The sequence below is a fragment of the Equus przewalskii genome, chromosome 12 (genome assembly GCF_037783145.1).
Source record: "Equus przewalskii isolate Varuska chromosome 12, EquPr2, whole genome shotgun sequence".
In the NCBI taxonomy this organism is placed as follows: Eukaryota; Metazoa; Chordata; class Mammalia; order Perissodactyla; family Equidae; genus Equus; species Equus przewalskii.
In genome coordinates, this window is record NC_091842.1 from 22,476,330 (window position 1) to 22,547,962 (window position 71,633).

The window sequence follows — 71,633 nt, forward strand, 5'->3', positions numbered from 1 at the left end:
AACTCTGCCTCTGCTGGCCTTTGCGCTTGCTGTTCCCTTTTCTGACTCAACTTTACCCCTTAAAGCTTTAAGCATCACCTCCCCAGAAGGACTTTTCCCCATCACCTTGTGTAAACTTTCCTGGTGGTTGTAACTTGGCATCCTGTTTGTTGCTTTTGTGGTCCTTGCCTGAACTTGTCATCATTTTTATCCATTCCACAAGTATTTTTCAAGCACTGAGAGACAGTGAAGCAAACAAACAAATAAACCAAAATAATTACAGTGCTAATTAAGTGCTCTGATGACTCAAGGTAGTCATAGTGTGGAAGATGGTGTAATCCTACCTGTACCAAGACATTTGATTTATAGCTACTCTAGGAAAACATCCTTGGGATTCGGATGTGGGGGACTCATGCTATCATGACACATGTTGGGCTCTTGCTTAAATTTTGTCAGCTTGAGGATCAGCACGAGAGAGGGAAAAAGATGCCTCCAGTACCAACAACTCTTGAAATAATGCAGGCACTGTTTAAGTGAGGCATCTCTCAAGGCCGGATCACCGATACCTGTTGGACTCCTGGAGGGTAAGACAGATGTCAGGGAATAAGATCCAAGATCTTGCTGAGCTCAGTGCTGGGAAAATCATCTTGCTCTGTCTTGAGAGAGAATTTGCTAAACTCTGTGATTAAGTGAGTAATAAAGAGACCTGGGAGAGTTCTGGGAACTCAGGTAAGGCACATTGTTCTGGTTTTACCCATTGTTCTGGTTGTTTCCAAGTTGTGGATGAGTTTTAGTGCTGGTTGTCTGAAGACTGAGGGGGCATTGTGGCTTCCAGAGGGCAGAGGGGAGAGAATTCAGAGACATAAGGAGACGGGCCCCCTTAAGGAAGAGGTAGGGGTGGGCCTTGAGGAGTAGGAATCAGGGATGGGCCTTAGGAATACCCTGGTGAAATCATGCTAAAAGGAACATTACAGGAAACCATGTATAGGAAAAGGGCAGCTTTCTCCTTGGTGCTGGTGATGAAGTGTGGTAGGTTGCAAAGAATGGCTATGAAGTCTTCTAGAGTCTCTCTCCACTCTTTGAATTGAGAGTGGTCATATGATTTGCTTTGACCAATGGGACAATAAGAAACAAGACCTGAGCAGCAACCTGACAGGTGCTTGTGCCCTGGATTCACCTTCTCCTGCTGCTCTCAGAAACCATGTGGCGACCATGATGTGAGTAAGCCTGGCCTCGTCTGTTGGATGAGAAGACCACGTGGAGCAGAGGTGGGCTGTCCCAGATGAGATGAGGCAAGAGATGAGGCCCTCCCTAGACCCAGACCCCAGCCAACTCAGCAGCTGACCGCAGATGTACAAGTGAGCCCAGATGAGATCAGCCAAGCCAGCCCAGACTAGAAGAACTGCTCAGCCAACTCGCAGAATCATGAGCTCACTGAATGGTTGCTTTAAGCTACTATGTTTGGGGATGGTTTATTACCCCTCTGTAGCTAACCAATACTGTTACCAGCTCTTAGATAAATATCAACCCTGATACTGGTTCCCCTACAGTGAACCCAGCATATATGGGTTAAAACTAAAAGTGCTCATTTCCAGTTCCCTGGTTCTTTAGTTACCCTCATATACTCCTTATACTGCTTAACTCCTTATATTCCTTAAACTCCTCAAACTCTGACTCCCTGAGCTTTACAACCAAATAGAAGTTACAAGTTGTTAAAGTCCAGATGGCTTCATGCTGAGTTCCCACTAAAGTTGTGGCTAATCACAGGACCTTGAAGTTCTTTTACAGAGAAACTAATGTCCAGAGACTATCAAGAGACCAAAGCTTCCCAGACCCAACTCCACGACTTCCTGACGTCAGTCTACCTTCCATCATGGAGACAAACAGCCAAGGACACTTGTCTGAGAAATCCTTTGTCTCCTCCACTATAAGCAGCCGCAAACACAGGCTGATGGGAAAATGCTGACCAAGAAGGCCACAGCCCCCCTCCCCTACCTAAAGCCCCACATAAAAACCTCTACCCATTTCTTAACGGGGAGCTTGCAATTTTTGAGGTACTAGCCCTTGCTTTGCTCCCTCTGCCTGGCAAAGTAAAGCCTTTCCTTTTCCACCCAAGACTCTGTTCTCATTATTTGGATTGGCATTGGGATCAGAGACCAAACTTTGGGTAACAATGCAGGTTCCGGGTGTGGGTTGGGAGGAAGAAGGCAATTATTGGGTGATTGGTTCCTTCATTAATGCTTTGTGCCAAGCTGTGTGCTAGGAATAAAGATTTAACAGTGGACATGGCAGACATGGTCTCTGAGCTCACAGAGCACCATCTAGCAGTGGCCCCAGATAGAGAGCCTGGCTATTTCAGTGTCTTGTGGCAAGTCCAGAAGGGTGCTATAGGAGGTGCTGGGAAAGAGAGAGGTGAGTATGCTGAGACCTGAGGATGTTCCAGGTGAGTGGGACCCGGAGGGGGGGTGGTGAAAGAGGGAAGGAAGTTTCTGACTGTAATACAGTATGGAATGATTGAGAAGCGGAGATGAGTCCCACTTGGCTGGAGCAATGTGCTTCCGAGGGGCACAGATTTCCTCTTGGGAGTCACAAAGTCTTCCCAGGAGTTTTACAAGGATACTTTTTCAATTTTTTTATTGAGGTCTTATTGGTTTATAACGTGTAACTTCAGGTTACATATACATGATATACATTATTCTATATCAGTTTCTGTATAGACTGCATCTTGCTCACACCCAATAGTCTAGTTTTTATCTGTCACCATACACCTGTGCCCCTTTACCCCTTTCACCCTTCCTCCACCCCCTTCCTCCCTGGTAACCACTAATCTGTTCTCCTTATCCACGTCTCACAAGGATGCTTTTAAGGGATTCCTTCCCAGCGGAGGTGGTGTTTCCCCCAAGGGTTCAAAAATTGGGTCTTGGGGGGTGGTTTGTAGCCCTCCAAAGGGCAGCACTACATAAACAGATAGACCATATATCTATGGTATTAAAACTTAATAGAGGGGGTGATTAGGAAGGAAAAAGTCTGAAAGTCTTCATGGTGGGGAGATAATGAAAAAGAAACTGTTTGAAGGGCATCCATTTCCAGATCCTCACCTCGTGTGATCCACTCCCTTTCCCCATTGCCCTTCTCCCACTTCACAGAACATAATTCTCGCTCATCCCAAATCTTCACTGGTGTTTTGCCCTGGGAATTAAAATCTGGGTTGGGATACAATTAGAAATACTGAGGTGGGCATTGAGAAAGTGAATAATAATAATGACCAAGGATCAAATTCTTTTTTAGGTTTGAGAAGAAGTCTTTGCTTTCAACAAAATTGAAGGGGAATATGATAGCGTTGTCAGCTTGATTAAAATTTTTTTAGAAGAATAGACACTATGTTATTTTTGGCATATAACTCTAAAGGTGTTCAAAGAAGTGTGTAGCATTGCTATAGAAAACCGCTTACAATCCTCCTCTATTTATTTTTGTGAAAGGTCTCTCCATGCCTATATCTACAAAAAGGAAAAATGGAAATTGAATTGAGACTGAACACTGTCTCCTAGAAATAAGCTATAGTCATCTTGGGATATATAAAGTCATTGAATAAATAAGTAAAACCTGCTCTACCCATCTCATTAAAAGATACATTTCCAATAAAATTTTCTTTTATGTTTAATAACTATCAACATTTGTAGTATAGTTGGGTTATATTGATCAATTGTCTATTAATAATAATTGTAATGATAATTCAATCCAGAAGGGAATAAAATGAGCATTTAGACCCAACAGTCACATAAAATGTATTAAAGTATTAATTTCTCTCTCTGTATATATACGTATAAAAAATATATATGCTATGTGCTGTGTATAATATAGATATGATTTTGTTTGGGAGGGTATGATAGGGTGATCAATAAAAACCTTTTGAGCTTAAAAAAATCTAGGGTAGGAGGTTAACTAGAATGAAAATACAAGTTCATGGAGTAACAGGAGCCACGTAAAATTTCCAACTTCTGGAGATGAGCTTGTTTGTGTATTTTTAAAACAGATATTGGGTAGATAAAAAAAGTCATGATGGTATTTGCATTCCACTGTATACCTTTAAAAGAATTACATGATGGTTTTAACTTAAAACTACAACATTTATAATATACTGGAAATTACGTTCTTTGCAATTATAACACACACAAGTATATCCTTTAAAAATTTATACAAAAGTGCTCATGCCCTACACACTATACTTTGCCTTGCTTTTTTCACTTAATAAAACACTTATGTTTTCATTTAATAAAAAATTAGTGGTGTTTCCGTATGAGTACGCATGGATCAACCTCATTTTCATCAACTACATAGTATTTCTTGGTTTAGATCTAGTGGAATATATTTAACTGTTCATGGTCATTTTAGTAATTTCTAGTTTTTTGCTTATGTACAATGCTGCAACGGATATCTTTGAACAACTGTTATGGAAAGTTTTTGTGCATTTATTTGAAGGGTGAATTTTTAGCAATGGGATTGCCAGATCAGAGGTAGTGTGCATTTCACATTTTGAAAAATGCTCCCCCAATTTTCTCCCAATAGGCTGTACTTTCCACCAGTGGGATTTGAAAGGATCAGTTTTTCACATCTCTCTCAGCCCAGGAAAAAATATAAGATGCCCAATTGGTAAGAAATAGCTTGTTTTGATTTTCATTCCTGTAACTATGAATAAGGTTAAGCCGTAATGAATGAGATTGAGCAACTTTTCATATGTTCATTAGCCATTCCTTTATCAATGTTCTGCCTGATTAAAAGAAGGAGTTGTCCTTTTCTTATTAATGTATAAGGACCTTGTCAATTAAAAAATTAATTAGCCTATGTCTGTCATACGTGTGGCAAATATTTTCCTAGTTTCTCTGTCTTTAGTCTTTGTGTGTGTGTATTTTGTCTATACATAGATGTTTTGTATTTTTTTAATTAAATTTTAATTACCTTTTTTGAACTGAGCTTTTTATTTTGAGATAATTGTAAATTCACACACAGTTGTGAGAAAAGGTACACAGTGATCCAGTATGTGCTTTACCCAGTTTCCTCCAATGGTAGCATCTCACAAGCTATAGTACAATAGCACAACCAGGATGTTGACATTGATACAGTCAACACACAGAACAGTTGCATCACCATGAAGATCCTTCATGGCGCCCTTTTACAACCACACACATCCCCTTCCCACCCCCACCTCGTCCTCAACTGTGACAACCATTGAATTTTCTCCATTTCTGTAATTTTGCCCTTTCAAGAATGTTTTGTAAATAGAATCATACAATATGTAACCTTTTGGGATTGGCTTTTTCTCATTCAGCAAACTCTCTAGAAATTTATTCATGCTGTTGCATGTATCAATTATTTTCATCATATCATATCGAGGGTACATACTATCAACGTGACATATCGCTGTTGATATTGACCTTAATCACCTGGATTCTCCACTATAAATTATCTTCTTTTATCCCCCTTTCCATACTGTCCTCTTTGGAAGAAAGTCACTACACACAGCCTACACCTAAGGAGAAGATAGTTATTACTCTACCTCCCTGAGGGTAGAATTTCTACAAAAATTACTTGGAATCCTCCTGCATGAGAGATTTGTTTCTTCCTCATTTATTTATTCATTCAGTCATTTATTTATATCAGTATGGATTCATGGATATTTATTTCATACTTTGTCTTATAATCCAATGTTACTTTATTTTGTCATGTAGGTTTTTAAAAAACTGTCAAACTGTTTTCCAGTTTGACAATGTGCTAAACATTCTGATCAGAAATGTATGAGTGATCCAGTTTCTCCACATTCTTGCCAGGATTTGATGTTATCACTTTTTTTCTTAAATCTTAGCCATTCTGATAGGTATGTAGGGATGACTCATCATGGTTTGAATTTGCATTTCCCTAATGCCTAATGATATTCAACATCTTTTCATGGGCTATTTGCTCTCTGTGCATCCTCTTGAGTGAATTGTTGCCTCACATCTCTTGCCCATTTTCTAATTGGTTTGAGTTTTGGTTTTTTTTTACTATTGAGTTTTGAGAGTTTTTTATATAGTTTACCCATGGGTTCTTTCGCAGATTTGCGATCAAAAATATTTTCTCACAGCCTGTAGTTTGTCATTTCACCCTCTTAACAGAGTCTTTTGGAGAGCAAAAGTTTTATTTTGATTAAATTTAACTTATCAATTTTTACTTTTATGAATCATCATGTGTGTCAAATCTAAGAACTCTTTGCTTTGCCTAATGCTAGATCCCGAAGATTTTCTTCTATGTTTTTTTCTACAGTTTTATAGTTTAAGAATTTTCATTTAAGTCTGTCATCCATTTTGAGTTAATTTTGATATCAGATGTAAGACTTAGGTTGAGGTTCTCTTTTTTGTCTGTGGATGCTCAGTTACTTCAACATAATTTGTTGAAAAGGTTCTTTCCTTCACTGCATTGCTTTTGCATCTCTGTCAAAATTGTCTACCTTTTTTGGTATATTCTATGTGTCTTGTGTCCTGTTCAGAAAGGTCTTCCAATTTCAATGGTAAAAATTAATTAATCCACATTTTTATATATTTTTTAGGTCTAAGTTTTTGCTCTGTTGGAAAGTTAATTTCTTGTAAGAAGAGGTAATGATCTAGTTTTCTTTATTTCCCCAAAAGTTAGCCCATTGTCCTACCATCCTGTTACTCCCACCGATTTGAAACTCTACCTCTATCATAAACTAAATCCTTAAAAATATTGGGGGCTATTCCTAGGCCCTTTATTCAGTTTCAGTGACTTGTCTGTTTCTTCTCCAGTTCTAAACTATGTAATCTATTTTAATTATTGTTATTTGGTACCTGGTAGCGCTAGTTCCTTCTAATTCTCTTATTTCTCAGAATGCTCCTGGATATTCTCACGTGTACTGTCCCTTAGGAAGTTCATTGGCAGATTTAGTTACTATCCCCAACAGATTCACTCTCTCCTTCCACAGTGTTGGGGAGGCTGAGGAGGGGAAGCTGCTGCCCAGCCTGAGACGACATTTCCCAGCCCCCCTTGCATCTCAGCTGTGGCCATTTGCCTAGTTCTCACCAACGGAATGTGTGTAAAAGTGATGCAGGTCACATTTGGCGTGATGTGGCTAAGAAGTGGGTCTGTTTCTCCATCTTTTCTGTTTCCTTGTCTGGCAATCTTGGAAGCCAAATGTTAAAAATCATGGGGACACAAGATGGGAGCAGCTCATCCCTGAAACACTGTTTGGACGGCCCCCTGCGGAACGCTCAGGAGTGATAAAAAAATCAACCGGAAAAACAAACCACACATTTAATGCGCTTAGCCACTGAGATGAAGGGTTTATGTGTTACAGCAGCTAGTGTTATTTTAACTAATATATTTAATATCATTTTACCAAGTTCTCCCAAACTCCTGTTGTGTCTTACTTAGGGTGGCATTAAATTTATGACTTAAAGAGAAAACTAACATCATTACAATATTGAACATGATGTCTTTCCATTTAGTTAAGCCTTTTATGGCCAGCAGTAGAATTTAAAATATATATTTTATACCATCCAAAGATAGTGACAGTTAATATATATCTTTCAGATAGCTCTCTGTGCAGTCACATATTACATATGCATTTAATTTTACCTAAATGGAATCATATGATGCATGTTGTTTTATAAACTACCTTTTATACTCTGAAATTTTTACAATATGTAGAAATATCTACCATAGAGATGGGCAATTTTTTTCTTAAAGGGCCAAATTTTAAATATTAACTAATATTTTAGACTTTGTGGGCTAAGAGGATATTATGTAGGTATTTAATAACCATTTAAGAAATGACCTGGGGGCCAGCCCCGTGGCCGAGTGGTTGAGTTTGTGCGCTCCGCTTTGGCTGCTCAGGGTTTCGTCAGTTTGGATCCTGGGCACTGACATGGCACCGCTCATCAGGCCATGCTGAGGTGGCATCCCAGATAGCACAACCAGAGGCACTCACACCTAGAATATACAACTATGTACTGGGGAGATTTGGGGAGAAGAAGAAAAGAAAAAAGATTGGCAACAGATGTTAGCTCAGGTGCCAATCTTTAAAAAAATTAAAAAATAAAGAAACAACCCAAGTGTCTATCAATAGATGAAAGAATAAAGAAAAAAGTAGTGTATATATATATATATATGTTCCGTATAAGTGGAACATATGTATATTCCGTAGACAATGGAATATTATTCAGCCATAAAGAAGAATGAACTCCTGCCATTTGTGACAACATGGATGGACCTTGAGGGAATTATGCTAAGTGAAATAAGTCAGACAGAGAAAGACAAATACCATATGATCTCACTTATATATGGAATCTAAAAAACTCCAAAAGGAAAAAACCAAGCTCATAGATACAGAGAACAGATTGGTGGTTGCCAGAGGTTGGGGGGGCGGCGGGGTGGGAGGGGAAGAGAGAAATAGGTGAAGCAGATCAAAAGATACACACTCCCAGTTATAAAATAAATAAGTCATGGGATTTCATGTGCAGCATGCTGACTATAGTTAATCATACTATATTGCATATTTGAAAGTTGCTGAGAAAGTAGATCTTAAAAATTATCACAAGAAAAAATTTTTTGTCACTATGTATAATGACAGATGTTCACTTCACTGGTGGTGATCATTTTGCAAAATACACAAATATTGCATCATTGTGTTGTATACCTGAAACTAATATAATGTTGTATGTCAATTGTACCTCAATAAAAAAAAGTATGAAAAAGAATTTAAGAAATTAACCAGTTAAAATGTAAATGCCTTCTTAGCTTTTAGTGAATAAAATAACAGGCAACTAGCTAAAGTTGGTCCATACCTCTAATCCACATAGTTCGCCAACCTCTAATCCACATCATCATTTAAATACTACTTACTTAAGTAGTCACCATTAACACACATTTATCTTGCCTCCATATTAATTTGCTATTATAAATAGCATGACAATGGACATCCTTGTCTGTAACTCTTTTCACACTGATCTGTTTACTTCCAAAGGGTAAGTCCCTAGAAATAGAATTGTTGGGCCAGAGCATATGATATTTTACCCTTTGATACATATTGTCAAAATATTCTCATTTACATTTATATTCTCATCAAGTATGTACAAGAGAGCCCACTTCACTATACTCTTGTCAACACTGGATATAATCCATCTGGTATTTGTCAGTCCAATAAGTGAGAAAAAATGATATCTCATTGATATGCTTACACTAATTTCTTTGTTTAGCTACTATGACCGTCTTTTCACCGATTGTTGTGTGTTTATTATTTATGAATTCCCTGAGTGTGTCTTTTGCCCATTTTTCTTTGTGATTTTCTTCACATTGATTTCTAAAAGCTCTTTATGTAGTAGGGATTGCAACACTTTATCATTTGTATGCAATATTTTCCCCAAGTTTTTCATTTCTCTTGTTTCTGGAAATCATTTTTCTTTTCTTGTTTAGAATTTCTATATTTTATCTGGTTCAGGTTGATAGAACTTTTTCCTATGTAATAGATGTCTAGTGTTCTTGTCAAGTCTCTCCCCTTTCCTGATTACAAAAATATTCACCCGTGTTTTATTTTAGTGCTTTTATGGTCTCTCTTTACATTTCAACCTTTAGTTCATTTAGAATTTATTGTGAGGTATAGAATGAGGCAAAGATTCATCTTTCTTTGTTTTTTTAATAAGGCTAGCCAGTTTCCTGAACATATTTAGATATCTTTAACCACTATTTTAAATCCCAATATAAATTTCCATGCATATATTTGGGTATAATAGGACTCATTAAAAAAACCCTACCAGCTGTCAAGGAACTGAGCATTTTGGTTCTAGCAAATTATTCACACTTGCCATTAAATGAAGAATTTCTTGCAAACAAGATATGCCTTGTCTTTAACTGGAAACTTTTTTACCTGATAGCAATTTGTATATCAAAGATAAAATTGTTATTATTCAGGCTGATAGGATTGTTTGTATTTTCCCTGAGCAGAAAGATAAAATTATTTAGAATTGAGAAATATGTATAGTTACGCCAGGGCTGTATCTGTACGCTATCTGTATGCTGTCTGTATATATGTGTAACCATGATTATGAAAATAAAATAGTTTGTAGAGGGAGTTGCCAAACCTGAAGAGTTTAAAAAAAATTGTAAGATGACATTTCACCAAATTTGAAGAATAAAAGAAGTAAGGCACTATCTTTGGAAGCAGTTGGTTGAATTCTAGCTCCACTGTTCACAAGTATGTGGTCCTGGGCACCGCCCTTCTCCTCTCTGGGCCTCAGCTCCCTTGTCTGTAAAATGGGCTAATAATTATGACACTTGCCTCACGCCGTGGTTGTGAGGACTGAATGAAATAAGTGAAGCCAGAATCCACTGTGCCTGGGGTTAGGCACCGGCATCCAGGTGCCCTCTGACCTGTGGTCTTCGTTAAACCCTTTTCTCATCTTACACTGACTCCTCCAACTGGGTTTTACTTCTATTTCTTACTTATGAAGCCAGCCTCTGACTACACAGTACACTTAGCTAAGCCCTTGTCCTTTTGCTTTGTTCCTGTCCACCCCTACTCCATTACTCCTGAGGTCCTGCTCCCATTTATGTCCCTTGACTTCCAGTCTTGCTCCAACCCAGAAAGTCCTGGCCCACCCATGGGTGAAACCTTTTAGTTCCAACCAGAGATCACCATGTCCTTTGAACCCTCGACTTGGGCTGCTGGCTGGGGTCCCACTTGGTCCTGCCACCCTTCCCTACCCTTTAAGGATAACTAGGATACTTAATTCTCACCAAGGCATTTGCATTCCCCAAAAAGGATGATTAGGATTGCTTTCCGAAAACGACAACTGCTCTTACTGTTGGAATTTCTGGCATTGTGACAAAGGGAGCAGAACTGTCTGTTGGCCCAGGGTCAGCTCATCTTGGTGGCAGCCATAAACTCCTGGGCTGTTTATCTGAAGGTGGCTTTTGCCCTCACATTCTGTCTTATGGAACAGTTGTTTATGTGCCTGACACATCGCCCTGATTTCACTCTAAAGTTTATGAGAGATTATCATTTACTCATCTCTATTCTGGATAGACAGGTGTGCCACAGGATGACTCAGGTGTTGCCCTATCCCCCACCCGCAAACAATTGTCTGTGGTCCTGAAATGCAAAGGAAATGTTTGCTTGCTCAGATTTCAGAATTGTAAAACAAATGGCAGCTGTGGAAGAAAAGGGAGTGTATTAAATGTGGTTCTTTTTTTTTTTTTTTTGCAAGGACAGAAACTCAACTCCAACTGGCTTAAGAAAGAAAGAAAAAGATCATCTGGGGGCACAATATAGATATCACCAATCTCGTTCTCCCTCTGGGCTCTATTTTCTTTTGCATGGCTCCATTCTCTTCTGGCTCATCCTTCATGGTGGCAAAGATGGCCGCAGGCAGCTCCACGTCTATAGCCTTCCCCTCAGCAACCCCAGAGAAAGGCCACTTCTCATTCCCTAAAATCTCCAGAGAAATTCCTGGAACTGCATGTTAATGGCCTGACTTGGATCATATGCCCATCGTTGAACAGTCAGGATGGCCTGGGAGATGAAATGTCTGATTGGATGAACCTAGGTCAATGCCAAATCCTTTCAGGGATGAGGACGATAAAGTTAGAGGAGCTGAATGGTGAGCGGAAGTGTGTCAGCCCTACCCAGGTTATGTGAACAGAGAGTGGAAGACCTCTGGTTTCCCCAAGGAAAATCAAGATGCTGTTACGCAAGGAAGGAGGGATCTCAAGCAGACACGAATGCCAAATATCCAATATGGTGACAGAGCAGGAGAGAGGGCAAGTGTGAGAGAAAGATTGTCAGGGAAGCCAACCACCGATGCAGAGGTAAAAGAGATTTTTGTAATTTTAAGAAAAGTGACTTTTTTCAGCAATTGAGAAAGAATTATTACACTAATGTTCATAGCAGCATTATTCACAATAGTCAAAAATGGAAATAACCTAAGTGTCCATCACCAAATGAATGGGTAAATAAAATGTGGGTATGTATATATTTATATAATGGAATATTATTCAGTCTTTAAAAGGAAGGAAATTCTGACACATGCTACAACATAGATGAACCTTGTGGTGATAATGCTAAGTGAAATAAGCCAGACACAAAAGAACAAATATTGTATGATTCCACTTATATGAGGTCCCTGGAGTAGGCAAATTCGTAAAGACAGAAAGTAGAATGGTGGTTGCCAGGCACTGGGAGGAGGGAGGAATGGAGAGTTAGTGTTTAATGGGTGCAGAGTTTCGGTTTGAGAAGATGAAAAAATTCTGGAGGTGAGCAGTAGTGATGGCCGTACAACAATGTGAATGTATTTAATGCCATTTAACTGTACACTTAAAAATGATTAAAATGATAAATTTTGTGTTGTGTATATTTTACCTCACTAAGACATTACATTTAAAAAAAATTATAACTGAATCTGAGAGGAAAGAAACCTTTTGCCCTGTGCCTCCTGACAAGGCACTCATCCTAGACTTTGCCTGGTGCTCTGCAAACAGCAAAGGTCATTACGAATTTACTGGATACATCAATAAAGCAACTTGAGATGTTTTGGTCTCATTGCCAAGCCAGAAATAATTTCTGAGCAAACACTGGACCACCATCCCCAAAATGCCACAGCACACTGCTGAATGTCTGGGTCTGTGCAGGCCCCTCGGCATTGTCTCCCTGGGCTTCATCATCACCTTGTGGGGGTCAGACAGAGGCGCTTCCCCAAATAGCCAAAATCCTCTTTTGTTCTCAACCAATTTTGCCCCCCAAGAGACAGCTGGCAATATCTAGAGACATTTTTGGTTGTCACAACTTGGGGTGGTGGCTGCTGCTGGTGGGTAGAAGCCAGAGATGCCACTGAACGTCCTGCAATGCACAAGACAGCCCCCACAACAAAGAACTACGCAGTCCTAAATGTCAATAGCGCTGAGGGTGAGCCAGCCTGGGAAGTCCTCTTACGTCTCCAAGCGCTTACACATTCTCACACAAGCATGCGCACACGCTAGCACACACGCACCCCCTCACCTATACTCTCCTAGGGACCTTCCTGATCTTTGTTAATTTTCAGTGAATCACAAGAAGTTTATAGCATAAAAATACATTTCTAAAATTAGATTCTTGCTCAGTATCCTTTAAATCAAAGGGCCATGCAGTAAATTTGCCTTGAACTTAATTTTGTGCCTCGGGTTCTGCATAACAGGGCAGAGACGGATAGAGCAAGGAGGAGCAGCATTGGGATGCAGTTGTATCACAAACAAGGACCAGTTTACTCTCCTTCCCTAACGGGCCCCAGTAGGCCATTGGACCACAGACAGATGTAAATCAGTCAGTCAAGCCTGATGTAAAGACAGACTTTCTGGAGGTTGGGGGTGAGGAAGGGAATGTATGTTGTTTGGGAAAATATGTTTAATATAATCATACAGTTTATTTTGAGAAATGACAAATATTGTCTTATGTTTCTAGAAAGATGTTATCACTTAAAGAATGTTGCAGTTTGGCACTTTTATTAGAATCAGAAGTTAAAATTTCCATTTGAAAAAAATTCTCTTTTAAAACAAAGTCAGAGAAACAAAAGCAAAGACGTTTCGTTGCTTTACTTGTCCCACTCTTGCTTTTATTTACTTATTCTTTTTTGTTTCACTTCCTTCATTTTTATTAAGGTATAAATGACAGATAGCATTATATTAGTTTCAGGTGTACAACATAATGATTCAATGTTTGTATACACTGCCAGATGATCACCACAAAAAAAATATAATAAGTCTAGTTACCATCTGTCACCATACAAAGTCACACAATTTTTTTCTTGTGATGAGAACTTTTAAGATTACTCTCTTGGCAACTTTCAAATATGTGCTACAGTATTGTTGACTACAGTCACCGTGTTGTACATTACATCCCCAAGACTTATTTGTTTTGTAACTAGAAAATTGTACCTCTTGACCCCCTTCACCCATTTCGCCCAGCCCCCAACCCCTCTCCCTTCTGCTAACCACCAATCTGTTCTCTTTATCTGTGAGGTTTCTTTTGTTTTGTTTTGTTTTTTAGATTCCACATAAAAGTGGAATCATACAGTATTTGTCTTTCTCTGTCTGATTTATTTCACTTAGCGTAATACCCTCAAGGTCCCCCCGTGTTGTCGCAAAATGGCAAGATTCCGTTCTTTTGTATAGTTCAGTGGTATTCCATTGTATCCATAGACACCACATTTTCTTTATCCATTCATCCGTCAGTGGACACTTAGGTTGTTTTCGTATCCTGTCTATCGTAAATAATGCTGAGATGAACATAGGGATGCATATATCTTTTCAAATTAGTGTTTTCATTTTCTTTGGGTAAATACCCAAAAGTGGAATTGCTGGATCATAAGGTAGTTCTTCTTTTAACTTTTTGAGGAACCTCCATACTGTTTTCCATGGCGGCTTCGAGGATGTGGAGAAAAGGGAACCCTCATGCACTGTTGGTGGGAATGTAAATTGGCGCAGGCACTCCTGTTTTTAAACATTTTACTTCTGTGTGGATGAGTCAGACACAGCCAACTTTTGTTTTTTAGTGTTTTCTTTTTTAACTGAGATTTTTATTTCAATATTTTATTGAGATTTTTAATGCAAATTAAAAGCACAATAGCATACCATTATGCGACTATTAGAATGTCTAAAATCCAAGGGACTGGCCATGCCACTGTTGGTGAGAAGATGGAGAAACTGGAAGTCTCATACACTGCAGGTGGGGATGTACAACCACTCTGGAAAGCAATTTGGCAGTTTCTTGAAGGTCAAATGCACACCTACCTTCCACTCCAGTTGTTTACTCAAGCGAAATGAAAGTATATATCATTACGAAGACTTGGACAAAAATATTCATAGCAGCTTTATTGGTAACATCCCCAAACTGGCAAGATGTCCCTCCGCGGACGAATGGCTAGGCAAGATGTGGTATAATCGTGCAATAGAATACTACACAGTAGCCAGAAGAAACGAACTTCACACAACATGGATCAATCTAAAATAAATATGCAGACTGAAAGAAGCCAGATAAGAAAGAGCACATACTGTGTGATTCCATTTATATAAAATTCTAAAAATTCAAACTAATCTATAGCGGCAGAAAACAGACTAGTGATAGCCTGAGAACAGGAGCAGGGTCACGAGGAAACTTTCGGTGATGATACAGACGTCGCTGTCTGGATTGTGGTGAAGGTTTCGTGAGTGAATACATGTGTCAAAACATCCATTGTTTAATATGTCTTTAAATATGTCTAATTTGTTGTCTGTCAGTTATATCTCTTTAAAGCTGTTTCAGAAATAATAATTTTTAAAAACCCAAATGAATCTGTCCAAAGATATTTCTGGCTTCTGTTTTTAGACAGTTTACCTATTAAGAGCATAGGCCCTGGAGTCAGCAAATCGATTCTGACGCTAGCCACCTATGACCTTTAGTGAGTTGCCAGGTTTTGAGCTTCAGTTTCCTCATCCGCAAGGTGGGAACAACACCTGCCTCACCGGATGGTTGTGAGGAACTGGTGGGGTGACGTTTGTTAAGTGCTCAGCACAATGCCTGGGATAGAGCTTGCTGACTGTTAACCTTTGCTGTTATTGTTAATTTCAATCACTAGAATAATAAAGGGCATAGTAAAGTCTTCTGATTTTTAAAGACATTTTCCAAATGTGCATAATTTTCTATTTTATGGGGATAAAATGTTCCAGCCAACAACACAGAGACTGAATTCAATATTCTCTTCTTAGAGACCATAGCTTCACCTACAGATTTCCTCTTGGTTATGTCCAGAGGGTAACTTTGCTACAAACAGAGTGGTTTTATTTTTAACTTTTTATTGAAGTATAACATACACACAGAAAAGTACACAAATCATAACAGCTTGATGGCTTTTCACAAAGTGAGCTCACCCTGCAGCCACCATGCAGATCATGAGGCAGAAGGAGGCAGTGTCCTGGAAGTCACCCGGTGTTCCACCCCAGGAACCGCCTCCCAGAGCTAGTCACGTGGTCGGCTTTGCTTATTTCTGGATTTTATACTGCACAGTACGTGCCCTTTTGTGTCTGACTTCCTTCGCTTTGTGAGTGTCATCCAATCGCTAACCAGCGCACACGATTTACATTCTCCATGATGCTTTCTCTTTTACTTCCTTTAAAAACATTATCATATCTTTGTTGAGACTTGAAAGATGAGTAAGATTTTCCCAGAATTAGGGAGCATTTTGGGTAAAAGAAATAGACTGTCCAAAGGCTTGGGGGTGAGTAAAACTATGGGATGTTCAGGACAGTGAAAACAGGCATTCCTTCTGGAGTAGTTATTTCCTGCTTAGTTCAACTGTTTTCATAATTATGACCATTCATGTAGTTCCTAGGTTTTTCTACGATAAACAATGATGAAATCAATGTTCCTGGACGTATGTGCTCACCTACAGGAGCTCTTATTTCTATAGGATAAATTTCCAAACATGAGTCTTCCGGGTCTAGGGGTATATGAATGTCAATAAATATTGCAAGATTGTGTCACAAAATAGTGCAGCAATTGACACTTCCACCAGCAATGAATGAGTTTGCCTACTTCCCCCATCTTTGTCAGCATTGGATACTGTCACTTTAAAAAAATTTCTGTTCTGTTGCTTTATTTTGAATTATTTTCTGGCTTTTAGAGATGAATTGTCTTTTCGTGTGTGTTGACCATCTGGATTTCCTCTTCTGTAGGGGTATTTTTTTTTCAATTTTTCTTAATTGCAGTAACATTGGGTTATAACATTATGTAACTTTCAGGTATACATCGTAATATATTTTGAATTCTTTGTAGATTACACCATGTTCACCACCCGAAGACTAATTAAAATCCATCAGCACACCCATGTGCCCACTCGCACCTTTCGCCCTCCTCCCTCCCCACTTCCCCTCTGGTAACCACTAATCCAATCTCTGTTCCTATGTGTTTGTTTGTCGTTTTTATCTTCTACTTATGAGTGAGATCATACAGTACTTAACTTTCTCCCTCTGACTTATTCCACTTAGCATAATACCCTGAGGGTCAATCCGTATTGTCACAAATGGCTGGATGTCATCATTTCTTACGGCTGAGTAGTATTCCATCGTGTATATATACCACATCTTCTTTATCCATTCATCCCTTGATGGGCACCTAGGTTGCTTCCAAGTTTTGGCCATTGTGAATAATGCTGCGATGAATAGGGGTGCATGTGTCTTTATCCACCTGTGTTTTCAAGTTCTTTGGATGAATATCCAGCAGTGGAATAGCTGGATCATACGGTAGATCTCTTCTTAGTTTTCTGAGGATACTCCATACTGCTTTCCATAGTGGCTGCACCAGTCTGCACTCCCACCAGCAGTGTACGAGGGTTCCCTTCTCTCCACATTCTCTCCAACACTTGTTGTTTCCTGTCTTGTTAATTAGAGCCATGCTGACTGGAGTGAGGTGATATCTCATTGTAGTTTTGATTTGCATTTCCCTGATAGTTAATGATGTTGAACATCTGTTCACGTGCCTGTTGGCCATCCATATATCTTCTTTGGAGAAATCTCTGTTCAAATCTTTTGCCCATTTTTTAATTGGGTTATTGGGGTTTTTTTTTTTGTTGAGACGTATGAGTTCTTTGTATATTTTGGATATTAACCCCTTAACTGGTATATGGTTTGCAAATATCTTCTCCCAATTGTTAGGTTGTCTTTTCGTTTTGTTGATGGTTTCCTTTGCTGTGCAGAAGCTTTTTAGTTTGATATAGTCCCATTTGTTTATTTTCTATTGTTTCCTTTGCCTGGTCAGACATGGTATTTGAAAAAATCCTGCTAAGGCCGATGTCAAAGAGCATGCTGCCTATACTATCTTCTAGAAGTTTCATGGTTTCAGGTCTTACATTCAAGTCTTCAATCCATTTTGAGTTGATTTTTGTGTATGGTGTAAGATAATGGTCTACTTTCATTCTTTTGCATGTGGCTGTCCAGTTTTCCCAACGCCATTTACTGAAGAAACTCTCCTTTCTCCATTGTATGTTCTTGGCTCCCTTGTTGAAAATTAGCTGTCCATAGATGTGTGCCCCCACTAAGGTCCCCACTTCTCCAGGAGGACTGCACACCTTAGGGTGGCTCCCTTTGGCCGGCTGTGGAGCTCTGTGGCTCACAAAGCTGGCTTTCTTTTCTCTCCAGAAGGAAGTGCTACCTCTTCGGCCTCAGTCAGGACTGTCCCTTGTTGTGGGGATTCTTTTTATCCAGTCTTCCGTTCTCTTTCTGGGGTAATTTTTCCAAGAATAGTTGTAACCTGGTTGTGTTCGTGGGAGGAGGTGAGTTCAGAGTCTGCCTATGCCACCATATTAACGAGATCTGTAGAGGTATTTAATTTGGTTAGTAGAGAAAAGAGCAAAACCAAAAGAGAAAGAAGAGGTGGGAACATTTTGATTGTTCACACGGAAGAAGCTCATGGTGCCAAGCACCCTGGTAAACGGTAGCCATGCTTACTACAATTTTAGTCGTTGTTCAAAATATGCAGATGATGAGCAGAGGCCCCCTTACTAGTCAGACTTAGTGGACTGTGGCCTCGGTCCAGTGACTTTCTGGCTGTGGAGAGTTCTGAAACAGCGCACACATCTGACGTCTAGTTACCAGGGGCTCAGCAGACATCAGCATTTGACCTTGATGCTGCAGGGAGGAAAGAGGGCGCTGCGGCTTCTGCGAGGAAGGAAAGTGCTCAGGTTAAACGGAACCTACAGTCTGAGCAGACCGAGAGGAGCCGACTAGACTCATTGTCAACAATTCAGTTGCCTGAGCTCCAAGAGATCATACACTGAACACAATAGCAGAGCTGCTGAGATAGACAGAAAGCCAGTTGCAGAAGCATGCGAGGCTCTGCTTTCAGTTTCTACGACTGTCCACAGAGTACACATCTCAGGACGAGCCTGAAGTATCCAGCCTCTGCATCACGAACAGTGGCCCCTTTCAAGAAGAAATTATTAACTAAGTCCCGTATCTCTGGAACATTGGAAGGGAGTGTATCAGCTGGAAATGTTGTCTGCTGCTGGTGACAGAAAACTCAGCTCCCAGACCCTGAAACGGAGGGCATGCATTGTTTGTTTCAGAGGTTCCCAAACTGTCTTGGTTCACGTGTTCCTGGGCCAACAGCAATACCTAATAGTTCTGTTTATTAAGTATTAGGCGCAAAAAACTTAATATTTGTGTCCTAACAACTTAGTAGCCATTTAAAAAAAATACACATGCATTGAAAGGAAAAATATTTTATTTATGTTTTTATTACATTCTGAAATATCTATAATTAACTCAATTTAGTTGAGTTTTTATTTATTTACTTTTTGCTGAGGAAGATTTGCCCTGAGCTAACATCTGTGCCAATCTACCTCTATGTTTTTATATGTGGGACACCTCCACGGCGTGGCTGCTGAGTGGAGTAGGTCCGCACCCGGCATCCAAACCCACAAACTGGGGCTGCTGAAGAGGAGCATGCGGAAATTTAACCACTCGGCCATGGGGCTGGGCACTAGTTGAGTTTTTAAATAACTTTCATTCTTAAATACTACCGTCACGTATCATGGGATGTGTGTACCTTTGGGGCACTGCACAATTCTCAGACCTCGGAATCAAATTGGACATTGCCATCCTCATTTCCTCTTCCTCGTTGATTTTCATGTGGTACTTGCTTTTTATTATAGCAACTCTCATATGACCGGCTTTGCCAAGATACGATGTCATTGAAAGGAATGTAAAGCCCTTTTTTCTTCTTCTTCTTCTCCCCAAAGCCCCCCAGTACATAGCTGTATATTCTAGTTGTGAGTGCCTCTGGTTGTGCAAGGCCTTTTAATATTAAAACTGTGGACTACCTTGAACTAGTAGTTTGCAAGTTGTATGATAGATATTGAACATAACTACATTTCCCCTGAAATTGAAAATATCTTACAGCCCCTCTGTGAGTTCATGGCTCTCTGGTGTGCCCTGGTACAAAATCTGGGTACTTCAGGTTTATTTAACAAGAAGTCTGGAGTAGTTGGTCTTGGAGTTAATCTGGTGGCCTGGTGGTATTATCAATGATCTACCCTTCTGGAAAGTTGTACCTCATGGGCTCAAGATAGCTGCCATGGCACCAGCATCACATTCTTGCATGACAGTGCAGCCATCAATGCAAGAAAGGAGGGAAGGTTGGTGCCGGGATAATGTGACCTGCTTTTATACTCTGTCTGGAGCTGGTGGTGGATGGCAGACAGGTGCCTCCAGATGTGGAGATGTCTTGAACTGCTGCCATCTAAACAGGGATAAAAATTAGAGGCCTTGGTGATGTCAAGCAGATCTGGGGTTGGAAGACTGAAAAGTTTGCCAAACAATTTCTCAGGCAGAAACTATCTCCCTAGTCCATTGTATTCTAGTGGTTTTGGGAGACCAGTACCTCACATATGGAGACATCACGCCATGCAAAAATTCTTGTGTTGTGCAAATACATTGTTTTTTCTGAATGACATTCAGTCTTTCTCTGGAGAACCACTGGTTTTGAAGCTGCTGAGTCCAACCCTGGCTCTGTCGAGGGAGGGGCATGTCTAGAGGACTGATATCTAGTTGGCTCAGGAGGCAGGGAGGATGGATGCCTGATCTGAGATTTGAATGAGGAGAAGTTGGCCAAGAGGGAAAAGAGGACTGCAAACAGAGGGAACAGCATGGGCGGGGAGGGGCGAGGGCACATGGCTCATCTGACAAATTGTTAGGCAGGAGATGAGTCGGGTAGAACCCGCAGCCTAGGCAGCTGGCTCTGGGGGTTTGGTTTTGCCCTGAAAGCCAAAGCAGGCACTGAAGGGTTTTATGTCAGGGAAGTGTGGAGAGATGGATAGGCTGTGGGATAACAACTATATGTAGCAGAAGTTTCTCAGTGCTCACAAAATGGCTTTCTTTTTCTTCCTGGACACACAGCTAGACTATGTTTCCCAGGCCCTTTTGTGGTCGGGTGAAGCCATGTGCCTGAGTTCCAGCCAATCAAATACAGATGAGAGAGACATTTGCCACTTCTAGGCCTAGCTCACAAAAAGCTCCTGCACAACCCTCCATGTTTGCTCTTTCTCCATTTGCTCCCTGGTGGAGAAGATCTGAGGACCTAATGGTAGCGCTCCAGGAGAGAAGTAGCCGGGCTCCCTGACTCCCAATGCGGTGAAGAGCCTGCCATGGACCAGTACGTGAGCAATGAATCAATTTTTATTATGCTCGGACATTGAAATGTTGGGGTTATTTGTTACAGGGGTTGGCCTACTCTGACTAATACAAACCATAAAAGTAGTTACTATTTATTGAGAACATGCTCTGAGTTGGGCACTGTGCTAAGTCCATTGTCTTCTTTAATCCACGCAACAAGCCAGTGGGGATAGGTACCACCATTAGCCCACTTTTTTTTTTGAAGAGGATTTGGACAGGGTGAGAGAAAGTCCACATCCTTGAGCTGGATGAAGATTGGGAGAAACTTTGAATGGGGATGGGAGCGGGGGGAACTAGTCCAGTCTCACTGACTTTTTTCTTTTAGTGAGGAAGATTGGCCGTGAGCTAATGTCTGTTGCTAATCTTCCTCTTTTTTGCTGAGGAAGATAGTCCCTGAGCTAACATCTGTGCCCATTTTTCGCTATTTGGGAGGCTGCCACAGCATGGCTTGATAAGCGGTGTGTAGGTCTGCGCCTGGGATTCGAACCTGTGAACCCTGGGCTGCCGAAGCAGAGAGCGTGAACTTAACCACTATGCCACCAGGCCAGCCCCCATTAGCCCACTTTTATAGAAGAGGAAACTGAGGCAGAGAGAGCAGACAGCAGGTGAGAGCAGAGAAGCCTGATCCTCAAACCCGGACCCAAGTGCCAAACTGTGCCCTGCTGGCTCCCAGTATTAAAGGGATCAGTTACAATTGGGTGAGGCATGGAGACCAGATGGGGAGTTATCATAGTAACATCAGCTAGGAGTCCCTGCCCGTGAAACGGGGAAAATAAAAGATTGCTGGAAATATTAACTAAGACAATACGTGTGAGGTGCTCAGTGTAGGGCCTAGCATCTGGCAGGCGAATAATGAAGGTCTGGTTTTCTTCAAGAGACTAAGCAAGAACTAATCAAGCCCTGGGTGAAAACAGGAGAGAAATATTCTGAAGCAGCACTTGGCAGGACTTGGACAAAGAACGAGGGAGACAGGGATGCTGCGGCTTGGACGACTCTCTCATGTTGCCATTTGCAGGGACACGGGGGAGGGTGTGAGAAACAGCTTGTACACCGTGCTGTGGGTACGGAGGAGGGAGAGAACGGGGCTGAAGGCAACCAGCAAGAGAGCAGACACGAAGCCTTCCGAGACATACGGTCGGTCAACAGAGGCGCTGTGTCCTGGGCCCCCAGCTGAAAAGAGCTATCAGCAAACAGTCAGACTCTAGTTCAGATACACGCACTGCTGTCTTGAAGCAGATTACTTTTTATCTACATGACCTTGGGCCAGTTCTTCAACTTCTTTGTGCCTGTTTTCATCCTCTGATGATGGGGATGAGAAGCAGCAGGACTTATCTCACAGGGTTGCTGTGAACAGATGCAGAGCGCTCAGCACAGCGTGAGATCCACAGTGAGTAGTCCATGAATGGTAGAAGTTATCATTAGAATCCTCTTATCCCTAACATCATTTCTCTGCCTGTCTCTAGCTATACAGACAAACCCTCAGGGAACAGCTATGAGCACAGAGAGGAAGCTTTGCAATGTTTTGTTCACCGCCACGTTTCCAGCCAGCTCTTACGACAGTAACCGGCGGGGGGAGGTATTTAAATATTGGGCGAACGGCTAAGGAAACCTGTCTCTCCTTCCAACCCTCCTCCCTTCCTTCCAGCCTTCTTTCCATCCATCCTAGAAAGGCAGCAGAGTATAGTAGCTTAACCTACACGTTTTCTTTTAATCGTGGTCAAATATACACAACGTAAAATTGATCATTTTCACCACTCTAAGCGTATAGTTCAGTACATGCATATTATGGTGCAACTACCCGTCTCCAGAACTATCTCATCTTCCCAGACTGAAACTCTGTACCCACTACATAACAACCCCCCACTTCCCCCTTCTCCCAGCCCCTGGCCACCACCATTCTCCTTTCTGTCTCTGTGAATTTGACCCTCCAGGGACCGCAGATAGGTGGAATCGTACGGGATTTGTTCTTTTTGTGACGTAACCCACAAGTTTTGCGATCACAAAAACTCTATGATGGAGGAAACTTAACTTTCCTGAATTTACGCTTCCCCATCTGTAAAATGCCTGTAATAGTACCTTCCTCACAGGGTTGTTGTGAGGTTTAAATGAGATAATACATATAAGTTTCTTAGCCCAGCACCTGGCATGTAGAAAGTGCTCAATAAATATTAGTTACACATAAATGTATGTTCTAAATCAGGAGACACTGGCGTTGTGCTGATCATGTGTGTGGTGTTGTTGTAAGCACCTTATTATATAACTCATTTAAACCTCCCAATGGCCTTATGCCATTGGTACTGTTACTGTCAACCACACTTCACAGAGGAGAAAACTCAGGAGCAGATAGGGTGAGCCACACGCTCAAGGTTACACAGCCAGTTCCTGGCAGAGTTGGGCTGGAAGTCCAGGCAGCCTGTTTCCAAAGTCTGTGGGCTTTGCCATGGTGCCACATGGCTTCTGCTGCCTCTGTCAGTGGCCGGTCTTCTGTCTGCACACTCGTGGATCAAGCTAGCAGGAAGAGCAAGTGGAGGTGTCGAGACCTCAGATGGGAGGAGATGTCCGTGGGAATCCATAGAAAAATCATTGAAGATGAGTTTGCTGTTATAGCCCATGTGTAGTCCCAACCTGGTGGGGACCCCTCATATCCTTATACACACAAAAGCCTCTTTTGGACACTCATAGCGACCTTGGGGAGCTGGCGAGCCGGGCCCTCCCTCTGCTGCTGGGAAAGGCCTGGAGCGCTCCCAGGTGACACAGCTAAGTCAATGCCTTTTCACCTTGTTGGCAGAAAGCTCAGCAATCTTGACCACCCCCTGCCCTGCCCATTTGAGATAAAAAAAAATGTTTCCTATTCTGGGCCTCAAGGCCACCTCCCACCCAGGCTTTATTGCTTTCTTGGCATCTCAGGGAGCCTCTGCAGCCCTTTAAAAGGGGCAGAGCCTGTAGCGGGATCAGTGACCCTCGTCCTAGAGACAGGTGTGTTCAGAAGAGCAGGTGTGGGCTTCCCAACAAGCTCAGGAAGCAGCCAGGGTCCCTGCTGTCTCAGGTCTGATGTCTGCAGAGGTGAGTTGGCTGCTGGCCTCTGCCCCTGCAGCCTGGCCGTCCCAGAGGTTGCTGAGAATTAATTCAAGGTTGGAGCACCAGGGGCTTCTTTCTGGGCTCTCCTCCCACCTGTGTCCACTCTCTCTTTTCCTACTGTAGGCAGCCATGTCTATGTGTGACCCTGAATTTGGCAGTGGCAAGGTGAAGGAGCCAAGCATGGGGGGCAGGTCGCGTGTGTCCTGGTACGAGCGGTTCATGCAGCCCTGCCTGGTTGAACTGCTAGGCTCAGCCCTGTTCATCTTCATCGGGTGCCTGTCGGTCATCGAGAATGGGGTGGACACTGGGAGGCTGCAGCCGGCCCTGGCCCATGGGCTGGCCCTGGGCCTCATCATCGCCACGCTGGGGAACATCAGGTGAGACTGGCTCTGGCCATCAGACTGGTGCTAACCTGGGGAGCCAGGGGTGGGGAGCAAAGCTGTCCGCAGGGACCCCTGGGCACATACTCAGCATTCTCAGAGCACTGTGGATGGGGCGCTGGGCTGGGAAGTCAGACTGCCTGCATTCAAATCCCAGCTCTGCAGCGCACGAGCTTTGTGGCTTTGAGCAAGTGACTCTCCAAGCCCAGCTCCCCCACCTCTAAAATGGGAACAATAGAATATTTTCTAAACTATTTCCCGAGCCAACACATATGTAGGGCTAACCATGTGCCACGCGCTTTACAGGTAGTCACTCATTTAATCCTCACAACAACCCCGTGGGGAAGTACTCTTATTGTCCTCCTTTTCCAGCTGTGAAGGAGAACCCCCACGTAACCTGCCCAAGCTTCCATGGCCAGTAAGAGGCAGAGCCGAGAGGCAGGCCCAGCGCCTCATGGGGGAGGCACGAAGTGACATGATGTGAAGAGCTCAGTCCCTATGGAGGTTGCTGTGGTCTTGTTACCTTTAGCATGGGGTTACTCCAGCCTCGGGGAAGGCAGAGACATGAGGAAGAACACACCGAGGGACTCCCCGCTCGGTCCAGACACCCCTGCAGTGTCTCCCTGTCAGACGGTGACCAGAGAGGAGGCAGGGAGGGCAGGGGTTCCATCTGCACAGCCTCGCGCGCAGGCTGGGAGCTCCTCGGCAGGCCAGCCCTCGTGCGGCCGTCTTCAGGGTGGCGCCTGGCAGGTGAGCCAGGACCCAGTCAGTCTATATTTAATCTCACTGAGAAAATAGATCTGAATAAGGAAATTAAAATACAGCTTCCCAGAAAACAGACTAGAAAGAGAACTTTAACATTTCTCTTTAAATGTTCAACCAAGCCTGCAGGTGAGATGAAAAACAGTCTTCTGTTCCGATGGGTCTGGGGTTGAATGCAACCTCTGTCACTTCTTAGCTAGGAGATCAAGGCAAGTAGCTGAGTCTCTGTGTGCAGCAGTATAAATGGAAATAAGAGTAGTAGCTAGTATTTGTTGAGTGCTAACCATATATACAATACTATATATATACACTTATTAATTCATTATATCTTTGCAGCAGCCATATGAAGTAGAGCATCACTGAGGCACAGAAGGTTATGTAACTTGCCCAAGGCCACATAGCTATTCAGTGGCAGAGCTGGGGCTTGAACTCAGGCCAGCTGACTGGAGAGACCCCTTACTCACCGCAGTAGACTATCTGTTGCACCAACCTTTTATTCAATCATTTGCTTTTCAACAAATACTTATCCAGCACCTACTGCGTGCCGGACACCGACTTTGAGGTTGTTAAATAGATCTAGGATAAGGCATATAAAGCACCCCACATGGCACCTGGCACATAGTAGGTGTTCAATAAATATTTGCTGAGCGAACACTGAATGAATAAACTAGAAAGTGTCTTGATTGTTTTATCATCAGTGAGTGTGAAGTTACTCTCGGGAATCTGTGTGATGCTCCACACAGTCAGTCCTCTCCTGGTCGAGCCATGCTCTGAGTAACAGCTTCTCTCCCCATTTGGGCCCAGGAGAGGGTTCTAATCGTACAGTGTCTTGTGGGAGGCTGCCCCACCCCATCTTCATCTCTATGCTTTGACAGAGCCCAGGCCGAGCTTGGTCATGGACCCAAATTTAGGCCAGGTAGGTCTGGCTGTCCCTCTCTCCACCTACTGAGTCTGAGCCTTGGCTGGTGCTTCCAAATCATGCATGAGGCTCCCCTGAGGGCCTGTGTATAGAGCTGGGACAGACAAGCTGGGCAGCTGGTCCTGAGGTGTCAGCGTGTTGGACAAAGTCCTTTTGTCCAGAACCAAGTTTCTCTGTCCAGTCTCAGCTCATTGCTCTGTGTCCATTGGGTGTGGGCAGGCCCACTGGGGGGCTTTTAACACCTGAGGGGGCACTTTGGCTCTTGTGTGACATGGAGGCTCTTGGGGTCACTTTCCCTCTTATGGGGGCATCCATTTCATGACCTAGAGAGATTTAATGGGCCAATCTCTGAGGATATCTCCCCCTTCTGAGTGAGACTGGATGGGATGCTGATGGGGCTAGCAGGATGCTGGGGCCCTCCTGGCTCTGGGACCTGGGCTGGTTGAGCATCTTGGTGAAAAGGAGGGCTCTTTTCCATGAGCAGTGGAGGGGCTGGTCAACTTGCACTGGCTCTTTGACCTCAGGTTTGACTTTGTCTAACCCCCTTCACATCCCAAACTCTAGATACCAATCCCCAACCCACCCCTGAACTTCTGACCTCACTCCCAATTCCCAATGCCATTGCCATAAAGCCCAATATCAATTTTACACTCAATGCTAATCACACTTTCAGACCAAAAATGGAGATTTTATTAGTTTAGCAATTAACTAGTTAATTAGTTTTATTAGTTTAGCATCCAATCAGGAGCTCTTGTTTGGGGCCTGGTTACTTATAAGAGGAGGCCAGGATGCCTCTCTTGGGCTACTAATTTGGAGCCTGGGGTCTCATTCTGACCTACAGCCACGTCTCTGAAGGGCTGAGGGAGCTCTGGGGGAGTCTGGGAAGAGCTCAGGGGTGGTCTCCGACCACGCTCTTCCTCTAGGCCATCCTGGGGTCTGGGTGTAGGGCAGAAACAGGGCTGTTCTCTCCTCCCCGGCTCGCCCCACCTATGCCTCCCTCCACCACCAGGCACCTCAGGGAAAACGGGCAGGATTTGGTTCCTGTTTTATACTTGGGCTGGGTCCTTGACTGACTCTGGCCCTGCAAGGTCAGGCTGGGCGTCTGGTTGGGACACACTCCCTTGGGTGACAGCCTGGGCCTTGGCCTCATGACTTCCTTCTGTTTTTGTGGGTGACAGTGGTGGACACTTCAACCCTGCGGTGTCCCTGGCAGCCACGCTGATTGGAGGTCTCAACCTGACGATGCTCCTTCCTTACTGGATCTCCCAGCTGTGTGGGGGGCTGATTGGGGCTGCCTTGGCCAAGGTGGGTGATCACCCAGGGGTCTGGGCTGCTGGCTTTGGCCCTGATGGGGCTAGTGGAGTAGAGGGTAGGGTGGGAGTATACAGTTCTTTTCTGTTTCCTCCACTGGGATTGGGTGGGCCCTTTCTACTGGGGAGGGGACCCTCAAAGGGCCTTTGTTTCCCTCCAAATCCACCCTGTTCTGTCTGTGTCTGGACACAGCCATTCCCTGGACAGACCAGGAAGCAGAATTCAAGACTTGAGGTTTCTCTTCCTGAGTCTATTTCTGGCTTTGGGTACTTCTAATGTTTTTTCGTCCATCCATCCATCCATTGATTCATTCATTCATTTACATGTTCATTCACTCTAGAAACATCTCACTGAACACCGACCAAGGCTACGGGATGAACCTGGTTATTCTCTTGAGAAACTTCTGAACTAAATTCTCTGAGTGTTCTCCAGCTTGCCTGCCTTTAAACTGAGTTACTCTACCTTTGATGGGAGTTAATATTAAATTTATATCTGGAATCCTTCCACCTCAACAGGAAGACAAGCTCTTCCTCTCAGCCACAGAATTTTTAGAGCTCTACAAGTAACTCCGCAGATGAACTCCCTTCCTCCCTCTTTGCCTGACTTCCTTCCTTCTTTCTTCCCTTCTCTCTCTTTCTCTCTTGCCTGTCTCCCTTAAGTCTTCAAGGGGCCCTTCAAGATGTAGGCCTTGCTTGGCATGGGTGAGGGGTTTGGGGAGGGTGGAGTGTGGGGGTTTGGGGCTGGAGACGGGGGCACCCTGTCAGCCTGGCCGGGTTTTGGACTATGGCTCTTGGTGCTGGCCCATGGCAGACTTCGGTCTCGAATCCCATTTTGCTGTCCTCCCTGCCTTGGTCTCCCCACGCCCCCGCATGAGACCCTGTTCCCCTGTGTAGAATGGGACTGCGACCATCCTGCTCTGATCCTCAGGGGAAAGTGGCGCCCAGACTCTCCCTCAAGCCTGGCTATTTGCAAACTTGTCAAACATGACGGTGAGCAGTGCAGGGCACAGCTGCCGGTGACTAAGGACACCCTCCCTGCACTTTACAATATCTTCTTTCGTTTAATCTCCCAACGACTTCCCCAGAAGCCGCAGACAATCCTTAGAGGACACTCGCTACCTGAGCTATGAGCTGTTACTATCATCCTCACTTTATACGGGGAAATGGAGGCACAGAGAAGTCAGTAATGTGCCTAAGTTCAGATGTGCTGGTGAGCAGCAGAGCCCAGATTTAGGTCCAGCGTCCAGAAGCTTGTCTGCTCCGCCATCCTCCCTCTCCAGGGGCTGCGACAAGCCCTGTGGCCAATTTCCTGTGAAGCTGATGGAACTTAAGCTTCAGAGCTCTCCTTGCAACAGGTCCCTTCAAAGGAGCCTTATCGGGGGCTGGCAAAGGGGTCACCTGGTCATATGTGTTTGCCAAGTTTGTAAAAGTAAGGTATTTTTGTACTGTATTATTTTTCTTAAAGAGGGTTATCTAAGTTATATAAGCTTCAGCCTCACAACACCTGGGGCCACTGCTGGGTTTTCCCCATTTTACACATGAGCAAAATGAGGCTCAGAGTAGTCCCATAGCTCACACAGAGCCACACAGTAAAAACTGGTGGAGCAGAGATGTGGACCCAGATACATCTGGCTGCACATTGGACAGAACCCTTCACGGCTGTAAAGGTTGGGCGCATGCATTTTTAGGACCCCCTCCCCTCCGCTCCCAGCTGTCTCTCTACCCCTGGTGAGGCTGAGCCACTTCTCTCCACAGGCGGTGAGTCCTGAGGAGAGGTTCTGGAATGCATCTGGGGCGGCCTTTGTGACAGTCCAGGAGCCGGGGCAGGTGGCAGGGGCATTGGTGGCAGAGATCGTCTTGACAACACTGCTGACACTGGCCGTATGCATGGGTGCTATCAATGAGAAAACACAGGGCCCTCTGGCTCCATTCTCCATTGGCTTCTCTGTCACCGTGGATATCCTGGCAGGGTGAGTGTCCCTTGGCAGTGGGACTGTGGTGCCCAGTGATGGGTTGAGGCTCAGTTCTGGAGGAGGTTAGTCCTGCAGATTAGGCTCAGTTGCCAACAGAGGCCATGAAGATAATGCAAATGAGGGAAGTGGGCTGGCACTAGGCAGACAAGAGGGAATGGTGGGGACTGTAGCATCTAAGGAGGCCACCACTATGAAAATCTGATAAGCTACTTCTGTGTGGGAATATGGGCTGGGGTGACTGATCTTCTAATTTCACTCCAGGGAAGTCAGAAGACTGGAGTGTTATGTGGAATTTTCCAATTTTCATAGTGTCAATAAAACATTTCTGCAAGCTATGTTTGTCCAGCCAGTGGACAGTCAGGTCCTACAAAGGGCTTCCATACCCACTGTCTCATTTATGTTGAGCCTCTCAGTAGGCTTGGGAAGGGATTAAGGAGACAAGATTGGGTCAGGGATTATTTCTCCCATTTTATATATGAAGAAACTGAGGCTCGGAGAGGACATAAGTGACTTATTTAACGTCATTGGGCAGTGGCAAATTAAGTGACAGATCTGGAACGAGAGCCCAAATCTGCTAAAGGGGATGAGGCAGCCACTGCTTAACGTTTAACTCCTTCCTTTCTCTTGGACACAGAAGCGACTCTTGCCTTCCCGCCTCTGCCCTCAGCTCCGTGCCCTCGTTTGGGAAGCAGAGTCTGGGGAGCTGAGAGCGTGTAAAGCTGTGGCTGGACTTTGCTGCCCTCTAGTGACTCACTTGCAAGCCTACTGACTCCTTTTGGCTTTGCCTACTAGACGCCGGGTTGGGGGAGGGATGAGGTCTTTAGGACCCCAGCTTGAGTGAATGGGGGAAGGATACAGACACCTGGAGAACAGTCCCCTGGAGGAGATCCTGGGCCCCAAGCTTGTGGTGCAACAAGAGTCTCCACCAGGTCAGCCAGATTAGAGTTAACATTGTTCACGAATTATGTGACATGGGCTATACACACACGTTTTCTCATTCACTCCTGACAACAACCTATGAAATAGCTACATTCACCTCAACTGAAACACAGAGAGGTTAAACAGAGGTCACAGCTAGAAATAGCTGGGCTGGGTTTTGAACCTAGGTTGGCCTGACTCCAAAGTTCATGTAGTTGACAATTGCTTGACTTTGCTTTATCAACTTTGGAGAGGACCTGGATCCACCTTCTTTTCCTGCCATCACCCAACAGGCACGCCTTGCTGGCCATTCTTCTAGAAGGGTGTGTAGGGAGTGGCAGACTGTATGCCCAGGGAGGAGTCAAACCTTTCACTTCTGAATGAAAAAGAAGTGATAGCTTCTTTGCCTGTGTCTTCCTTGGAACCCCCCAGAACCCCATGATATAGTAGCTCAGAGAGGGTTTCTGGGTGGTGTGTGACATAGGCCTAGTTGGGGAAATGAACTTGAGGTGAGTGGGGCCTGGCTGGGATCCTGGTGACCTGTGTGGCTGGGTGTTTGCAGGGGTGCTGTGTCAGGAGCCTGCATGAACCCTGCCCGTGCCTTTGGACCTGCTGTGGTGGCCAACTACTGGAACTTCCACTGGATCTACTGGCTGGGCCCACTCCTGGCCAGTCTGCTTGTAGGAGCACTCATCAGGTAGGAGTGTGACCGGGGCCACTGGTCCATTGGAGGGGCACCTGGTGACAGCTCCCAGAGCGTCCAGGGCTGGAGGGCGGGGGTCTCACTCGGGCTGGAGAAGGGAAAGAGGGAGCCTTCTTCAGAGGTGAAGATTATGGCTCTGTGCCACTTGGTTGCAAGTGACAGAAATCCATCTGAACACAGCTTAAACCATAAAGGGGAATTCATTGGCTCGCATAACTGAAAAGTTCAGAGGTAGCACTGGCTTCAGGTAGGTGCTCCAACAATGCCTTCGAACCTGATCTTTCTCACAGGCTCAGCTGTCCTCTGCATAAGCCTCACGCTTGGTTAGGCTCTCCAGTAGTGGCAAAGATGCTTTCTAGGCTTATATCCTAGCAGCCTAACAACTGCAGAGGAACTAGAACAACAACTCTAGCAAAAGTCCTGGGTCTCATGGTCGCTGGTTTGCACCGGCCCAGCTTGGGTCAGGTCTACCTCTGAATCGATCACTGTAGCCATGGGTGGCAGCACTCCTGTGGGCTATGTCTGGAGCATGAGCCTAATCCTGGAGGGGGCGTGAGGGTAACCTTACCCGAACAACCATATGGACTCAGGGTAGGGGAGGAGCAGTTCCCCACAAGGGTGCTGTGCAATTCCGGGGGGCCCTATCCACAAAGAAAACCATGTATCTGGTGCCCCAAGAACATGCACGTCAGGAGATGCCATTCACATAAAATACAATGTGAGCAGTACTCCCTGGAGTCGTGCGATAGATAATAAAGTTGAAGTCATCAGAGGGAGACTATCTGCTTGACTGCTTCTCCTCGGGCTCTCTTCCTGTGAGCCTCAAGGACCTGTAGGGTCCTGTTCTTCCTGCTCCAGGCGGTGCAGGGATTAGGGTCTGCATTTGGTACAAGTTGGGCCTATGTCCCGCTGTCTGGGAGAGGACAGTCACCGGGCTGGGCTGATCTACATCACTGCCCATCGGCAGTCCTGGCTTAGCCCACGGCGCAGTGAAAAGCATCACCAATAATTCTCTGTCTGTTGCTTTCAGAATGGCAGAGATGGGCGCCTTCAGGAAAAGGGCTGGAAACCAAACAGGAAAGAGTTTCTACTGCTCCCCAAGGCGATCTGGCTACTGAGACTGGGAAGGATTAGGAAAGAACTTCCTGTCTGGAGAATTCTGGGCCTGGAGACATTGACGAAGGGCTGCGTCTCTCCTCGAGAGACTCAGAGACCTCACTGGGCCATCTTTTTCTGTAGGTTGCTCATTGGAGATGGGAAAACTCGCCTAATCCTAAAGGGACGGTGAAGCTGAGATGGTGGAATTCCTACCGCTCCAGTTGCCCTCAGTGGACCCATCCTGGACTGCAGACAGGACAGCTTCTCATTTCCTGCTAGGGCAGAGGCCCAGAGGAGCAACTGACCTGGGTCTGGCTTCTTGGATAGACAGACAACTGCTAAGTCCTGGGGATGCTCTAGGTTCTTTGAATTCCTTTGTGCTCATTAGAGCCCTCAGCCTGGGGAACATGTTGCCAGCACTGCCCCGAGGGAGGTAGAAACAGCACAACAGAAGAGTTTTTCTTGACAGGGAAGTTCCAGTAGCAGAACAGTTGGAAGAGAAGGCTGTGTGTGTACATCAGCTCATTCCCCCACCCTTTTCTTTCTCCTTCTCTTGTTCCCTGATTCTATGTATTTCCTTGCTTCCTGAGCTGCCAATCTAGCTTTGCAATAAATAGTCCAGCATTTCCTTCTACATGCTCATTGGCTTGCCTTTCACTTCAGAAATGGGAATTGCTGGGGAAGAAGCAAAAGTCTGGGCCTTGGCCGTCCTGGGTCTAGTTAGCTTGGGTCCAGCTCAGAGTCCAGTGCCAAGGTAGCTGGCCAACCTAGAGCCTGCCCCCCACTCAGCCAGCCCCATCTCGGAGCCCTGTCTGAAGCTCAGAGTCCATTCTACAGTCTAGTTTGGTCTCGAGTCAGTCAATTCCAGATCACAGACCTCAGCGCCCTGCTGAAAACCCCAAAGCGGAGTCCAGGGTCTGGTGTAGTGCCCAGTACTATCCAGGATGTGGATCAGCCCACTCATCACACTCAGCTCGGGAGGAGAGTGGGTGCGGGGGTGGCCCAGAGCTGCAAGGATTTCCCAAGGAAATATACAATGTGCATAATATAGGGCTCGAGAGACAGTGATATTTGGATGGAAGATGTAAATATAATGAATAAGAAAGGATAAAAAGATATTCTGAACTTCCCACTTTACAAGTAGAGTGTGCATCTTCTCTGTAAGAATTTATGGGTCGTTTATGGAAGATGATCATTATAACACCACAAAGAAGTGCTAGGGAAAACCAATCTTCAACATCAAACGAAAACTCACCCACTTCTACAAGATGAACAAAATGCTCACCTGAGTAAAAGTGAAGAAAATGCTCACTAGAGAAATTCACCAAGACAGTCAGAGACTGCCTACTGAGAAAATGGACACGATATCCCCAAATGTCCAAACCATTTTGGGGGAAAAAGAAAATAACAATAATAATAAAACAAAAAACCTAAAGAAAAGAAAAAGGGAGGAAATAATGTGATAAAATCAGAAACAAGAAACTTAGAACACTCACAAGGAGCGAAAAATAATAAAAGTTACTATTTCCTTGGGTGAAATAAATAATGAAATAAACCTTTGGTAAATCTAGTAACAAAATAGTTATATATACATATATACACACATGTTCATATACACAGATATCCACACATGTGCAGCTAGCATTCATTGAGTGTGTACTGTCTGCCCGGTGCTGTGCAAAATGCTTTGCATACATTATCTCATCTACTCCCCACAACAATCCTGTAAGGTAGGTGTAGTGGCTTGAATAGTGTCATCCCAAATTCATGTCCACTTAGAACTTCAGAATGTGACCCTATTTGGAAACAAGGTCTCTGCAGACATAATTAAGGTAAGAATCAAGATGAGGTCATACTGAATTAGGGTGGGCCCTAAATCTGAGAGGATCCTTACACGAGACAGAAAAGGACACATAGAGACACAAAGAAGACCATGTGAGGAGGGAGGCAGAGACTGGAGTTAGGCTGCCACATACCAGTACCAGGAGTCACCAGGAGCTAGAAGAGGCCACGAAGGATTCTCCCCCACAGCCTTGGAGAGACTTTGGTCCTGCCGACACCTGGATTTCAGACTTCTGGCCTCCAGAACTGTGAGAGAATAGATCTCTGTTGTTGTAAGCCAGTGAGTTTGTAGTCATTTGTTATGGCAGTCCCAGGAAACTCACACAGGTAGATAGTCTTATGTTCTCATTTTCCAGAGGAGCACATTGAGGTTCCAAGAGATGACATTACCTATAGTCACATAGTTGGTAGGTAGGTTGTGCAAAATTCAAGATCAGGTATGTTTGACTGCAGGGTTCATGACCTTGGTCATTATACTTCTGAACAAGGGACAGTATGTCTCCTGTGTTGTCTCCTACTTGCCTGTTGGGCCCCCATTAAGAGGGGGGACGGAAAAACGTGTAACTCTTCTCACTCCTGACTTGCATGTCAATCTCTTCATGTCAATTTCTAGACCATAATCTCTCAAGAGGAAGATCAATGCTAGTTCATCTTTGAAACTCCACATTCTTCGGCTTCGTGTTTGCTGTGTAGAAGGGACTAAGTACTCATTGACAGAAAGAATGGCACGGGCTGATCTCAATGACTCCCAAATTCATTCTGATCCTACAGAGTAGAATCCAAAATTGACCCAGATCTCCTAAGTTCACCTCCAACCCACCTCCTGTCTTCTCAAAAGCAAGGGCACAGAATTCTAGGATGTTAGAGGTAGAAACTCTATGATAGTAGTGAAATGTAGCTGCTGCGAGTTTGGATTCTGAGAAAGATCTGAGTTTAAATCTCAGAACATTTACTTCTTTGCTGTATAAGCCTGAAGAAGCTATTTAACTTCTCTCAGTCTCAGTTCTTTATCTGTAAAATGGAAATATTGCCTCAGGATGCTTATAGGAATAACATAAAGTTTGTAAAGCATTAGCACAATACTTAGTACATGATACATGGACAGTGTGTTAGCTTATATTTATTATCATTGAATCAAAGGTTTTGCAACTGGCAGGTGTCAGAACGAAGGCAAGGGGGTGGAGTTCTGGCAAGGAGATTCTAAATGGACTTTGCCCATATGTATTTTCTCAGTCAGCTACCCTCATATAAGGATTGGGGCCTCTTAAGGGGAAAAGGTTGGGAACCCCCATGCTGTCCAACTCCCAAACCAGAAAGGCTAAATAACTTGCCTATAATCACACAGTGATCTAGTGGCAGAGCTCAATCAGAATCCAGGGTTTTGGACACACGGTCTACTGTTCTTTCTATTCCAATAGGCATGTCTTGCTCTAGACCCTTGGAGGACAAGTACTGAGTCACTCCCTTTTGCTAGAAGTGGAGTCCTCACATGCCCTGTTGTTGGGAAGCCTACTGTTACACACTTGCGTCTCTCCCTCACAGGATTGTCCAAGAACTCTGAGAGTTTACGCAATCCAAAAGGGAAGTATGCCAATCCTCTACTCTCATGTCGCAACATTTTACTTGTGATTGCTGCTGCTGCCATTCGCCTCTCTACCACATGGTGCCACTGTTGGGAGTAGTCTCAGAGATGGTGTGTGCCACATAATAGCTAAGTCACACTTGTCCAGGCCAGGGCGTTTCTTGAAAGAGGGACCGTTTATTGACAATTCCACATCTTCATGCCTAGCACACCTGCACGCTCCAGGGGCTCTATGCTCATGTATCCAAGACACCGTTAAGACCAAGGCCTTTCAGGTCTTGCCCCCATCCCCTCTACCTGCACACTTCCATTCTCTTCCAGAGTCTGACCACCTCAGCATGGGTTTAGGCATTCGCCTTTCTTGGAACCCAAAGCCACTGTTTCCCCTCCAAGTCCCTGGACTCGTCATGGAGTTTGGGGGTTGTGACTGACTACGTTCCTTTTAGTGTTCCTTGAAACACAAAGCATTCATTCGCCTCCCTTAAAGTCTAGTTGCCTTAACTAGTTTACAGGAATTGAAAATTTGTGGTCTTTAGAGATTTTTTCCCCTTTAGAGATTTGAAGTTTCTCATCTTATTCCTAGATCTAAGTCAGTTCGCAGACCTAAATCTCGGTAGACATGGAAGTTCAGGTAATCTTGTGGAAGAACTTTGATACAACACTGCACACAAATATCACTGGCCTTTATCTTTGCTTCCTCCAGAAAGGTCGTGTGCATTTATTCAAGGAAAGTATAGAAAACATACAGGGACTCTTAGGTACCCACTCTGAGCAGTTACAATTCTTGAAAATCCTGGGTACTACTGCAGTCGGTTGCCCAGGGTAGAGGCTTATAAAGTCCAGGGGAGAGAGAGACTTTGTCTGGAATCTACCTCATGCTTAGGTGAACTGGCTCCCTACATCCAATCTATGGTTCTTTGTACAGCTCCTGAGAGTGTGGCTGGAAATATATCCTCAGCAAGTGGCAAAATCTCGACTTTGACTCTATGACCCATGGAGTTGGAGTTGTTACAGGAAGAAGTACTAAGTAGAAGCCGCTGCAACCCTTTAAATCAAATAAATCGAAAGCAACACTGTGTCTTTGGGGAAATCGTCGAGACTTGTTTCCCCATAAAGGCTGTGGGTGAGTGCCTTACCCAGAATACATGCAGTATATACAGGCAAGGCTAATTCCACCCTAGAACAGGAGCCAAACATTATCTGGGACAATGGCAGTGCCAATTATCAGAGGCCTGCTGCACAAGAATAGCTGTGCACTCACAGAAGATCCCCGCCAGATGTGGGGGGAGCAGCGAACTGGAATGAGACTGAAATTCAGCTCTTACTAGCTTAGATAAGTTCTTTCTTCCCTTAATAGAAGACACCCTTCAAATTACGGCAAAAACCAGTGGGAGTCATTTATTTTAAACATTTATTTCACAAACAAGTTCTCAAGAAGACATCTAAGTGGACCTTGATACAAAACAATGACTAGACATACAGTTATACTCGGAATGCACTCCAACAGCGGCAAAGGCTCACAGCTACACAAGTCGCTCAGACACTCGCTGCACGGGGGCTTCCCCAGCTCCCTCACAGTTGAGTCTTGTCTGTCACTGGGAACCAGAGCTCACAAGAGAGGCCTTCTTCACTGCAGCTGCCTGCCATTCTACCGCGGTGCCTCAGGGGCTGCCTGCTGTTGAACCTGAGTGGTTTGTACAGCACCCCCTCCTGAAGTACAACACGGGCTCCGTATGGCCTGGGTGCTGCGTGCAGCGATGAGCCAGGCCGGGGCGCCTGGACTTAGAACATCTTCCTCATCTAGACCATGCTCCTCAGCCTCCCAAAACATTAGAGCCGGAGCACTGTTGGCAATCAAGGTCAGCTTCTCTTCAGACGAGGAACTCAGGCCCAGAGAGAGGCGATGATTCGTCAACACTCAGTAAGTGGTATACGACAAGGTGGAAACTTGTCTCTTTTGGCTTCTGGTTTAAAGTTCATTCCACCACGGCAGGCCGCCCTGAGCTGTTCAAGTGTATGTGGGAAATTTTCCTCTTTGAAAAACTAAGGTTTCCTTCCAGATGAATAAATTAGGTTGTACGTGTAACAAAATCACCGGTAAGAACTGGAGGTATTTGTGGGAGTAACAAAGCACGCTTAGGCTGGCTTACAAGCCAGGTTCCAAAATGCCTTGGGTGGGGGATGTCAGATAATAAAATGTCTGCGTCTATACCACTTTTGAAAAATAGGATTTGGGGCAATTTTTAAAGAAATAAGACAGGATTAAATAAACACAGGTTTTAGGTAGTTGGTTTAGCTGAGTTGTAAGTTTTGTTTTTCTAAGTTTTGAGTTTTCCAGCAGCCAGAACAAAGAGAAAAAAGCAGCGTTATAAAAAATCACAGTGTTTATAACTTTCTTTTTGCTTAGGATCAGAGCTTTCCCTGGTACGGAGATAAAGAAAAAACCTTTTCCTGTGGGTCTTCATAAAGGCAATGTTATGTGACATAAGAGACACATTAATCAGAGTGTGGTTATTCATTTTGACTTCCACGTTCCACCTGAAAAAAGAAAAAACACAAGGAGCCTTGGTCTAAGACGGTGGGTAGGACCTTCTATTTCTTCAGAACCAAGTTCATTAAGTCAGTTTACTACTCCTCCAAACAGACCATCTACAATTGGGAATACAGGTGGGGGACGCCAAATTCCATCTCAGCTTGATCCCAGACGTCAGAGACAAAGAGCATCAGTTTGTTCCCCTGGGACAGAATGGGTCTTGATCCTTTCCCGCCACTGGGGAAGTCTGAGAGACAGAGGTACACAATACGACTTCAGGCAATTCAGAAAAACTCTTTTGCAAGTGAAGGTGATTTTCCCGTGATTAAGCTATTGACCTTCTGTAACTGACGTGAATGTAACTGGCATCACCTTTTGCTGCAACACTTTATCACATTGCAAGTTCCTTGAGTACAGACACCAGGCCTTCTTTCATTCTCACATCCCTCACTATGCCTAGAACACAGCTGCACACATACAGTGCTTAATAAATATTTATAAATAAATCACCTACTTTCCTGAATCATGCTTTGATATAATTATCAATCCTGTGTACATATTACTAAGTGGTCGTTTCTATTAATGCGCATCTCCTCTAGAGCTGGAATTCCAGAACATTTACACAATATAAGGACATGTCCACTGGCACCACACACATCTTACTGTGCTAGGCACACTACTAACAAGAAACTCCGCTTACCATTAGAAGACTATAATGCAGACAACACAGAGGAAATCCACCTACTGAGCTGTGAATCATCATAACATGTCTAACAAATGTAAATCAGAAACACATATCGACGTTTACCTGAGTCACCTGCCTTCTAACAGGCCACACCCTATTCACTGGCACCATAAGTTGGATTTCTTTCTCCACTGCCTACTCTCCTTGGTACTTTGTTGAACAAGTTTCAAAAGGTTCAAACATACTCAAAGGAAAAATATTATCTCCAGATGTTTTCAAATAAAAGAGCATCTGACAAAAGAAAGGAGAGGTAACATCAAAATAATCATCTACATACAGTCCTGACTCTGGTTATCTTTCCATTAACCTTACGACTTCTCCCTCCCCAAAGCAAAGCCACCCTAGATACTTATTAAGCATATAAATGCCACCGGCCTCATCCTGAAGCAGTCAGCTTTGGATGACCAAATTCCTGGGTTTCATCTGAAACGTCCATAAATGAAATAACTATCCCTCTATCTGAACTCTTCCTTCAGTACTTATTGAGCTACTGCTACAGGGTTATCAGAGATTTTTCAGACAAAGAGGTACATCAGGAAAACAAAAATGGTGTTCTGGATTCGAAGTTTCCGTAAATATTTCCACTTTCACTCAGTGAGCTGCAGAGTTGTATAAATTACTCAGGGCTCTACAGTGAGGTTTATGATCCTATGAACAGGGACTAGAAGCCTCAGAAAAGGGCCTGGCATAATCAACAAATGGGCCTGAAGGTGTCGGTCTGGACTGAGGTGGCTATCTGATCTAAAGCAGGCCTAAGGAGTCCAACTGGTCTTAGAAACAGTAACTGTTTCAAGTCTCTGCCTCACGTCTTCCCTACCCCCTTAGAGTTTTAGAAAACTATTATCATATAACACTATACTGAAGTGTGGGGTTGAGAGGCATAAAAGATGCCAACATAACAGTCATGTTCTAGATAAGAACAAGCGAAGTTATAGGGTAGAATGAGAATGTGTCTGAACTTCTACTTTAATGAGACACACTGTGTGCATGCATCCTATTCAACGTGAGGAGGGCATGGTCGTTCAGAAGAGTAAGATGAGAGCACCCAGAACAATTAAGAGGTAAGTGCAGGTCTTAATGAGAAATGGCAAAAGGAACCAGATTACTACAGGCTGGAGAGGCAGCAGCTGAGGGGCTTCGGTCTTCAGGGACAGAAAAGAGTAGCATACAAAGGACAACGGGTGATGAGTTGCTTCTCACCCCAATGGAGGGCAGGGCCTTAGTAATGTGACTTCAGTGACAATACAGGGATTCTACCCTAGCTATCTGGATCAACTTCTTGACACAAAAAAGGTGCATTGCAACAGACTTCTGAAGGAAGCTGTAAAATCTTCAATCTCCATCTGTGAATATCTTCCAAACCAAGATGGATTTGATGGGGTTCTGATCAGACTCCTGAAAGTTCTACCCAAACAGGAAACTCTGTGACCAAGTTGCATCCAGGATCTCATGTGGTAGAGAATGAAAAAAGACACTTTCAGCACTTTTTATCTCCTTGAAAACAACTCTCACCTACACTGAAGGATCTTGAAGGCTGCTGGACTTGGCAATCCGCTAGCAGCAGCTCGAGATACTGAAGGGAATTTCACTCTGAACTCAGACACGATATCTTCTCCACTTTATTAAAGGAGAAGTTGGGACACATAGAAGGAGAGGAACAGACTGATCAAGTTAGAGGCAGAGGTGAGAACAGGGTCCAAGTCGTTAGTTTATTATATCCGCAAGTTACCTTGGGAATTACACTTTATAGCTAAGAAAAGATTGCTTCCAAGAGAGAGATGAGAGTAGAATGGCTAAAGGGACATTCAGGAAGAGAAGAGATCAGCATCAAAAATTTTTCCTGAATTCATCAGTCTTCCCCTTACATGGGTGCTCTGGGGAATATATAGATGGAGAGGGTGGCAGGAATTTTTCTCTCATGTGGACTTCCCGATGTTTGGTGAGAACAGAACTCTTACTGAAATGTTTGCCACACTGCACACATCCGTAGGGCTTCTCTCCAGTGTGTATTCTCCGATGTTCTCGAAATCTTGTACAGTTACTGAAACTTTTTTCACAATCTACACATTTGTAGGGATTCTCGCCAGTGTGGACTCTCCGGTGGGCAGTGAAATGAGAACTGTTGGTAAAGGTTTTCCCACACTCCCCACACTGATAGGGCTTCTCTCCAGTGTGGGTTCTCTGGTGTATAATAAGACTTGAGCTCTGACTAAAGCACTTGCCACATTCTCCACATCTGTAGGGCTTCTCCCCTGTGTGGATTCTCTGGTGGGCCCCAAAGTTTGAGGAGTCATTAAAACTTTTCCCACAGTCGAGACATTTAAACGGTTTTTCTCCCGTGTGAATTCTTTGGTGTCTGATTAGGCTCCTGCTTCTACCAAAGCACTTCCCACAGACACCACACTTAGAAGGATTTTCCTTCTGGTGGGGCATCCGGCACATGAGACGAGCACTCCTTCCAAAGCTTTCTCCGTACTTGAGAAGTCTATAGGGTCTCTTCCCCACCAAAGGCCTCTGCTGCACAACAGCTTTCCCTAAATCTCTAGGCTGGGACGCCAGCTTTCCCTGTCTGACGCCTTGAAGGTTTTCCCATTGTCTTCCTGAGATGCATTCCCTTCTGCGATATTTACCTGGATCAGTGTGCTGGGAGACTGCCCTTGCAGACTTTTCTCTCAGTGCCCTATGCTGCTCCATGTCCTTATATGTTACCCGCGTTGCATCCTCCTCAATACTACCTCCAATTTCAAAACCTGAAAAAAAAGACAATAAAAATTTCAGACCAGTCCTGTATTAACATAAACAACATGGCTACAAGGTTTCATATGTTAGGATCCCTGTACACTTCTCTGGCCTCAGGTCCTATTACTCTTTCCTGCCTTGTTTTCATTCAGTTCCATGAACAGCCAATAACAACTAATACAAAGTAGGCCTTCAGAAAAGTTTTCTGAATTGAATTATAATCCAAGCCATTATTGCCCATCCATATCCTGATTAACAGGGGAGCAACTTAGCTTATCCCCCTGAAGTTCCATCCCAATTCATCTTGCTTTCAAATTTCACATCTGTACTAAAATACACTATACTACACTAGTGTTTTGAGTAGATTCTAGTTATCAAGTCCAAATTTCTGAATGGATGTCTAAATTCATCAATATCTAATCATATCCCATCCCAGAGTATTTCTTTCTTCTGCTCAAATGTTCCCGTCACTTTGCTTTTCCAGTTGTCTCACACATAGACCACGCTAATTCAAATCTTAATTCTTCCTGTTCCCCAAACTGGAATTATCTTCTCCTCATTCCTTCATCTACATTCCACGTTCACTACAAGGTACACCTTGGATTGCAGCTTTTCCAAGAAGTTTTCTGGACAGAGAGCATAATGTGGTGAAGAGCGACAAGCTTTAATTCAGACACTTCTGTTCTGATTCCATCCTGGTCACTTATTAACTATGGTTTTGCATTAACTTTTTATTATGGAAAATTCAAACATACAGAAAAGTAGAGAACAGTATGCATAATGAACTTCCAGGAATCACTTACCCAGCTTTAACAATGATCTACTCATGGCCAATCTTGTTTCATCTCCATTCTCATACACTTCCTGCTCCTTCCACCCAGATTATTATGAAGCAAATTCCAGAATCATTTTATTTCACCCATAAATATATCACAAGCTGTGTAACTTAGGCCCCATCCCAGTTTGTTTGATTCTGAAACCCTTGCCTTAAGCATTTTTCTATACAGCCTTGTTTCTACTTGCCAGTTTCAACACTACTTTCCTTCCATATATTCAGTTGGAATTGCTGCTCAGTCCCAAGTAGGGCAGCTGTGGCATGGGTTGGGGAGAAAAGGGCAGCCAACAACCCATTAACCTAAAAGCCCTAATAATGCCATCTTTCACTTAACAGTAGTTGTTCTGAAACGTTCTGATTAGGTCCAACACTATTCTGGGATTTGGAGAAAGTCACAGCTAGTAGTTGGTTCAGATAGAGCCTGATAATTTGATGACAGGTCTGGAACTCACCTTAAAAAACAAGATTCACAACAGATGGTACCAAAGAACTTTCTTTCCTTTGTTTCTGGAGTTATCGAAATCAGGGTTATATAGGACATAACAGTTTCAGCCTTCATACTACAAGTTCCCATATAAATACCACCAGAAAGCCCATGCATGAACATCCTTCTCTAAGGTTTGTTTTGAGTAAGTATACAGTGTTGGAAGGAAAATAATACCAGGTAAGGCTAGAAAGATAACATGAGCTCAGATTAAGGGATAGTTGTGGAATCTTTATACAAGTCTTATGGAGAAAACTGCTTTAGAGACTTTTACAATCATTTAGGCAAAAGACTGAACTAGGGTACTGGCTGTGGTAACTAAAGGTGTCGTCTGCCTGGATGTAAATAATGAGAGAGAAGACATCAAAAATATCTCTAAGGTTTTAAGTGTGGATGACCTGTGGGAGTACACAGGGAAGAGCCCTGATGTGGGAAGGAGGATGGTGATTTTAGTTTTGAAAAATTTTAAGTCTGTGCTGCTGGTGAGATGCCCATGGGAACATCCAGCGGTCAGTGGGAAATACACAGGTGGAGCTCAGAACCAGAATAAAGTCTCTCTCTCATTATGTCTCTATCCTTTTTCTCATGCACATCACACATAACTAAGCTATTTCTATTTTGAGCTTATTGACACACCTCCTTCATCTGAGTTTTTTTCATATTTAATTCCAAATTCTTCTTCCCCCCAGTATTTCCAGGAGATACAAAACAATGTCTGACCCGTACAGACAAAAGCCGAGGCTGAAATCCCAAAGACCAAATCATCCGAATGTAATCTCCTTCCTTGAATAGAAGCTCCATGAGAATAGGGATTTTTTTTAATTCATTGCTATATCCTTTGCTCCTAAAACAGCACAGGACACTCAATTATTTGTTTAATGAATAAATATTCATGAGTGATGTGCCATATCTACTGATTTGTCAGTGAACCGCACTTCTTCCTCTTTTAGTCTACAGCCCCTTCATGATCCTTACCACTTGGGCTTTGCAGTAGACCTGGAGGTCCCTGGAATTCCGGCTCTTGTAAAATTTCCTCCTCACTCATTCTCTCACTGCCAGAGTCTTCCACCATTGCCTCCAGTGAGGTCTCCTCAGGTTCCCAGCCTGTAGATTCCTGGGGTTCAATCTCAATATCCTCTCTTTCTTGCCTTGAGGGTGATGAGACTTCTTCTGGGGCGTTGGTGGAAGGGGCAGATGCTCGAGAGTTAATCAGGGCATCCATCTCCTTGTAGAATGCGCAGGACTCTAGCATGTGACCATTTTTCACTTTACGGTAACTCTTCTGAAGGCTTTTGAACTTGGTCCGGCACTGCTCTGGTGTCCGCAGGAAGCCAAACTCTCGCAGTTGTTCCGCCACAGCCCCATACAACTTACTCTTCCGATGACAGGCTTGAAGCGCTTCATAAAATCGAGTCTCACGGAGGATATCAAGAAAAGTCTTGGTTTCCTCGTAGCCCCAGTGCACTCCTGCCATTCAAGGACAAAGTTCAAAGATATAAGAATATTATATATTTTCTTCTACACAAAATATAAAGGGTAAAAGAAAACAAATCTCCCTCACAGTAGCAACAGGAACTATGGTATGCCTGGGAATAAGCTTTGCAAGAAACAAGGTCTATATAGAAAAATCTCTCATATTTTACTGAAAGACATAAAAGAACTAGAACAAATGGAGAAACACTATGTTTCTGGATAGGAGGACTCAAGTTGTACAGATATCAATTCTTAAATGAATCTATAAAGTCAAAATCCCAATAGGAGTTTTTCATTGAAACTGATAAACTGATCTGAAAGTTTACTTGGCACAGTAAAAATGCAGTCTCTCCAATCTTCCATTGCTATGGTGATTAACTAAGGATTTAGCTGTCTGTCTTCTCAAACGCTAATAACAGACTAGGACACCCAACAGGAACTTCCGCCCAAAAGTTTCTCTCTCTTCTTTGACCAATCTTCTTTGAAGACGAGAACTACGTCCAGAGTAGTGTTTGATGTCACTGAGCCCTCTACTTTGAGAGATGCAATGATCTGCAAGACAAGTGGATGTTCTGCTTTTACAGCAGAATATAGCTTCTGAGGATGTGTCTGAATAGTTTCTTAAACATGATTTTTGTGTGTTTTATAATCTATAGTAGGAAAGACTCATTTCTATCCTCTATCTCACTGGGTGGTCTCTTCCAGTCTTATCACTGGATTTTCATATTTGATATCACCCAAGAGCCCCACCCTCATGCCTATGGATTTCCAGATTCATGAATACCTGAACATGCATAATGCATCTTCCCATGTTTTTCCTGAGGTCTGTTTCTTTTGAATAGGTATAATCACAAGTACACTTCCAGCTCTCCTAGCCTGGTTTATTTTTCCATTCTTTCTAAGAACTTACCACCTTCTTGTAAGGTGAAGTAGAGAAACATTACTAATAACAGTGATACCAGGCAATGTTTTATTGCATTTTAGCATTTGCAGACTGCCTTCATCTTACTGTCCCCTTTAACATTAACACCAATCTTGGCCTTCTTAGTCACATTTTACAGATGAGAAAATTGAAGCTCAAAGTAGTTACACGATGCATCTATTCTCACAAGCCATTACCTGGCAGTTTAGCTCTGCATGTCCCAGTCCTCAAATTTGAATACCAGCTTTCTTGAGCATGGTATCTTTTTCTATCCTTTTAATTTCAATGTCTCTGTGTTCTTATATTTAAGATGTATCTCTTATAAGTAACATATATTTTTTTAAATGTCTGACAGTTTCAGTCTTTTAAGTTTGTAATTAATGACATATTTGGATTTATAACTACTATCTTACTGCTTTTTTCCAATTTGACTCAACTACTTTGCGTTCCTTTTTCTCTCCTTTCTTGTCTTAGAATTTCACTTTTTTCACTCTTTTAACTTTAGTTACACATTCTTTTATTTATTTATTTTTCAATTATTTTATTGAGGTCATAATGGTATATAACATTGTGTAATTTCAGGTGTACATTGTTATTTATTGGTTTCTGTATAGGCTGCTTTGTGCTCAGCACCAATAGTCTAATTTTCATCCATCGCCATACATATGTGCCCCTTTACATCTTTTGCTCTCCCCTCATCCCCTTCCTCTCTGGTAACCACTAATCTGTTCTTTTTATCCATGTGATTGCTCATCTTCCACATATCAGTGAAATCATGTGGTTTGTCTTTCTCTGATTGGTTATTTCGCTTAATTAACATCATACCCTCAAGGTCCAACCATAGTTACACATTCTTTTACTGGTTACCCTAGACAGGATAACAATGTATCCTTGATTTATTGCAATCTAATATAATTGACTGCTTTATACCAATTCTCAGCTAATGTTAGATCCTTAGAACCCTTGACTCCATTTATCTTCCTTCCACACTCCCCAAATACTCAAAATCCATGCTGTTCACTAACTTGAAAAAGGACCTTCCACAGTCACTCATTGCTGGCACTCAGACTGCACTGGGGAGGCAACAAACACCTGAGAGTACGTTCAGTGATCTGGCCAATCAGAGTGATAAGTGGCAAGGCGTGCGTGACAGCACTCCCCAGGTCTGGTCACTTCTGGATTACTCATATTTCCAGAAGACCACTCCACCCATTTTCATACCAGAAGAAAAAGCACAATTCTTACCACTCAGGTTTTGAAACAAGACAGGGGCACCACGAATCTCAGACTTGCGGATAAATTCAATGCCCACTTCATCACCATCAGATTCTTCTGCTGCTTCTTCCTCCTCCACCAAACTGATCTGTTCTTTAGCACTCATCCCAATTCTTTTCAGTCTGGGGAGAGAAATAATGTCCTTTGGCTTATCAGCAGATGAAGCATGGGCTGCAGGGTTCAACAAAGCATCCATGTCCTCAAAGAAGGCACAGGGTTCTAGCACATGGCCATTTCTCACTTTTCGATAGCTCTTCTGGAGACTTTTGAACTTGGTCCGACACTGTTCTGGTGTTCGGAGGAAGCCACATTCTCGTAACCATTCAGCTACAGCACCATACACCTGGCTGTTTCGGGGACAAGCCTGGAGTGTTTCATAAAAGCGAGACTCTTTGAGAATTGCAAGAAAAGTCTTAGTTTCCTCATAGCTCCAATGCACGCCTGCTATTTTTTCATCTTCTAAACCCCACTGTTGCTGCTTTCTCCATGTTTTCCCTGCATTCCTTACAGGGATCTGAATAGCATGAACTGACTTTTCCTTGATGTAGTTGTTTCGCAGAATATTCCTTTTATTAGAGCAATGTAGACTTATGGCCCATGGCTCCTTTCTTTGCTCCAACTGGGATATCTTGTTAGATGTAGATACTGTACCTCCTACAATAAGAAAAACATATTTCATGCTGGACAGAGAGGTCATCACTACATGCCCCAATCTTCTGCTGTAGCGTGCTCTCCTGGACCACTTGTTCACACCTATCCTTTAAAGGTCTTGTCCAATTCACCTCTCTTCTAGAGCCTTCCTCAACCATAACACTGTACACTATAGTTATTCTTACACGAGTTCTTTGGCACAATCATCTACTACCCTTTTACTTCTCATGTATGTATCACTTCTTTCCCCAGCTAGTTCTTAAAGGAAAACCTTTAAGAGTAAGAAACATTTTATTATATTTGATTCCCTCTCAGTATCTAACATTGTGTTAGGTTCGGAGTATACTCCTAACCAGTATCTGTTAGTTACAAAATAAAGTGTGCTTATGTCTGCTCCCCACGTCCCCTCACCCCAACACACACATATATACACCCACTAGGGCTATGAGAGATGAGAAGTCAAAAATTTTTGGATACATCTGGCAAGGTTAATGGGAAAGAGATGTAAGAATAGAGAAGCAAATTGAGAGTTTGTTACCTTTTGATACTGTAGAGATCAAAATGTCTTAAATTTGAATCCTAGTTCCATCACTTATTTTACTTTTTGATGAAGGGATGTTTCTTAATCTCTCTGAGCCTCAGTTTTCTGGGGAATAATATGATCTATTCAAAGAAAAGCTAGGAATATTTAATAAATGATCATCTGTAAAGTGTCTAATGCCCAGTTGGTATGTAATAAAATTTAGTTTTCTTCTCTAGACAACACACACATGCTTCACGGAATTCCAGAGAAGCAGCATCAAATCAAACCATTCCTAAAAGAACTCTGCGGATGGAGATTTGCTTTTTACTTTTACACGACAGAAATAAGTGTAGGGACAATGAAAGCTCAAACGTCTCTAAGAACGAGGTGGGCGATATAAATGAGTGAGGTGGCTGGGGTGAGAACAGCGGCAGTTCAGCATGAGCTCCTTTATTCAGTGCTGGACGACTGGCGCTTATGTGAGAAGATGGGCCCATGGTGCCAGACGTTTGATTTTTCAAGAGATACTGGAAATCCAGATTTATAACTAATTTTAAATCAAAACCCTATGCAAGGAAAAATACATGTGTAGGCTAGATTCAGCTCATGGGCCATTAGTTTACAGTCTATGATGAAAGACTGGGGCAGGCATCTCTGGCCCTAGGTCTTTCCATATGTAATTACATGGGAAGGGGCTGGGCTAAATCTGAATCCTCAAAGTAAAGTCCCTATCTTATTTGTTGCAGATTTTACTAAGGGCTCTAATTCAGCATTTTACTAGGTCTGGATGCTGTGTGATGCAAGGCAATGCTGGGAAACATCTAGTGTGTACAGAACCAGGCAGATGGCTGGGATACCTGCTGTTTTGGGAAGAGTGCTTTGTTACTGGTGTGTCATCAGTGTCATCTTGAGTTGCTCTTTTTTTTCAACTGCTTTAATTGCTTTCTAATTATAAACAATTGCTGGTTTATCTTTATTTGTCTATGTGACATGGCCCATTTTATAATCTCTATACTTTAGTGTCTACACACAGCATTGTCCAACAGAACTTTCTGTGATGATGGAAATGTTCTATAACTGTCCTAACACAGCTACTGAATAGCTTAAACATGGCTACTATCACTGAGGAATTCAATTTTAACTTTAATTACTTTTATAAATTTAAACTTAAATAGCCATGTGTGGTTAGTGACTATCCTATTAGACAGCAAAGGTCTACAATATCTATAGTGTGTATTAGTGCACATTTTAGGCCTATTAATTTTATTCATAAGAAGTCTCTGACTTGTAGTTCATGTATGAATTAATCATACTATCTATACTGCTAAAGCAGATGACATAATTGTCCAAAACTTTGCTGATAAAGTGACACTTCAGTGGTTATGTGTGCCTGTAAATTTATGCTATTTAAATAATTCACAATACACACTATCAAGGTTATTGTATTGAAATTACTTTCTTTTCTTCCATTTATAAGATTTCCATGCATCCAACAAATATTTTGCTGGGTACCCACCATATGTCAGGCTCTGTGTAAAATGTTGGGGTTACTATGGTTAAACAAAAATAATTCCTACAAAGACCTTGTGACTTTACGGAGCTTTTACTCTAGTGGATGTGTGTAAGTTTATATTCAAATAATATAAATATGACAGTCATATACTCTCCAATGTTTTAACCATTAAATTATAAGAATATACACATATATATATTAAACTAGAAGAAAGGAATGAATGAGGTAAGAGACCATGGATAAGTGATGACTAGGTCTGGTATGCTAGACCACAGAAATGATTAGACAACCCACAGAGGTCCATTAAGAGTTAACATTTATAACTATTTTATCATCAGCAGATCAGAAATCCCCAAATCTTTTGTTTGTAAAGGGAAAGAATCCTTACCCAGGGAGACCATGTTCCCAACATTCTCCTTCCTAATATCCCGGTAGAGGTCTCTGTGAGCAGGAATCTGATGCACGCTCTTGTAGGGAAAACCTCTTGCCATGTGGACATCTTTCACCGGTCCCTGTAATAACACTAACAGTAATGACTACCAAGATAACCACCTGGGTCTTCAAAGGATGAACAATCATGGATGATGCATAGACGGCCCTGAAGGAGAATTAAAATCAAGGAACAAAGTGTATGTTATGGGCCATATGAGGCAGAAGATACTATAAAGAATCATAAGAGAGACAATCCAGCAAGGAGTCCCATTACTCAGAAGGCTGGGTCCAGTTTTTTTCTGGAAAAGGAACAAGAGGAAGAAGTCTCATGGAGGGAGTACACAAGTTTGAGGATAGGGAAGATGTAGGAAATCTTCGTGGCTGAATACCCTAGGAAGGAAGGCCAGAGAGAACAATTGCAACTTACCTGGGACCCAACAGGAAGACATGTGGTTGTTACTTCCTGATCTCTGGTATTCCATTCATCAGCAGGGGCAGGAACCCAGGGAGAAGGCCGAGCTATAAGAAGAGAAAGAAACAATGAGTGTTCTGGAAACTGGCCCTTTAGTTCATGCTGCTTCTCCTTTTAAGAAAAGAAGATGTATAACAAAAAACAACAAATATAAATTGATCGTTTTCTCAATGAGTTTAGAACAATGCTCCAAATCACAGTACCCTAAAGCAGGGCTCACAAACACACATGTTTTAGGGAGTAAGCAGGTAAAGCACATCATGAAAGGGGCCAGGTAAGGACTGTGGGGAGGTGGAGAGCACATGTCCCACTGAAAGGGTACAGCCAATGTGCAGCTCCAGCTGACGCTGCATTGTGAGACCGTGCCACTGGTACAGCCAGAGCGTCCAGTTTTTCAAGAGAAGCCAGAAATCTGGTCATTCACATACAATCTCAAAAGATTTTAAACCTTGAGAACTAAAAAAACAACAAATAAAATTCCAAAACCAAAAACTCTTTGTAGACAAAACAAAACAAGTCTAGCTTTCCATGTGAGTTACCAGTTTGTGATCTCTAGTATAAGTTAATATCCTATGAGTGAATATTGTCCTTAAGAAGTTAGCATACATAGACGTGTATGGACATTGCAGGCAAACATATGCCTTGAAAGATGGAAGGAAAATATATAAACTGATATACAGCACAATCTGTGGTCTAACTTCTACTCTAGAACTCACTATCTAGGGAAAACTTCAAGAATAAATATTACTATGACGAAGAACTCAGAAGCTTGCTCCACTACTTTCTACAGAAGCAAATCGAATCACTTCCTTGGAAACATATTATTCCTTGAGGCACATACAGCTCTTCCTTTAGAATGAACTCATCTCTCTGCCATATCGATCCCTCAAATGATCTGTCCTCTACATCCCAGTAAGTACCTCAACAGAACAAACTTTCCACTTTAGGAATTCTTTATCACTCTGGGATGGCAAAACCCAGAAACACCATGCATTTATCGGACTAAGATTATCAGCATCTAATCCATGTGAACGAGGAAACTCTGATGCTAATGAACACATCCTGGATAATTCAGAAACTATTAATATGTGTAATGCATTCTATCATGATATGAATTTGAGGAGGGATCGGGAGGTGGGGTACAGTAGTTGCGAATCTCACCTTCTGGTGAGGGTTGTATAAGTCAGACAGATTTGAAGTTTAAAAATAATTGTGCCATTATGGGAGGAAGGTAACTAACAAGTATTGAGTGCTATAATGCTGCGGCCCTTTTACACTGCCTCATTTAATCTATACTAACCACCGTACTTTCCTTCTACAGATGAGAAAATGGAAAGTTTGAGAAGTTATGTAACCTGACCAAGGCCACACAGGTAAAGAATGACAGAGGTAGGTTGTGAACCCAGGCTATCTGTCTGTAAAGGCTAATCTCTTAACCTCTCTGCATAAATGCTTCTTTTCATATTACTTGACCAAGATCACACAGAGAGAGGGGCAGAGACAGGAAAGAAACTCAAATCTTTTTACTGTGGATTCAAGGATCTGTCTATTCCTCTCTTTAAACCTAAGACCACATTGCAGGGAATGGAGAGATCACAGTGGACTGGGAAGGACAGGAGATTCATTTCCTTTTTTTGACTTGATTCATTAATGCCTAGGGCAGCTGTGAACATCAGTGATCCTTTCTGTATGAAGTCTTATTGTTTATCCCTCTCATATGCGACTTGTGTGATGCCTTACTCGTGAGTCCATTTTTGAAAATAAAAGTCTTATTTCCCTTTCCAAACAGTTTTTCAAGTTGTTTATAGTCAGCCAAGAACATATACACATATACACAAGACAGGACTAAAAAACACAAGCCTACTGTAGAATGGAGATTGTTAAATAACATTGCAAGACCTCGAGGCCAGCCTGGGCAATCTAATTTTTCCCAGATTCCATCTTTTAAGGTCTCTTTTATGTATGTCACACATATTCCCAACTCTTGAAGCTAATGAAGTCTTTCTTCCCAAATATTTAATCTATTTTTAATATGTATGGAGGGGACCCTACTCTGGGCAAATCACAGTGTTAGGGCTGCAAAATAAATCTGCCATGGTCTCTACACTGGGCATGCTCTGAGTTCTTCTCCTTACCATTCTTGGGTAAGGGCCGATGCTCTCTCTTTCGGTTCAGCTGCTCCTGGTGTCCTGAGTGGAGGCTTCCAGCTTCCTCTGGAGACACTACTTTGTGTTGGGTCTCCACCTGCTCTGGCTGAAAGTCTGCCACCTCCCATGTTGCTCTGAGTGGGGGTTGCTTCTCTGAATGCACAGGACTGTTAACCTGGGAAATAAACTCAATGCCATAATGGAAAGAGGGAGGAAAAGAGGGCCAAATCAGGATCAAAGTCCCCCAAGAAGGATAGCAAAGAAGGACAGAAGATGCGAAAAAGAATGAAAATTGCATTCCATTCCCAATGGAGTCTCTGAGGGTGTTGGGTTAACAGTACTGTCCAGAAGTCTGGGCATAAGGCAACAGGAGAGTGCTCTTTATTAATACACCCCGGGTAAGATCTGTCAGGAGTGAAATACAGAATAAACATTACTTGAGTTCTCACGAATATTAGGTTCACGGAGAAGTAAAAGTTATCAGAACACAAATAAATTCACTAGTAAACTGAAAACTTACAAAATTAATCTGCCCATGTAACATCTATCCCCGACCAACACACCAACCTGCTGATAGTCAGATCTTTACACAAATGCATATCCTTTGCAAGGTGAAACGGCAAATGTTGCAGGATTTCATGAGGTTAATGTAAGGGCTGTTGGAAAACAACTAGAAGAGCATGCAAAGCCACTGACAAATGAAGATTAGCAGTTAAACTGGAGAAGAGTGAGAAGGATGATGGATTTGAGGGCACTTCAGAAGACCCAGATTAGAGTATTAAAGGATTAGAGAGGGCCATGGGATAACTGACCAGGTCCTTTCTTTCTTTTATGGAGGGGGGCAGGAGGGGCAAAAATCGCCCTCTTTAGGATCAAGCTGCAAGTCAAAACCTGTGAAGCATACTTATTGTTCTCTCATAATTTTGCAGAGAAACATTATGCCAACGATTTAAAACAAATACTTACGCTCATAGTGTTTAGTTTTGTTCGCAAGATATTTCAACCAAAGCTTTTCTTTTTCTACTTAAATGAACTTCTGATTCTTTAAAAGTCTTTCATTAGTACTATTTATCCTTCCATAACGAACACTTAGGCATCCCTGCCCGTCTGCCTTTCCCACCCGCTTCTTTCTAAATATAAAAATTTGGAAAATCCTGTCTCACCTGTTGTCTTAGTTTTCCAGTCTCTTTCTCCAAATGGATTACCAGGGCCACCGCCTCCTCTCCACTCTCCGGACACTGCTTCTGTGCCCACGCCTGTATCTTCTCGGGTAAAATGGTGAGAAACTGCTCAATCACCAGCAGCTCAAGGATCTGCTCCTTGGAACGCACTTCTGGCTTCAGCCAGCGGCAGCAAAGTTCCCAGAGTTTACTGAAAGCTTCATGGGGTCCGGTCACATCCGCATAACAGAACTGCCGGAAGCATTTGCGAAAGGTCTCAGACTCAGAGCTATCGGATCTTTCCAGAAGGGGCTCCGACGCCCACTCGGGGTCCTTTTCCATCTTCATTATTAGGCATCCCTCAACCTCCAGGGGCGCGTCGATCGGAGAGTCCAGGGATGCAGCCATGCTCCAACCCAGGGCTCAACCTCACGTCTAGCTCAAAGTAGACTCAAATAAACCAAATCTCCGAGGGCCATCTGCTTAATGGTTTTGGAAGTATGGGAAGGTAGACAGGGAAAACGGCAGTGTCAGCAGAAACAGGGTACACCAGGCTGATTAATCAAATCTATCCCAGGCCCTTGAAAAGGTGAGCGTATATCCTGAGGTCCAAACACTCGGCCTCTTCTCCAAACAAGGTGTGTCTCCGCGACGTGGGTTTCCACGGTGCAGCTCTTTTAGTGCAGTGTCGGAACCAGCCAGGGAGAAAAGCCCCAGGACTGAGCGAAAGATGGGCGGGGGCGGACTGGCTGCCGGGAGGGGGTGTGTCACATACCCCGGGGTCGGGCTCCCGGGAGGCGAGGCCCTGAGTGGGTGGGGCCGGAAGTGCAGGCCCCGCCCGGCCCCGGGTTCGAGGCTAGAGGCTCGGCGGCGCGCCCGGGCCCCGGCGGGTGGACGGTGAGGGCTGGCGGTGTCCGGGGCGAGCGCCTGGTTTTCCGGGCCCCAGAAAGGCCGCAAAAAACCTGCGCACGCCGAAGAACGGGCGCGAAGCACTTCCACCCCTAAGGGGAAATAAGCCGCGGGGAGCAAGCAAGGCCTCGCAGGGGGAAGGTGCCGGATCCTCGCGAGCGATGCCTTCCGCTCCGCCCGCCGACTGCGCGGGGGGCGCTGGGAGCCGCGGCCACGCATGCGCCGCCCGCGACCGCGCGCCGCGGCGTCCGGCAGAAGCTTTCTCGCCGGCGAGGGGCTGGGAGGAGGGGGCTGCATCCTCGACTCTCGCGAGAGCGCGCAACGCAGTGACTCGCGGCTGAGGGACTTTAGGAATAAGGAGGGGCGCGGAGGATCTTCCCCTGGCGGAGGGACGTAGGGGGCACCCAAGTAGACATTTTGCGGGAGACGGTGGAACGGAATAAGAAAGGGCAGTAGGAGTCCGCCTCAGCCCGGGGAACCTGGGAGGTGGGGAGACGTCTCTGAGGTGGAGGAGCACTAGTGGGGAGGCGGCGCAGTCCTTTCTGCCGCGGAAGAGGGTGCGGGGAGCGGGGACTCCTTTGCCTGGCGGAGGGACAATGTGGAGGATGTGTTAGTCGCAGAGGGACTCTGTCGCCTGCTGGCGGGTGTTTTGCCGGCGGCGACCCTCGGGGGACCCTCGGCGGGACCCGCTTCTTTTGCGGAGGGACACGGGCGTAGCAGTGATGCATCCCCTGCGGCCGCATCTGTAAATGAGCCCATCCTTTCCCCGAGGGGCGGTGCGAGGGTCGTCTCTTCGCCTTGGGTTGCTTCCTGCCCCGGGCTCTGGCGCAGTCCGTGTGGCTAAGCCTGATCCGAGGGGATCTCTGGGTCAGAGTCCGCCGACTGGGCTCCAGCTTCCTCCCTCCTCGGGTGCCAGGAGGAGCTGTGCTCGTCTCCTAGCTGCTGTGGAACCGCGGAAGTATGCCTGCTCGCCGGCCCATCTATCCATCCGTATATTGATGAGATGCCAGGTAGTGTTTCAGGCACTTGGCATACGTCAGTGGGCAAAACAAAATCCCTGTTCTACCGATAGCCTATTAGAAAACAAAACCTAGTGACTTTCCTTTCTCAGAGAATGTCTTAATTTAAACTTGACGTGCAAATTCTAGCAGCCCAGGGGCTAGGCTATATTTAATGCTTATTTCCGTAGCAGGCACTGTGTGAGGAAGGGTCGGAGAGAATCTACTGGGCATCTGGTATATGCCAGGGGTTGCTTTACACAGCTGCCTTCACATAGCTTTTCCTTCTATCATTTCTTTTTTCTCTTTAATGTTTTTTGATCACCTATGTTCTGCCAGACATGGTGATAGGTTGTGAGCAAAAGCAGGGTCCCTGCTGCTGCTGAGCTTTCAGTCTGGTGGGAGGGGCAGGCGTTAATCAAATAATCCACAAACTAAGGTACAGTTGTGACTGCGGCAGGTACTGCAAGAAGAGGAAGGTGGTGTTGAGAATCGATGTACATTCGAGGGATTTGACCTAGTCAGGAGGTCTGGGAGGTTTCTTTGAAGAAGTAAAGCTAGGGATGAGATCGGAAGGAGGAGTCAGAGCTGATTAGGCAAAGTGTAGTCCACACAGAAACCCCATAAAGCAGATATGAATGCCTCGGCTCTAGAGGACATTGAGATCTCAGCGAGATGATGTAACTACCTAAGGTTACTTCCGATTAAGTGGCAACCCGGGATTCAGATTCAACTAAGAATAGAGTCTTTTATGTGCTCCTTGGGCACTTTGGTGGTTTTAGGAGAGGCAAGCGTCACAGGTAGCTCAGGGACTTTACAGAGCGGGGGTCACCAACTCGAAAGCCTGCAGGGCTGAGGCAGATAACAAAGGAGGGAAGTAGGCAGAGTATAAAGCAATAGGGAATGGTGGGTCCTGCAGGGAAATGGAGGCCACGTTTTTTGTCTAAATGAAACAGCCAGGTAAAATGATCACACTCTTAAGTAACTGGCAAATACATTGATCTGTCTTCTCCATTAGAATGTTAGAATGTTAACTCAATGAAGGAGGACCCTTTTTTTTTTTTTTTTTTTACCATATGTGCCAGGTGCTGACGGTAGTATCTCACGCATAGTAGGTACTCATTCTCATCTGTTGTCTATAGCCTCTGAGCAATTCTTCCCACGTGTGCAAGTTTCACAGATTTTCAAGTACTTTTACATTCATTTTCTTATTTTATCCACTTGTCTCCCTATTGGCTCCTTATTTGCTTCTGACATGGCTGCTGCATGAAAAACCCCTACAAGCCCCTGCCGCCTAGGGAAGTATTTAGGTGTGTCTTCCTTTTGTACCTCTCCACTCTCTTCATATTTTAGCTCATCTCCATACCAATGTACTTGGCATGTCTTGGTTCCCTCTACTTATCTAGTCTGTTTTATATGTAAACAAAGTCTTTTTGTTGTTGTTTTGGTTCTGACCTAGAACTTTAGATATTGACCTTGGGCCCACCATCACGACTGGGCACCCCTTCCCTACACTTAGCCCCAGCCCCTGCAAGTCCAAGCTGCCCCCAGCTGCTGCTTGTCAGGAGAGCTGCATGAAAGGTTTCATTTCTTAGAAACTGCTTTGCTGAGATATCTTGCTCCAGAAGAAGGTGATCATCCCTAGACATCTGAACTTCCTGTTCCATCACATGGACTTGAGCAAGACAGAATCTCAAATCTGCATGGGATAGTTAGAGCCTACTCTCACTAAAGCTCCTCTTGGAGCAGAGGGTACTGGAGCTTGCTCTTCATTATCTCTTAGGTGCAGGATCATAAGATCTTCAGGAATCGTTATTTTTTTGGTGGCTTCTCAGTAGCACACGCACACAAACAACTATATATTTTAATGGAAAAATTTACAACATATAAAAAAGTAGAATTCTCATATTCTCATCTTCCAGCTGTAACAGTTAACAACTCATGTTCAGTCATGTCTTCCCTATACTTTAACCACACCCCTGGTCTTGGATTATTTTGAAGCAAATCCCAGACATTATGTTATTTCATTTGTCACTATCAGAATGTATTACTAAAAGATAGGGACTCCCATTTTAAGCATCACTTCAATATCATCATAAACTCTCCCTAATAGCATCGACAATTCCTTAGTATCATCTCTTTTTAAACAGCTTATTTGTTTGAAAGGTGTTTTGCAAAGGAAGAAAGGGTCATAGATGCCAGACAGGTATAAAAGAACAAATGTGCTCCACATTTTCTAGTTAAGTGTTTACATTTACTTCAGCATGAAAATGTTGGTGCCTTGGGAACAGAAGAGCAGATTGTCAAAAAGGTAGTGAATTAATATAGGTCAATAAATGAAGCAGGTCATGCTATTTGGAGACATCTTGGAGGAGTGATTATTTTCTTAAGATGCTATCCTCTGAGTTGACCCAAACCCAGGGACACTCTCGTCCCATGATCCCAGAGAAACGTTCATACCAGTCTTTCCTTGGTAGTGTATCTGATATCATAGCTGTCATTTTACAAGCAGCCTTAGAGTGACCTTTTGCACAGTATTACTCTGTCCATGGTGCTGATCCACCATTCCTTTGGCCAGCAACCAGAGAAGCTATGACTTGCTTTTGGCCAGTGGGATTTAATGTAGAGTTACTATGAAAGTGGACATTAAAAGGAGTGCTATCTATGCCTATGCTAAGTTAAAAAAAATCTAAGCTGGAGAATTTCCTAGTAATGCCAGTTACTTCTTATTTTATGTCCTGAAAAGCCAGTCCATTTCTTTAAAAATTGGAAGTGAAAAGGTTGGGTATGTGTGTATTGATGTGTCTATTTCAGACATAGTATAAATATTTTCAAGTATTTCTTAACCAAGCTATAGCTAATTGAAGGAAATTTCCGTTTCACAAATTAGAAATTGCCTCTTCCACTGGTTCATTAATGATAGTCAGATAGTTGACAGAATGACAACCATTAAAATGTTCCAGTTTCTTTCACTCCATTGGGAAGTACAATAATGAGAAGTTCTCAGCTATTTCTTTATATACATACATGATAGTCAAAAATTTTTTGCTGCATATCTCTCTGTGAGGCACCATGCTAGACATTAGTGGGATAGCTAGATACATAAAACATAGCACTTTTACTCAAAGTATTAACAGTAAAATGGGTAAAACTAGTCATAGAATTGTCATATATTAGAATAAATGTCATGGTAGAGATATGCATAAAGACCTGTGACAGTACAGAGTAATTGCCCCTCTGGCTACCAGAAAAAGCTTTATAGAGGAAACCTTGAAGGATGTTTAGTAGGAGGGGGAAGAAAGACATTCCAAAGAGAAGTAACATCATGAGCATGAGTGGTATTTTCATGTAATGGTAAGAAGTTGAGTGTGCCATGAACTTAGTATGGGGGAAGGATATGGTGGGAAATGAAGTTGTGTGCACAGGTTGGAGGGAATTTTGGACTTTTTGTGATGAAGACAATGGAAAGTGTACCCATTGCTGTCGGAAAATGGGGGCATCTCTCTGTTTCTGCGAGAAAGAGTTCTCTACCATATAGACCCCTGGGCTATAGTCACTATGGAAATAGTGTGATGATAGAGTACTTTGCATACAGGGATTTGAAGAAGATGATTTCTAGGATCTAGTAATTTTTGTGTGCATCCACTTATCCATTAAATACATATATAGAAGCTAATTATGTTTCAGGTAAAGTATTGAATACTGAAGACAAAGTGATGAAAGACATCCCTGCCCTTAAGGAGCTTATATTCTAGTGGAGATTGGAGAAGGAGACACATAATATACAAGTAAGCATATAAATAAACAGGATAATTGCCATTTGTTGTTGTAAATACCAAGAGGTAAATAAATAGGATGATGGGACAGACAGTAACTGGGCAAGGGTTTCTTTAGAAAGTTTGATCAGGGAAAAGTTTCCCTAAGGTTTGCTGTTTGAGCAGGAGTCTGCAGGATAAGCAGGAACTATGAATGTGCAGAGTGGAAGAGCATTCCTAGAAATAGCAAGTGTATGTCAAGACCTTGAAGTGGGAAATAGTGTGAAGTGTTCTCCAAACTGAAAGGAGACCATTGTGGCTGGGGCATAATGAGCAAGGGGAGGGATGGAACCAGAGTAAATCACAGAGGCAGGCGGGGGCCAGGCCACGTTGAAAGAGCCCTGTGGGCCGTGGTAAGGTGTTGTAATTGATTCTAAAGATTGGCATTTAAGGATTTTAAGCTGTGACATGATCTGATGTATGCTTTAACAAAATCACACTGGATGAGGTTGAAAGTGTATTGGCAAGAGTAGGGGGAAGTAAGAGTAAAGGAAGAGTGACCAGCTCTGGGCCTGTAGATTTAGTTCTAGCAAAAGGTGATGATGGCTTGGACTTGAGTGTGACAATAGAGGTGGAGAGAAATGGATGTGTTCCATATATTTTGAATGCAGAACTGTCAGGACTTGTAATAACTTGGTTTTGGAGCATAAGAAAAAGGGAGGGATTGAAGATGGCTCCTAGGTTTTTAATTTGAGCAACTGGGTTGATGACACTACGGTTTTTGATATGGGGAGAACTGGTAGGGGCCTGTTTGTTGGAGTGAAGTGGTGGTGGGGAAAATCATTAATTCCGTCTTGGACACAATAATTTTGAGGTCTCTTTTAAATATGTAAGTGTCAAGGAGACAGTTGGGTAGACCTCAAGGGAGAGGCCAGGGGTAGAGATATAAATTTGTAGGTCATCAGCATATGTTCAAAGCCATCAGATTTGATGAAAACATATAGGGAAAGAGTATAGATATAGAAGGGGAGAGAAGGTAGGCCTGTGACCTCCAGCACCCCATCATCAAGCAGACAGTAGAGGAGGAGAGTTGTTAGGGGTTAAATTGTGTTCCCTCAAGATGCATATGTTGAAGTCCTAACCCTGGGACCTCAGAATGTGACCTTATTTGGAAATATGATTGTTGCAGATGTAATTAGTCAAATTAAGATGAGGTCATACTGGAGTAGAATCAGCCCCTAATCCAGTGTGACTGGTATCCTTATAAAAAGGGAAAATTTGAAAATAGATACACATGCAGGAAGAACTCCATGTGAAGATTGGAGTTATGCTACCACAAGCCAAAGAACTACCAGAAGCTGGGAGAGAGGCCTGGAACAGAAACTTCCCTGGAGCCTTTAGAGGGAGGATGACCATGCTGACATCTCGATTTTGGACTTCTGGCCTCCAGATCTGTGAAATGATAAATTTCTGTTAAGCCACTCAGTTTGTGGTATTTTGTTATAGCAGTGCTGGCAGACTAATAGAAGAATCTAGTATAGACGGCTAATTAGAGGTCACCAGAGAAGTAAAAGGAAAACCACTAGAGTGTTGTGTCATGGCAGTCAAGGAAAGCAAGTGTTGCAAGAAGGGAGTGGCCATTTTTATTAAAGGCTGTTGAGAGATTAAACGGAGGATAGAGAAAGGACTATTAGATTAGATTTTGCAATGTGTTTGGGGATTCTTGTCCTTCCCACCTCTCATATTTGAAATTGCCATTCAATATTCACCTCTTGATGATGATTTTGATTATATCAGCTTATCTTCAGTTGTTAGAAGAGACTGAGTATGCTGCCAGGTAGCATGAGCTGGTAGCTTTTCTTCTGGTTTGAGTGTTTTCCATATCTCCTGGGAGTCGCAAGATACTTTTGGTATCTGTGTCTTCCTTTGTGTCCATAGTCGCTGCTTTATTCTATAGGAAAAAGTAGTTGCTGCCTACTCTCTAGTGGCATAAGAGTCTCAATAAATGAGTTGACCACCCAATTGCTCTAAACTCAGTTCTGCAATTACTCCGTTCACCATTCACTACCCACTGCTTCCTATTCTGAATTTGGACCACCCCAGAACCACTCGCATCTTCACAAGCAATCCCTTCCTGCATTTATCTTTAGCTCTTTTTCTTCTGTTCAGAATTTATGGCCCATTGCTGCACCTTTTCTTGGTTTTCATCAGTTATGTATTTATTATTTAACAATATCTTTCCTTGGGTCATTTCTAAGAATATGGACTGGAAGCAGAGGGAGGCACATGCATATGTTCTGATGTCATAATTAAATGCTCTGATACATTTTTTGTGGATTGATTTTGATTCCATTATCATGCCATGTTTGTGCTCTAATCAGAATTAACTGGTGAATCTCCTTAGACATTTCTTCTGAGCTATGCTATTTGAATCAACAGCACCAGTGGTAATTCCCAATAAATGTAGCCGTTATTTATTGACTTAACAAATAATTTGTTAATTATTTACTATGTACATATCACAGTGGATATACAGAGAAATATAATATGGGATCTGTATTCTTAATGAATTTATGATCTACTTGGGAGAAAGAGGCATCCACATGAAGGATATTAAATAACAATGCAGGAATTAAGCAACATGAAGTCTTTCTTGACCAGGGCTATTTCAGTTGTGAGTGAAGACCATATTAAGTTAAAAAAAGTGTTATCTGGTGTATTCTAGTGTCTAGAACAGTGCCTGGCACACAGTAGGTTTTAATAAATATTTGTTAAATGAATGAATAAAGGGAATTCATTGTCTCAAATAACTGAAATGTCCAGGGAAAGTGTAGGTTCAGGCATAGCTATATTCAGAGATCCAGATTGTGTCCTTAGGCATTTCTTTCTTTATTTGGCTTTGCTTACTTCTGAACTGGCCTTATTTTCAGGAAGGTTCTGTCTATCTTATGGTGACTGCTGGTCTTTTGAAAGAGAGTACCCCCTTCCCCTTTTTGTCAAAAGTTTCAGCAAAAGTCCTGGGGCTGATGCTCATAGGGTTGACTTGGGTCATGTGGTCAGCCCTGAACCAATCACTGTGACCAGAGGATAGAGTACTTGATCAGTCAGGCCTGAGTCACATGTCCATCCCTGGAGCAGAGCCTTCTGAACCACATGGACCATGAGCTTGGAATGGCTTTTTTGTCTCAAAGAAAAAATTGGGTAAGTGTTACTACCAGAAGAAGGAAAAAAGGTTGCTATACAGTTAAAACCCATGGATGTTCACTCTCCTACTAGGCCCTAGTATAAGAGGTGTCATAAGACAGGACATAATTTCACATGATTGTATCAGGTAATGAGAGCTCAGTTCAAGGGATTTGGAAGTGATCAAAGCAAACTTCATGGAGGAGATTGAAATTTAGTTAAGCTTGAGGAATGAGCAAGAATTGACTTGACAAAGAAAAGGAATTCTAGAGGTGGGTGAGAATAGAGTACATTTAATGGATCAGAGTGACCCGAGCAGATAATTGGTGAAGGAGAGGGAGGTTGGAAATGCCAGAAGGTAAAGAATGTATTGACAAGATACCCTGGGCTGCAGCAGCTGCAAGCATGCCTTTTGGCAAAATTTGCTTGAGCAGCCTGTAGTCTAATATCCACCCCCATCTCTGATGCGTGGATAACCCTCCTGAGTTCTAAGTAGTCTTTGCCTCTGGAGTTCTGGGAATACCTGTTAACTGACCCCAGTGCCTGCTTTGTGACGCTTCTTTCTAGTTATTAGCAAAGAGTGATATCCAGTTATGCCCTTGTGTGACCTACCTAGCTCACCGCCTGTAATTGACTGCATTAAGTCTTTGCAGCCTAGGGCAAGAAATGTATGCTGCAGACCTTTCCTCGTTTTCGGAGTAAACCAATGGGAGAGCTTGCTCCAACACAGCAAAACAAGAAAAATCCCTCCCAATCAGAAAATCAAGTGCAGCAAAAGCAAGTAGCAGTTTGTAAGGATAACAAAATTCCTTGGGTACAAGCCACACCCCTATTGAGTACCCCAACTTAGCCTCTAATTTCATAGAGAGACCCAACACTCGTCATGGGGTACTTACCCAATCAACCATGTACATGAAGACAAGGGAGTTCCCTAAAGGAAGGGATTCCAGGCTGCTGCTTGTATAATAGCTAATATGTATTCAGTGATTATTATGAGCCAGGTTTGGTGTTAATTAGTTAATATATATATATAGACCAGTTTCCTTCTCATGCCGACATTGGGAGACAGATGCAATTATTATCCTCATTTACCAACAAGGAAATGGAGGCACAGAGAAGTAACATGCCCAAGGTGTTCTACCGACAGAGCGGAGGATCCTAGATGCACATCCAGGTGGTCTGAATCCAGAGTCTGTGCTCCTCACCTTCACTTTATGCTGTATCTAACTCTGTTACTTTAACCCACTGACTGGAAACGTGAATAAGCTCAGTTCATTATAGAAAGAACTTCAGTGCTCCTCATAGCTAGTCAGGAATAGATTCTGAGTCCGGCGGCTGCTACCAACATTTCCTTTGTTTTAGTGCATTACCTTTCAGTCAGGCAAAGTTCGCCTTTCATGGAAACCAGGAATTCCCCTTATCTTGATCTTCATCCTTCCATTCTTTTCTAACAAGAACTGTAGCCTTCTCTTGCACCTTGTCTTTATATGTCCTCATAAGACCCATTTTCCCTGAGTGCTCACTTTTTTTTTTTTTTGAGGAAAATTAGCCCTGAGCTAACTGCTGCAAATCCTCCTCTTTTTGCTGAGGATGACTGGCCCTGAGCTAACATCCGTGCCCATCTTCCTCTACTCTATATGTGGGACGCCTACCACAGCATGGCTTGACAAGCAATGCATAGGTCCGCACCTGGGATTCGAACCGGCAAACCCCGGACCACTGAAGCAGAATGTGTGAACTTAACCACTGTGCCACCAGGCGGGACCCCTCACATTTTTCAGAGCAGGATACCTGAAGACCATCAAACGCTTGTGGCTAATATTGATCAATGCTCTTAGGATAGCTTTGATGCATTATCACACTAAAAGACCCTCTTCACATCAGGGGAGAAGTTGAGCAGGAGGGACACTGGAAATGAAGGGGCAGAGGACCCCATCTTGCCCCACTAGTGGGGACAGGATAAAGGGGCTAGGTGACTAGCTGGAGCAATGGGTTCTATGCCTTCTATACCACTGGTTGGAATACTATGAGAATTTTTTGTGGAAATACTGTCAGCTTTCATAGAGTCTTGGAAACAGAAAATGGCAAATGATTACCTTGGTCTGATATACCTGGGTTTGAATCTGTGAACTACGCCCTTTCCACTGTTGGCCCAGGACTGAAAAGAACTCATCCTGTGTGAGCCTGTGTAGGAAGGGCTGACCACCTCCTTCTGAGTTGAGCAAACTTCTCTCTCCCTTGTCACTCAGCACATCTGCTTATATGGAAGGTTGAGTCTCAATCCTGGGATTCAGCTCCTGAAGTTGGAACCCTCGATTTCTGCCCTTACAAACACTGTCAGGTTGGGCTGGCTGCCCTTCAAACTGTCTTGTTTGATTTTGGAGTTACAGGTCTGGCTGTTTCTTCATGTATGTGGCTGGCTATGTGCATATCTCTGGAATTTGAGAGTTCTCAGTGAATAGACACTTAACCCTACCCAAACTGTGGCCTGAGAATGGGCTAGTGGGTCGTTTTCCCAACTGAGGTGCTATCTACACCAGTTTTCTGCGGTTGCTGAGAAGATAAGATATATGTGTGGAGCTGTTGGCTAGTCTATTAGCTTGTCATAAGTAGAGGCTGTCTGAGAATGAGGTCCACACACAGGAAGGCAGAGCCAAAGAATGGGGAGGGTGCCATAGAGTCCTGAAGTCATTATTTGAGCCCCTAGATCCAATGGCACCTGAAGCCAGAGCCCCTGGTCTTTTTGGGTTTTGAGCCAATAAATTTCTTGTTTTTCTTAAGCCATTTTGAATTAAATTTCTGTCACTTATAACCCAAACAGTTCTGACGAATGTACTAAATAAGTATTTGGCATGTTCTCTCAGGTGACTTAGAAATTATCACCTCTATTTTACAGACGAGGAAATGGAGGTTTGAAGGTCCAGATAATTTGCACGGATCTTACAGGTAGTCACTGAAAGAGCTAGCACAAGGTCGATCTTGAATGTAAAGAGAACGTACTTCACCAAAAATCTTTGAAAATGTTTTCAGGTTTGGTTTCTCCGAGAAACACAAGCACGTATGATTCAAATTCTCCTTTAGAGATGCTGCCTTCCCGCCGCTCGGTTCTAGAATTTAGTCAGTGAATTATCGGGCTGACTCGAGTTGTTGTTTGTACAGTCTGTGAACTTGCAGTTTATGGTATTTTGTAATTTTGTTTTCCCTGCCATTTTGCTAATGCAGCTATGTGAGCAAACACTGCCTGTGATTTAAATCCGCCACAGTAATGAATCGCTCGTGCACACACACACACATATGCGTGCATACACTCTTCCTTAGAACAGTCCACGGCTCTGATTAATCACGTGTGTACAGTACAGTGTTTACAGGAAATCAGCAGGTGGCAATTAGCATCTCAGAAATTACCTGGGAAACACAACTGGAACTGCCACTTCAGGATGGAAATGTGGCAATAACAGCAAAGTGACAAACCCCCTCAGAGCTGGGAATGAGTAGGGCTGAGACCGGGGGCTGCCAGGCACATAACAGCTGGTGGGGGCAGCCCGCTGTGGATCACAGCCTTCTTGCCAGCCTCTTCCTTTTCCTCCCAACACTCAAGAAGCAGTCTTTGGGTAGAGGCACGAAATAGTTGCCTATTTCAGACCGTCTTAGAGCAACCTTTAAAAAATACTAAAAAAAAATATAATACTCAGCCCTCTGTCTAGGCACAGGCAGACACTGGCACTACTGTACTATTTGTTAAAATACTGAACTATTTCCATACCAGTTAGTCAACAGCTGCTGTCTTGAGTCTGCTGAGTGGCACCCCACTGCTGCTTTCCCTGGGAAACCCGTCACCTTTTCAAGATCCAGTGATGGAAAGGTTAAAGCTTGAATCTTGCGCCAGTGCTAAGTCCAGGGTCCATTCTGATTGGTCAGGGCCCGTGCTGTCTGGTTGTTAAATCTTTGGAGTATCACTCCTTGGGAGTTTCAGCGACCACTGCAGAAAGCAGAAACAGAGGAGGGGCATACCAAAGGAGCAAAAGAGGAAACAGTGCATGATCCACTTTATACCTGAGATGTTCTTCATCAGTAATTGGAAAAATATACATGTATTCAATATGTATATCTATGCTTACATCTATATCATCTATATTTTTATATCTATATCTGTATCATCTGTGTATGAAGTGGCAGTGTCACCCTGAATTCCAGCCTCTGCTCTCCCATTTGCTAGCAATGTGACCTAACAATTAGAATCAATGTCAACCGTTGGTTCTCACCCCTTGCTGCACATTAGAATCCCTTCCAGGGGTCTTTTACAAAATACAGATGCTTGGACCCCACCTACAGAGATTCTGATTCAGGAGATCTGGGATGAGGCCCAATCATCAGAATTTTTTTTTTTTAAAGATTGGTACCTGAGCTAACATCTGTTGCCAATCTTCTTTTTTTTTTTTCCTTCCTCTTCTTCTCTTCCCCAAAGTCCCTCAGTACACAGTTATATATTCTAGTTGTAGGTCCTTCTAGTTGTGGCATGTGGGATGCCACCTCAGCGTGGCTTGGTGAATGGTGCCGTGGCTGCGCCCAGGATCCGAATGGCCAAACCCTGGGCCGCTGAAGCAGAGCATGCAAACTTGACCGCTTTGCCATGGGGCCAGTCCCATCAGAATTTTTTTAAGAAGCTCCTCAGATGATTTTAAGGTACTGTTGAGTACCACTAACTTAAACTATCTAAGCTTCAACTTCCTTACATATTGAGTGCCAGTACCCGTTTCATGGGATTAAATGAGATAATGTATGTGAGGCGTTTAGCGCAGAGTGTGGACATAACCCTGTAAATGTTAGTTCTATTAATAATTAATATTCAGTACTTTAAAAAGCAGCTTTTATTATTTGCTTTTAATTACATAGGTAACAGTAAATTTATCCTCATTGTAAACAATTCAGATAACCCAGAAATAGAGTAAAAGGTGATGAAAGGTATCCTTGCTCTCTGTGTGCACAGAGGTAATTACTATTATGTTCTGGTGTGTATCTTTCCGGAAATTTACCTTTGCCTTTATTTACAAAAATGTACATCTTCACTTAAGTTGTTCACAGTATAAATAGGACCATTTCCATTGTTTAATGACTGCCTTCTTTTTACTTAGCAATAGGTCTGTGTATCTTGGCGCCTGCTCCGTATCAGAAAATATGCCTACCTTGTTATTTTAACAATTGCATCTATCATATGAGTAATGGATGCACCATAGCTTACTTAGTCACTCCCCATACTAGTGGGCATTTTAGAGAGTCTCCAAATTTTCACTCTTCCAAACAATTTTGTACATGCATCTTTGTGCACAGGGTGAGTTTTCTTTAGGTTATTTCTACAACTGTTATCACTGGGTCAGAGGTTATTGCATGTAAAAGGATGTTAAATTCTGCCTGATTGCTTTCTGAAAAAGCTGTGCCAATTAGTGTTCTTAGCAGTGATGAGTGAGGGTGTTTGTTTTCTGTCATTTTTATTTCTCACGCTTATTAGGATGGTATTTTTATTTTAAGAATGTACAGCCAGTAGCTGGGTGGCAGGACTTAAAAACAATTGTCTTCTGTCTTTGCATTTCCCTGATGACTAACGACATTGAGCACATTTTCATGTGCTTATTGGCACATGAAATTTCTGTTCAAGTGTTTTGCCCTTTTTAAAATTGGGCTTTGTGCCTTTTGCATTTTGGTCTATGATCCATTTCAAATTCACTTTTGTGTGTGGAGTGAGGCAGAGGTGGAGGTTCTTTTATATTTTTTCCTATATGGATAGCCAATTGTTCCAGCACCATTTATTAAAAATTCATCTTTCTTCATTGCATTGACTTGACACCTTTGTTGAAAATAAGTGGATTGAATATGTGTGGGTCTGTTCCTGGACTCTGTTCTGTTCCATTGATCTATTTGCCTATCCTTACTTTGAGTCTTTGTCTTTTAATTGGAGATTATTGATGTAGTTTGTTGACTCCCGTCTATATATCCTAATTTCTTTCATCAGGCCCGGTCTTTCTTGGTAACAGCAGCAAGAAATAAGAAAAGCAAACAAAGCAGAGAGCTGTCCTACTGCTAGCTAGCCATCGGGAGAAGGAGCCCTGCTTTTACTTGGGCAGGTGTTTCCTTCCGGTGATCAGTGGTCATCAGATGGAAGGATTAGGCAGTGAGGATTTACCAACATTGTCTACCTAAGTTATGACCCTGTCAGTGAAAGGTAGAGTAGGACTGCAGTAGTCATGAATTTCCTGAGCTTCCAGCTTCAGCCCAATTCCTTGAATTTTCATCCCAAACCCATCTCTCACTCTCATCCTTTGCTAATTACTCACAAACCTGCCATACGACTCCGAGACCTTCTGCCAAAGTGGAACTGACTAGACCATTGGCTGTTCTGCCTATAATTACTGTTTATGCTGTTCATTTTATTTGCATGTGATTTTTCCAATTCTAATACGATTATCAAGAAGAGGAGACCCTCTGTATTAGTTTGCTAAGGCTGCCATAACAAACTACCACAGAGGGGCTTGAACAACAGACATTTATTTTTTCACAGTCCCGGAGGCTAGAAGTCTGAGACCAAGGTGTCAGCAGGGTTGGTTTCTTCTGAGGCGTCTCTTTTTGACTTGTAGATGGCCGTCTTCTCCCTGTGCCTTCACATCGTCTTCCCCCGTGTGTGTCTGAGTCCAGAGTCCCTCTGCTTAGAAGGACACCAGTCATATTGGATTAGGGCCCACTCTAATGACCTCATTTTAACTTTTTACCTCTTTAAAGGCCCTATCCCCAAATAGAGTCACATTCTGAGGTCCTAGGGGTTAGGACTTGAACATAAGGATTTTGCAATTTAGCCCATAACGCTGTCTAATGGAGTGATCAGACATGGCCCTGGCCCCTTTAGTCACAGTTGTCATCCTCCTGTACCTGCCTAAACTCTGGTATGGTTTGGACTCACCTCACTCCTGTGGCCTCAAGAGTTTACAATCCTCTTTCTCTCATCTCCTTGTCAAGTTTTTTTCTCCTAAGGTCCTCCCTGAATTCACAACTTAATTTTATTTCTATTAACATGACATACGTATTATATCCAAACCCTTTGTAAATTTATTTCTTAAATTAATATGTTTCTCTCGTTTAATACAATAGATTTACCTTCCGGTTAATTTGCCTTTTAAGAGTTCTGTATCTTTTTTTCCCATCATGGTTAATGTTTTTTGTTTATTACACTACCTTATTCTTTGCCCCCCTCCCTTCTCCTGCATGTTGTTGCATTGATTGCGTTTCTCTGGTTCATTTTTTCCACATTGGGTTTTGGAACTTATAGATCTTGTTCTATTCTTCAGTGGTTTCCATAATATTTTAACACATTAAAAAATCATTACTAAATTAGAGCACAAACATGAAAAAAATAGCTAAGCAATACAGAAAGGCGTAACATGGAAAGCAAAAGTCTTTCAATTCCAGACTTCCCACCTCTTGTTCCACTCCCCAGAATAATCTACTTTTAAACCATTTCTCTTTTTTAATTATTCTGGTTGTTACTTCCATAGCAAATAATATTTTTATACTTTTACTTTTTTGTTTGTCATATACAGATAGTATTTATTGATGCTCTATTTTGAAAGTTAAGGAATGGTCTTAAAATCCTACCACCAAATTTAAATAGCTGCTTTATTGTTTGTAGTTCTAGCAATTACTCCTATAACATCAATATGATCTTTAAACTTTACTATCTTGTCTTGTTATCTTTAGACATTATCTCTTAATACTATTGAAGACGTGGTAATTAGTACTCCTACAGTTTTTACTTCCCTCTGCCTACCAACTTCTGTGCATTATAGGGTTTATAACATTTACATTTTGCTAATAGGGTTAGTACGGAAATTGAAAATGAATAAACACCACTTACAATATTATGATAGTATAAATATCTTTCATTGCCAAGCCAAATAGTTTGATTGGACATGTAGAAAACACAACATGATCTTATGTGGCTTGAAGTTAAGTGTTCCAGACTATTAAAATGAAATGGATTATCTTTTCTTAGAATCCGTCGATTGCTCAGAATCATTCCACATTTGAGTTGGCTTCATACTTGGACCCTAATATGGAAAGTAAAGACTTTAAAATAAGCATAACTCGTATTTTAGGAGTTATTAGACAAGAAATAACATTCATAAAACATTTTACAGGCTAATATGAAAAAAGAACCATTAAAGATCTTAAACTAAGCAAACTAATGTAAATAACTCAAGATAGATTAAATCATTGAAAAGACACTGTTGAAAATAAAATCTGTGATGGTTTCTTCCAGCATGCAGCATAAAAGGACAACAAAAAGGAAAGAAATTATGAGAGAAAAGTTAAGAAACATGGAGGATAAATCTCAAAGTCCCTAGAAGAGAATTTAATCAGTATTTTCAAATTTGTGAGGCAAAATAAATTAGAACTTCGAATTTTATGTTCAGTTAAACTAGCATTCAAATGTGGGGTTCTCATCTGTGAACTTGGGGTTTCTTGCTGGTTTGTTGGAAAGACCTGTTTTTATACCTCTGGTACCTTTGTTCAATGCATGGTTGGGCTATACTTTTCTCCCCTCTTTCTCTCTCTTTTTTAAGTCAAAAAGACCAATCCATAGTCTTTTTATATTTCAGAAATCTAAGTCCTCAGAATGTTTGGTATTTAAAAACATTAATGATCTGAAACTATTTTATGTGTATCCTAGTAAGGAAATATATTATGGATAACAAGAGACAGGTTTCTTAACCACCAGAAAAGGGGAAAATGTGAGAAAAGGAAAGGCTAGAATAAACACAGCAGTGTTGGATTGGAACTGAACCTATCAGTGTGAATTCATGATTTTAAATATGGGTAGATAAATGCAGAAATAAATGTATGTGTGTATGTATGTATGTATCTATCTATGTATCTATCTATGTATCTATCTATCCATCCATCCCTCCATCTATCTATCTATCTATCTATCTATCTATCTATCCATCTATCTATCTATCTATCTATCTGTGTCTGAGGTGGCCTAGAAGCAATGACACTCCAGTAACAATGAGCACGCCTAGTACGCATATCTTGGTGTCTGAAAACCATTCTCCAATAAATGGAATCCAGGCTT

The 71,633-nt window shown here is 43.0% G+C and overlaps 2 protein-coding genes and 1 long non-coding RNA gene across 5 annotated transcripts in view; 2 read left to right on the forward strand and 1 right to left on the reverse strand.

Moving 5' to 3' along the window:
* Nucleotides 1-12,365, forward strand: part of LOC139074894 (uncharacterized) — a 14,601-nt gene extending 2,236 nt beyond the window's left edge. Inside the window, exons 1-2 of one of the 2 annotated variants that reach the window (XR_011524801.1) lie at nucleotides 1-4,629; nucleotides 11,232-12,365. The exon at nucleotides 1-4,629 is cut by the window's left edge and continues 2,236 nt beyond it. This is a non-coding gene — a long non-coding RNA (uncharacterized lncRNA). The remainder of the gene's footprint in view (nucleotides 4,630-11,231) is intronic. The other variant, XR_011524802.1, reaches the window with a different exon arrangement.
* An 11,661-nt stretch (nucleotides 12,366-24,026) lies between these two features.
* On the forward strand, nucleotides 24,027-32,973 carry AQP8 (aquaporin 8). Of its 2 annotated transcripts, none has more exons than XM_008540287.2 (6): nucleotides 24,027-24,261; nucleotides 24,400-24,653; nucleotides 27,516-27,642; nucleotides 29,403-29,617; nucleotides 31,101-31,235; nucleotides 32,481-32,973. In XM_008540287.2, exons 1-6 carry the CDS (start codon nucleotides 24,250-24,252, stop codon nucleotides 32,527-32,529), a joined length of 792 nt encoding a protein of 263 aa, XP_008538509.1. In that variant the 5' UTR covers nucleotides 24,027-24,249; the 3' UTR covers nucleotides 32,530-32,973. The 2 variants fall into 2 exon arrangements, with proteins under 2 accessions (XP_008538509.1, XP_008538507.1); XM_008540285.2 differs by having other exon boundaries at nucleotides 24,085-24,261; nucleotides 32,272-32,973.
* A 4,183-nt stretch (nucleotides 32,974-37,156) lies between these two features.
* ZKSCAN2 (zinc finger with KRAB and SCAN domains 2) lies at nucleotides 37,157-54,931 on the reverse strand. The gene is made up of 7 exons (XM_008540283.2): nucleotides 53,671-54,931; nucleotides 52,496-52,682; nucleotides 50,316-50,407; nucleotides 49,845-49,968; nucleotides 46,740-47,423; nucleotides 44,075-44,566; nucleotides 37,157-41,791 (listed from the first exon to the last, which is right to left on the reverse strand). The coding sequence occupies exons 1-7, from the start codon at nucleotides 54,073-54,075 to the stop codon at nucleotides 40,869-40,871; spliced, it is 2,907 nt and encodes a 968-aa protein (XP_008538505.1). The 5' UTR covers nucleotides 54,076-54,931; the 3' UTR covers nucleotides 37,157-40,868.
* Nucleotides 54,932-71,633: the final 16,702 nt, after the last annotated feature.

Bases quoted from the DNA above. Each gene is read 5' to 3' on its own strand.
- ZKSCAN2 (XM_008540283.2), bottom strand. From the start codon at position 54,075: ATGGCTGCATCCCTGGACTCTCCGATCGACGCGCCCCTGGAGGTTGAG. The intron at 50,408-52,495 runs GTAAGGAGAAGA...CTCTTCTTATAG, and splicing joins TCGGCCCTTACCCAAGAATG to CTCGGCCTTCTCCCTGGGTT. The intron at 41,792-44,074 runs GTAAGGATCATG...CTTTTTTTTCAG, and splicing joins TCTACTGCAAAGCCCAAGTG to GTTTTGAAATTGGAGGTAGT.
- AQP8 (XM_008540285.2), top strand. The intron at 29,618-31,100 runs GTGAGTGTCCCT...GGGTGTTTGCAG, and splicing joins ACCGTGGATATCCTGGCAGG to GGGTGCTGTGTCAGGAGCCT. The intron at 31,236-32,271 runs GTAGGAGTGTGA...TGTTGCTTTCAG, and splicing joins CTTGTAGGAGCACTCATCAG to AATGGCAGAGATGGGCGCCT.